Genomic DNA, 63,533 nt, shown 5'->3' on the forward strand with positions numbered 1-63,533 from the left:
CGAGACTCTGGAGGGAGCGAGCGGCTGAGGCGCGCACGGCTCGGCTCGCTCGGCCGACCCCCCCCCCCTCTCCCGCTGAGTCATGCTGACACCGCCCTCCCCCGCCCCCGGTCGCTCGCTGCTCCTCGCAGCGCCCCTCCGGCGGGGAGGACGAACGCCGCCGGGAGCGTGGCCCGCGGCCGCCGCCGAGGAAAGGAAAATCAGGAGGAGGAGGATGGGGCGTGGGGAGGAAGCACCCTAAGCGCTAATGTTTGGGACGCTTAACTTTGAGGTGGCGCCCCGCACACAGTAAGCGCTCCGTTAATAGGTCCGATTGAGTGAACTAATAGAGAGGTCTTCGAGGTAGAGGAGGTGCCACACTGCAGGGAGGGAGACAGAGGTCACACGGGAGGCTCTCATCTACCGCTTGACACAGTACCGGCGCTTAGAACAGTGCTTGGCACATAGCAAGCGCTTAAAAACACCAGCGTCAGTATTATTATTAAAGGCAGGAGGAGATGCGAGACTGCAGGGAGGGAGATGAGGGGGACACTGTCATCCAGCGCTTAGAACAGTGCTTGGCACAGTAAGCGCTTAACAAATACCAACATTCTTAGTATTATTATTAAAGGCAGGAGGAGATGCGAGACTGCAGGAGGGAGAGAGATGAGAGTGGGAGACTGTCATCTAGCGCTTCTAGGCCTTCTGCACTGTGAGCCCGGCGAGAGTGGGACTGGCTCTTTTTGTTGGCTAACTGTACTTTCCAAGCGCTAGTAGCAGCGTCGGACACGGTGAACGCTCAATAAATACAACCGAATGAGACGTAGAGGAGAGAGGAGGAGCCGGGCGGGGGAGGGTGGCCTTGTCGGTCCCCTCCCGGTCAGTCCGGAGCGGCGACTGGGTGAGGATCCCTCCGGGATGAAGGGGAGTCTTCACCGTGGAATGGGTTCATCAAGGCATAATTAGCAGCCGGCCTGCCTGGCCTGGCCTGGCGACAGAGCCCCGGCCCGGGAGTCAGAAAGTTATGGGTTCTCATCCCGGCTCCGCCACTTGCCTGCTCTGTGACCTTGGCAGGCACTTCACTTCTCTGGGCCTCAGTCCCCTCATCTGGAAAATGGGGATTAAGACTGAGAGCCCCATGGAGAGGGGGACTGCCCAACCCAATTATCTTTGTAATAATAATAATGATGTTGGTACTTGTAAGTGCTTACTGTCTGCCCAGCACCGTTCTAAGTGCTGGTAGATAGAGGTCATCAGGTGTCTCACGTAAGGCTAACAGTCTTCATCCCCATTTTACAGACGACAGGTAACTGAGGCACGAGAAGTCAAGTGCCCAAGTCACACAGCTGACAGGGCGGAGCCGGATTAGAACCCATGACCTCTGACTCCTAAACCGTGCTCTTTCCACTGAGCCACGCTGCTTCACATCCGTATCCACCCCAGCGCTTAGAACAGTGAGTGGTGCCTAGTAAGTGCTAAACAATATCATCGTTATTATTTAGATGGGATGTGGGAAGGAGGGGGGGGAACGGATGATGAGGGCACATTTCCAGAGATGGGGGTGTTTGGGGCGGCGGTGGAAAGGTGATGCGGCCAGGGGAGTGTGGGCTGCTTTGATGAGTCCTGCAGCTAGGCCAGGCACCTATAATAATAATAGTGTTTAAATCCTTACCCAGTTAGCCAAGCCCAGTTAGTCAAACACTGGCTAAGTGTTGAAGTCAATAAAAGATAATCAGATAGGACAAAGTCCCTGTCCCACACAAAGCGCACTAAGTAGGAAGAAAAGTGTTTAGCTCCATTTTACAGAGGAGGAGACGGGGGCACACGGACTTCTAGACTGTAAGCTCATTGTGGGCAGAGAATGAGTCTGTTATATTGTTATATGATACGCTCCCAAGCGCTTAGTACAGTGCTCTGCACACAGTAAACACACATTAATACGATTGATGATTGATTGATTGATTTTCTTGTCAGAGGTCACACAGCAGGTCAGCGGCAGCACCCAATTCCCCCTCTTCCCAGGCCGGTGCTTTCCCACGGCCCCGCTGCTCCTCACACACACTGACAAAAGCTCCATCTCATTTGGAAGTTGTGCGCTTCTCCAGGACCATAGTTTCTGGGCCAGTCTTGCAAACGGTAAGTCGTGAGGCCTCAAAGCTTCTCAGGCTCGATGTAATAATAATTAATAATTACGTATTGTTAAGCACTTACTATGTGCCAGGCAGAGTACTAAGGGCTGGGGTGGTACAAATAAATGGGGTTGACACAGTCCATGTCCCACAGGGGCTCATGGTTTCCCCTGCCACTTTACAGATGATTGAAGTGACTTGGCCAGCCAGTGAGGGAGAGTCGGTCCGGGAGTCCAGGAGCCGCAGGGCTCCATCTCCCATGTGCTGCGCGGTTGCCAGGGAGAGGCCGTTTGTTGTAGCGACAGCAAGCACTGAAGAATGTGAATGCCACCGAGCTGCCAACCCGAGTTGAAATGTGCTGTTCTGAGGTCTGCCCGGCACCATTTGACCCGCAGGGAGGAAGCCCCACTCTGGCTGACCCCCTCCTAGCCTGCTCCCTGTCCCGGCGGGGGGTGAGGGGCTCGGAACTTTGACTCCGGCTGGGCCGGGTGGGAGTGGACCTGCCGAAGGTGTGTGTTGCTGGACTGCCTACCCGACGGTGCTGGCAACGTGGGAATCAGCAGCGATTCAGAGAATAGTGGGGCGGTGAGGCAGGTGCCCAGCTCCAGGCGCTGGGATCCTGGACTTTGCTGTCGGGAGGCCTGGAGCTGCCCACGACACGGATGGCATTATTACCGACCACTATCTTCGACCGTGAGTAGCCGAGGCAGGGCTGGGGCCCGAGGGGGCACCACGACAACTAAACCTACTTACTCTGAAAGATTGTCATGATCATCATGATGATGAGAAGCAGCGTGGTCTAGTGGATAGAGCACGGGCCCGAGAGTCAGAAAAACCTGGTTCTCATCCCGGCTCTGCCACTTGTCTGCTGGGTGACCTTGGCAAGTCACTTAACTTTTCTGTGCCTCAGTTACCTCACCTCCTTAATGGGCATTAAGACTGTGAGCCCCTGTGGGACATGGACTGTGTCCAACTTGATTAGCTCGTATCTACCCTGGCAGTTTACAGTGCCTGGCTCATGAGCAGAGGTTGGGGCGGGCGAGGGAGCAGAGAGGAGGAGCACCTGGAAGCAGGCAGCAGAGTCCTGTCCTGTCCTTATCCATCTCTGGGCGGCCCCCATTTCCCTCCTCGGGCCAGATCGCTTTTCTCGGGAGGGTCTCGGATCAATTCTCTCCCAAAGAGAGCTCCTCTGCCATTGCCTTCTCTGCTCCAACTTCCCAGAGACCTCCCGGCTCCCCCCACTTCACCTGGACCTGGAGGTCTGGTTCTTTTCCCCACCTCCCATCCCTCCATCAGAGAGGAGAGCTGCAGCCGAATCAGGCAACCAGGTCAAGTCGGCCAACCTCCTGACCTCCTCACTGCCAGACAGATACAGTTTCCTATGGGAAACTATTCTCTTTAGTGCAATTGAGAAGACGAGGAAGGGAGGATGGAGGAAGGGAGCCTCCCGGAATTATAGCAAAGGTGAGGATGGAGCTTCTGTTCTGAACCTATAAATGGGCCTTGGTTCTGACACTTTAAAGCTGAAGGCAAGAGAGTTGCTGGTACTCTGGATCAATATCCTGAACCGCCAATTCAAGCAGGACAATTTTGTGAGTGGAGCAAGACACCCTGCCATCAGTAGGATTTGAGTTTGGATGGTTTTTCATTAGTAGTGTCGGTTTGCTTGGAGATATCCACGCCCTCTTGCCCAGTCCCTCAGGAACCAATAGCTTGCCTTGTGAGATGGTTGGCTAAGGGTAGGGGTGTGTGGAACTGCGCAGTGTGTGCATTATGTGACCATAGACCAGTGTGTCCCTCACTGCCTTCTGAGTAGCACGCCTGCTTTGCCCTCCTCTGTACTGTTCACTGTTGTTAAGTAAGAATTTACTATGTTCCAGTGGCAATTGAGGGCTGAAAACTTCCCAACAGGAGCTGGACTTTCTGGGAGTGGTTGATGTGAGAGGGGCTGGGGAAATGACCAGCTACTCTCGGGAGAAGCGTGGAGAAGGAGAAGGAGGGGTAGAAGGAAAAGGTTGGCACTGGATGATGATATCATCCCTATTCTTCTCCTTCTGTGTCACGTGGCACATAGGCACTTAGTTCCTCCACCCCACCCCCAGCCCTACAGCACTTATGTCCACATCTTTATACGCTGCTGCTTCCTCTGTCGATAACTTATTTTAATATCTGTCTCCCCTACTAGAATTTGAACTCCTTGTGAGCAAGGGTCCTGTCTACCAACTCTATTGGTTTCTACTCTCTCAGGTGCTTAGTAATAATAATAATGCTGATGATGTTTATTACGTGCTTACTATGTGCCAAACACTGCTGTAAGCGTTGGGTAGATACAAGGAATCAGGTTGTCCGACATGAGGCTCACAATCCTAATCCCCATTTTACAGATGAGGCAAGTGAGTCATAGTGAAGTGACTTGCCCAAAGTCACACAGCTGACAAGTGGCAGAGCCAGGATTGGAACCCATGACCTCTGACTCTGACTCCAGGCTCTTTCCACTAAGTCACGCTGCTTCTCAATGCAGTACAGTGCAGTTCTTTTAGGACAGTGCTCTGTTACAGCTTTCAGTTACTTACTGTTGATTGATGGATTGATTGATTGAGAGGGAGAAAGAGATGGGAAAGATGTGGAGAGAGTTCTAGGGGGCCTTTGTTCCTCCTAAATGATTTTCATGAAGAAACTGGATTTAATGTCTCCATTGGCCTGCATATACACATCACCAGCTGATGGATGGACTGGACTGCCAGCAGCAGGAAGCCCAGCCAGTGACCGGGACGGTTTTGTCCCCTGGCGACGTAGGGGCAGGAAGCGGGTGGTCAGTTTCCAAGTGAGGCCCACGTGGTTTCCGTGCGTTCCGGTCCCACCGGTCGCAGGATGCAAGGTTGGGATGGTGGCGGAGGAGAAGTCCGGCCAGGGCTCGGAGCCCAGACGATGGCCTGGGGATTCTGGGGGGGGGCGGGAGGGAGGCATCGGGCCCCCAAGTCTCCCCAGCCAGCGTGAAGGGGAGAGCAAAGAATCCACCCCCCCCTCTCTAATCCGTTCTGGCCATCACCTGGCCCCGGGCTCCCTCCCCCCCGGACCCTTCCTGGGACACCCAGTCTGTGTCATGAGCGAGTCAGTTCCCCAAGGGTTATGGCTCTGCAGGAGAGAAGGAGCTGCCCCCACTGTCCCCGCTGCTCCCGTGTCCTGGGCCCTGATGGCTCTCCACCTCCAATCCAAGCTGCCTCACCCACAGTTTTCTAGCCGTGGGGGGAGCCCCGCACCCTTTGGGAGGGAGCTGTGTCAATCTCTTTTCCCTCTGGGCCTCAGCCCCCAGCTGCAGGGTAGAGAAAGCGAGTAACAGTCTGCAGAAAGACAGGACAGGGTGAGTTGGAGTAAAGCAAATCTGAATTTATCCTGCTTCCAGGCCTCTTTGGATTGAGCCAGCCAGGCCCCGAGAGCCCCTGAGACCCCATGAGACCCTGAACCTGCACCACGGCCAGCACCGCCGTGCAGCCTCTGCTCTGGGCCTCAGGGGTCCCAGGACTGGTGCTATCTGGGAGCTGCAAATGGAGAGAGGGTCGGTCTAGGGAGCGCCCTCAGATGTGCTGAGCTTATCAGAGCCCTTCCCATGACTCAAGCCCAACTGCCCCCTGGCCGAGGCCGAGGCGTCGCTCGAAATCTGAACCCGTGTCGACGAGCGACTGTCACACGTGCAGAACCCGTCTTCCTGGGGCCTCTGGCCAGCTGAGAGTAGCCACTTTGTCTCTGGGGTTCAGGGGGCTTTGAGGTACCAGAGAAGCCCAGAGTTCAATGGCCTTCTGACGGTTTGGCTTCCACAGCTGGAGTCTGGCCAACTGTCCACATCCTCCCACAGTCCAAGACCAAGATCCTGCCCGAAACTGGTTCCAGCTTCCCCAGGTATGGAGAACCCCGGGCCTGCCCCGGCCCTTTGGGAAGGGGAGGAATCTGGGCCACCCCTGGCAGCGGCTGGTCAGGGGAGGGCAAGGGGGCTGGGAGGGGGGTGGGGTTTGGCGAGGTGCCAGCAGAGACTTGATGGCCCAGATGGAAAAGGGGTGCTCGGGCTGAGCCTGGGCTGGGTCCACAGGGAAACAGGGAGCCTCTGGAGGCTCTGAGTCAGTGGAAACCCTCTGAGGGGCGAGGGCAGGATGATCTTGTGGCCAGATGGACCTGAGCACGGACTGCTGGTCCTTGGGAGGTCAGCGTGAAGCCCGAGGCTGGATGGAGAGTCGGACGCCGTGGCCACATCTGGCTGGGTGGAGAGCAGAGCAGCAGCCCTCCGAGGCAAAGCTGAGGCAGATGGCGTCTTGATGACCTGCCCCATGGCGCTCTCTTCCTTTCCAGATTCCCCCGCGATGGCCCCAGAATTGTCCAGGGACACCAGGACCAGGTGAGAGGGCCTGGTGCAGGGGCCAGAGCACTCGGGAGCGGGAGCGCCAGGCCCAGAGACCCGGGAGCGTGCAACCACAGCTGCTTGATTCGATTCTGGGCTCTGACTCTGGGCCACCGGATCCGATTCCAGGCACCTCCGCCAGCTTCCTGTGGGACTTGGCCCATCTCCCCTGGGTCGTCTGTATCCACCCTAACTTTATGGGGAGTTGAACCCCTAACCTCCACTTCACCATGCACTTTCTCCCAAGACAGGGGGCCCAGCTCAGGATGTGTTAGGGCCCAACGGGGCAGAGGTGTCTGATAAATTGACTGACTTTTTTTAGTGCTTAGCACAGTTCTCTGCATATAGTAAGTGCTCAGTAAATAGGATCGATCGATCAATTGGTTGATTGAAACATCCTGCCTGGAAGCTTTGGTGAGTGTGTTTTTTTCCCTTCTAGCTGAGTGCAGGGTGCTGCGGCTGCTGCCCCTGCTTCCTGGCGGAGCCCCCCCCCCCCCCCCCCCGTGCCAGAGTGGAGAGTGCCTGGGGGTTGAGGCAGGGAGAATTTGCCCAAAGGGAAGAAAGAGGGCAAAGAGGAGCTCTGACACTTGAGATTCGGGGCCTAGGCTTCTGATGGCCCTTGTAGATGCAGTGCACAAAGCTGCATGGGACATCATCTGCGTGACTCTAGGCACGGAGGGTATTGTGATGATGTCATCCGTGCCATTTTGCAGAAGTTGACCGGCTTTGGGCGATCCTAGAGTGTTTCTCCCGAGGTATCCCTGAACAGCCAATGACTCCAGAACCGGAGTCTTCCCTCCCGCGTCCATATCAACTCTGCCACCGCATCCAAGCCGTGAAACCAAGAAGCCGGACCCAAAATGGATGACGGAGGCTGCCGGAACCGTGGTGGAGTGGGGAGGCTGAGGGCTGGAAATGAAAGCAGCCTCCATAAAAATGGTCCAGGATGAATCCTTAGCAGCCGGGGCATAGGCCACCTGAAAAGTGGGGACTGTGACCCCCCTGATTGCTCTGTATCTGCCTCAGTGCTTAGACCACTGCTTGATGCAGAGTAAGCACCTAACAAATACCCTTTTTTTTAAAAAAAGGGACTGTCTGTTGAGCCTGTTTTGAAGAGTACCCTAGTTGAGCCCCAACCAATAGTCAATCAAGGAATCAGTAGTGTGTGTGCAGACCACCACATGAGTGCAGGTCACTATGCTAAACTCTCGGCAGCAGGACCACAGAGTGTGAGTAGACATAATCTGGGGAAGCAGCATGGTGTAGTGGATAGAGCCCGGGCCTGGGAGTCAGAAGGTCATGGTTCTAATACTCGCTCCTCCATTTGTCTGCTCTGTGACCCTGGGCAAGTCACTTAACTTCGCCGTGCCTCCATTAACTCATCTGTAAAATCTAGAGTAAGACTGTGAGCCCCATGCCTGAATGAATGAAACAGACCCTGAAATAAAGTTCAGGTAAGAGGAAGTGATAGAGTGTGTAAAGAGATTCATTCAGTTGTATTCATTGAGGTGAGGTAGGAGGGGGCAAGGTCTTCTAGGCTGTAAGCCCGGTGTGGATGGGGATTGTCTCTCTTTATTGCTGAATTGTACTTTCTAAGTGCTTAGTACAGTGCTCTGTGCACAGTAAGCGTTCAATAAATATGATTGAATGAATGAATGGATGATAGAGTACTTTAAAGCAATGATGAGGAGTTTTTGTTTGATGTGGAGGTGACTGGGCAACCACTTGAATATTTTGAGGAGTGGGGCGGCATGCCCTGAACCTTTTTGTAGAAAAATGATCTGGGCAGCAGAGTGAAGTATGGACTGGAGCGGGGAGAAGCAGGAGGCTGGAGGTCAGCAAGGAGACTGATGCAGTAATCCAGGTGTGATAGGATGAATGACTGAATTTAACGTGGTAGCGGTTGAGATAGTAGAGATGCCAACATAATGCTACGGGGTGGGTCCGGGGGTTGGACTCCACTGCTTAGGTGGCCCAGAAGCCAGCGAGTCAATGGGACTCGACACAAACAGCCCAGTGACTTTCAAACTAGACATTCTCAGGGGAGGGGGGCCGAGGGGCCCAAAGGCTTTTCTTTGGGGGTGGCCGGCGCAGACCTTGGGGCCCAGTCGACTGGCCCGGGGTGGGTGGGTGGGGGAATCAGGCCCCCAGGTCTCCCCAGCCAGCATGACGGGGAGAGCAAAGAGTCCGCTGGATCCACCCCTCCGCTCTCCAGTTCGCTCTGGCCAAGACCCGGTCCCGGGGTCTCTCCCCCAGCCCCTTCCCAGGACCCCCCCCAGTCTGTGTCATGAGCGAGTCAGCTCCCCGAGGGCCACAGCTTTGCAGGAGGAGAAGGCGGCTGCCTGCACTGTCCCCGCTGCTCCCGCGTCCCACTGTCCCCGCCGTTCCCGTGTCCCGGGTCCCGATAGCTCTCCGCCTCCACTCCAAGCTGCCTCCCACAGAATTTTCTAGCCCTGGGGGGAGTCCCCCGCCTTTCAAGAGGGAGCTCTGACAATCTCTTTCCCCTCTGGGTCTCAGCTCCCTCAGCTGCAGGATAGAGAAAGCCTGGCCCCTCCCTCGGGGACAGCGGGGTGACAGTCTACAGAAAGGTGGCCAGAATGAGGCCACTCTGTAGAATGAGGCCAGGGTAAAGCAAATCCGAATTTTTCTTGCTTCCAGGCCTCTTTGGATTGGATGAGGCCCCCTGAGACCCTGACCCCGAACCCCAGCCAGCACAGCCGCGCAGCTCCTACGCCAGGCCTCAGGGGGCCCAGGGCCCGGCACCATCTGGGAGCTGCAGGTGCAGAGGGGTCGGCCACAGGGTGTCGGCTTCTCGGCCCTGGCCGTGACCAGTTCTAAGCTGAGCCTAGCCAGGGCTAGGGAGAGCCAGAATGGGCCAGAGACCCTGAATTTCCCGGCCCTGGGGTCCGCTCCTGCAGGTCAGCTCCCGGGGCAGGGCCGGGGGGAGCATTTGTGGAAGGTGGTCGCCACTGCTGGGACAGCGGGGGAAGTTCAGGGAATGAAGCCGAGGCTGCCGATGGTATTTAATCATAACGATGGGATTTGTGAAGCGCTTACTGTGTTCAAAGCACTGTTCTAAGCGCTGGGGGAGATACAAGCTCATCAGGTTGTCCCATGTGGAGCTCTAAGTCCTCATCCCCATTTTACAGATGAGGTCACTGAGGCCCAGAGAAGTGAAGTGACTTGCCCAAAGTCACACAGCTGACAAGTGGCGGAGCCAGCGATTAGAACCTATGACTTGATTCTCAAACCGATGTTCTTCCACTGAGCCACGCTGCTCTTGTGCAGGCACTGTTCTAAGCGTTGGGGTGGATACAAACAAATCGAGTTGGACACAGGCCCTGTCCCACGTAGGGCTCACAGTCTTAATCTCCATTTTACAGATGAGGGACTGAGGCCCAGAGAAGTGAAGCGGACTTGCCCGAGTCACACAGTGATGGATTAGAACCCATGACCTGACTCCCCAGGACCAGGCTCTGTCCACTATGCTATGCCTACTTCCCCATGGGATGGAATTGGAGACCGGACAGTGCTTCCTTGCCACTCCAAGGCCTCCCCAGCTTTTGTGATTGGGGTGAGAGAGTAGAGGGAACGCTTGCAGCCCAAGGAGCAGGCAGGAGTCAGGCCCCTTTCCTGTCCCCCCCATGCTGGGGTGGAGGTGGGGCCTGTCTGTCTTTCGAGCCTAGGACCTGAAGGGCCGTACCAGGGTCCAAGTACAGATGCTCTCCCCAGAGAGCTGCCGGTGACCACTTGAGCCAGGGCGGCTCTCCTCCTCCAGGATTTCCTGGGAGAAGAGCAGGGCCCCGGTGCAATCCTTCAAGGGGTCTTTGGGCGGCCTAGGGAGTGACACAATCTTCCTTTTCTGGGATGATGCAGGAAGCAGGAGGACCCAAGGAGGAAGAGAGTGGCTCAGTGAAGGGATAAGACTCCCTGCAGTATGAGAACTTAGGGGTCCAGCTCCTCAGCCCATGGTCTCCTCTCACTCTCTCACTCAATCCCTAGGGACCATCAGATTGAGGAGGGAGTACGGGCTGGGCCGGGTCACAGGGGAAAGAAGGAGTGGACTCAGCGGAGAGTGGAGGGGAGGGCCAGCGGCAGCGGGCCCAAATCAGGCATCTCTGCTGCTGCTGCTGCTGCTGCGCCAGAATCTCCTACTGAGAGCCTCCCTATGCTAAACATTATTATTATTATTATTATTAAACAAACATATGAATTCCCTAAGGCCCTGGCCGTGACGCCACCATGGGAGGGCACCGCCCCCCGGAGCCTTGACCTCCCCAAAGACTGTGAGTCGTCAGCAAGGCCAGTGGTCAGGGCCCTGTGAGTCCACCCACCCTCTCCATCACAGCTGCATCTCCTCAAGGCCCCTGCTGAGGTGAGCAAGTGGCTTGCTGTGCTTGAGGGTGGGGAGGGGTTGGGAAGGAGTAGCTGAGAGGGGAGCCCAGGCTGGCTCTCCCCGGCCCCCCTTCGCGCTCACCAACTCTTGCTCTCTGGGCACTTGTCCCGTCGGAGGCCAGAGGATGGCCAGCCTGCTCCGGTCCCGGCTCACGGAGCTGGGGAGCGGAGAAGGAGGCGGCACAGCAGGACCGGCAGGCCAGATCCTGGGGACTGACTTGTGTCGCTTCCCCTTCTGGGCCTCAGTTTCTAACCCCAGCTCTCTCGCTTGTTCAGCTGCGTGACCTTGGGCAAGTCACTTGAGTTCTCTGGGCCTCAGTTGCACTCATCAGTCAAATGGGGACTAAGACTGTGAGCCCATGTGGGACGGGAGACTGTGTCCAACCTGATTCCTATCTGTTGCCGACTTGTTCATTCCAAGCGCTTAGTACAGTGCTCTGCACATAGTAAGCGGCTCATAAATACTATTGAATGAATTAGCTCGTGTGTACCCCAGCGCTTAACAAAAGCCCATCATCGACATTATCATCATGCTCCCCGAGCTTGCAACTCTCTGATGAGCCCAGCTCATCAGACCTGCTTGGCGACACCACCCTAGGACACTCTCGCGGGGTGGCATCGGGGGGGTGGCAGTGGGGGGTGGCTGAGTCACCATAGCGGGAGCAGCTGGGGCAGGGGGCTGAGGGGTGGCAGTGGGAAGCGGGGCGGGGCAGGGTGGTGGCAGGGGTTGAAGCGGCTGCAGAGGCTGGAGCCACAGCTGGGGTGGCCACGGTGGTGGCAGGAGCTGGAGCAGCAGCAACATTTCCAGTTACCCCAGAGTCCCAGGGCTGGCCTGGACACCCCTCCCACACCCCCTCCCCCCCGCAGCCCGGCACACTCTAAGGACGCTTTAGGCTAGGAAGACTGGAGCACAGAGGAAAGTTGGTGCTTCCTGAGGGACAGAGAGGTAAAAAAAAAATCAATCAATTCCATAGTAACAACAATGTGGTATTTGTTAAGCTCTTACTATGTGGCGGAGTACTGTTCTAAGCGCTGGGGTAGATACAGGGGTCATCAGGTTGTCCCACGTGAGGGCTCACAATCTAAATGCCCATTTTACAGATGCGGTAACTGAGGCACAGAGAAGTTAAGTGACTTGCCCACAGTCACACAGCTGACAAGTATTTATATTTATTGAGTGCTTACTAAGTGCTGAGCACTGTTACTAAGCAAATCGGACAGTACAATGCCACAGAATTAGCAGATATGTTCCACACCCCATAATGAGCTTACAGTCTAGAGGGGAGGGAGGCTCAGGGCCCCTATAGCCTCCAGCAGCTGCAGAGAAGTCTCTCTCTCTCTCTCTCTCCCTCCCCTTCCTCCTACCCCACCAACCCCCCCCCCACTAGCTCTGCTCCCCAAATTTCTGATTTCCTCCGGAAACTCCTTGTCCCTTCCTGGGCGCAAGCTTTGGCAAAAAACCACTTCTGCTGTGAATAGATTCACAACTCTCTTCCCTGAGCCCTCCAGGACTATCCCATAGCTTTGGTATTTATTAAGTGCCTAGTAATGTGCCAAGCAGTGTGGTAGAAAAAAACAGAAGTCTCCTCCATACCTTATCTCACCTTGGCTTCACGGACTCCGTCCTCTCCCGGTTCTCCTCTTATCTCTCTGGCTGGTCATTCATTCATTCAATAGTATTTATTGAGCGCTTACTATGTGCAGAGCATTGTACTAAGCGCTTGGAATGAACAAGTCGGCAACAGACTTGTCGGTCTCGGTCTCCTTCGCAGGCTCCTCCTCCCCCTCCCATCCTCTAACTGTTGGGGTACCTCAAGGATCAGTTCTTGGCCCTCTTCTGTTCTCCATATACACTCACTCCCTTTGGTGAACTCATCTGCTCTCACGGCTTAACAGAGAAGTTAAGTGACTTGGTCCACAGTCACACAGCTAACAAGTATTTATATTTATTGATTGCTTACTAAGTGCTGAGCACTGTACTAAGCCTATCGGACAGATCTGCATTTCTGCTCCTGTCCTCTCCCCCTCCCTTCAGGCTCGTATCTCCTCCTGCCTCCAAGACGTCCCTGCCTGGATGTCTGCCTGCCACCTAAAACTCAACATGGCCAAAACTGAGCTCCTCATCTTCCCTGCCAAGCCCTGTCCTCTCCCTGACTTCCCTATCACCGTGGATGGTACGACCATCCTTCCCGTCTCTCAGGCCCGCAACCTCGGTTTCATCTTTGACTCGGCTCTCTCGTTCACGCCAACACATCCGATCCGTCACCAAATCTGCCAGTCTCACCTTTATTAATATCACCAAGATCCGCCCTTTCCTCTCCACCCAAACGGCTATCTTACTGTTACAGGCTCTCGTAATATCCCGGCTAGATTATTGTGTCAGCCTTCTCTCTGATCTCCCTTCCTCCTGTCTCTCCCTGCTCCAGTCTATTCTTCACTCCGCTGCCTGGCTCATTCTCCTGCAGAAACGCTCTGGGCATGTCACTCCCCTTCTTAAAACACTCCAGTGTTTGCCTATAGACCTCCTCACGAAACAAAAACTTCTCACTCTAGGCTTCAAGACTCTCCATCACCTTGCCCCCTTCCTACCTCTCCTCTCTTCTCTCTTTCCACTGCCCACCCCGCACGCTCCGCTCCTCTGCCGCCCACCTCCTCACCGTACCCCGTTCTCAACCTATCCCGCGTCGACCCCTGGGCCACGTCCTCCCGCGGTCCTGGAACGCCCTCCCTCCTCACCTCCGCCAGACTAATTCTCTTCCCCTCTTCAAAACCCTACTTAGAGCTCAACTCCTCCAAGAGGCCTTCCCAGACTGAGCTCCCCTTTTCCCTCTGCTCCCTCTGCTCCCTCTCTACCCCCCATTTCACCTCCCCTCAGCTAAGCCCTCTTCCCCCCTTTCCCTCTGCTCCCCCACTTCCCCTCCCCTCAGCACTGTACGTGTCCACTCAACTGTATATATTTTCATTACCCTATTTATTTTGTTTTAATGAGATGTACATCACCTTGATTCTATTTATGTGCTACTGTAATTGTCTGTCTCCCCTGATTAGACTGTAAGCCCGTCAAAGGGCAGGGACTGTCTTTATCTGTTACCGATTTGTGCATTCCAAGCGCTTAGTACAGTGCTCTTGCACATAGTAAGCGCTCAATAAATACTATTGAATGAATGAATGAGACACAGTCCCTGTCTCACAAGGGGCTCGCAGTCTAGGTGGAGGTAGATGAAGACAAAGGTAACAGTGCATCACAACCAACAACAAACAACTGATTTCAAAAGACAAAGCTGACCACGCCAAGATAAAAAAAGGATTTTCTTGGAGGTGGAAGTCCTCAGGCTTCCCCACTGCTCCAGGATTGGTAGTAATATTCAATCAATCAATGGTATTTATTGAGCAGTTACCGTATGCAGAGCACTGGACTAGGCACTTGGGAGACTACAGTCTGTAGAGTTGGTAAGATGTGAACCCTGACCACAAAGGAGCTCCCAGTCTACAAGGGGAGAGATACATCATAATCAGACCGTTCCCGCCGTTTAGGACTGTGAGCCCATTGTTGGGCAAGGATCGATAGATCGGTTGCCCCAACTGTACATTCCAAGCGCTTAGTACAGCAGCCTGTGGCTAGAAGCAGCGGGGCTAAGTGGAAAAGAGTTGCCAGTCTGAAGAGTTGGGACACCTGGGTCCTGCTCCCCGCTCCACACTCTATTCATTAAATTAAAGTATTTGTCAGTGCTTTCTGTTGCCAAGCACTGGGGTAATCTACGGGATAATCAGAGCTGATGATGAGGGTGCCTGCTATGTGACCTTGGGCAAGCTGCCCTAACTTCTATATGCTTCAGTTGAGAAGCAGCGTGGCTCAGTGGAAAGAGCCCGGGCAGAGGAGTCAGAGTTCATGGATGCTAAGCCCACCTCCGCCACCTTGTCAGCTGTGTGACTTTGGGCCAAGGCACTTGAATTTCTCTGGACCTCAGTTACCTTATCTGGAAAATGGGGATGAAGACTGTGAGCCCCACGAGGGACAACCTGATTACCTCGTATCCATCCCAGCGCTTAGAATAGTGCTTGGCATATAGTAAGTGCCTAAACAAATACCATTATTATTGTTATTATTATTCAGTTTCCCCATCTGTAAAATAGCACTTTAATATCCATCTCTCCCTTCCTCTTAAACTGCGAGGCCCCACTTGGGACAGGGACTCTGTCCGATATAACTTATCCTTGGCACAGAGTAAGTGCTGAACAAACACCACAGTTATCATGTAAGCTCATTGTGGGCAGGGAATCAGAAAACGTGTCTATTATATTGTACTCTCCCAAGTGCTTAATACAGTGCTCTGCACACAGTAAGTGTTCAATAATACGATCGAGATGAATTGTTATTATTGTTACCGGGAACCCCAAGGAGGATACGAATCTGTCCGGTCTGTTTATCTTGTATCTACCCCAGAGCTAGGCACACAGTTAGTGCCTAAAGATTATTATTTCTGAATATTATTACTAATAATGATGATTATTAAGCTTGCACAATGTGGTGGGTGACTGATGGGAAAATCACGTGCAAGTGAGTCACAGAGTTATAGAGATCGATGGAAGCCCAAATGGCCTGTGTCCCAATCCCTCGGCTCGCAGTTGGTGTTGTCTAACCCTAGTCTTTTGTTATATTCCCCAAGCTGTCCAGTTCCTCCGTTAGCCCATGGGAGCCCCCTCCCCCAGTCGATTAATCAATCAATGGTATCTATTGAGGGGATTATTAAGTGCAGAACACTCTTCGATGTGCTTGGGAGAGTACAACAGAATTAGCAGACGCGTTCACTTCCCATAATGAGCTTACAGGTTCTTTTTCCGTCTGACCGCTGGCTCTCGCAGGCCCGCTGCCTCTTGTTCTCCCCGCCCATGCACACTGTGCCCCCTCAGAAACACAGCCATTCAGTCACCTCAAACAAGTCACCTGCAACTTTTTTAGCTTTTTCTTAGAGACCCTCTGTCCGATTTCTCCACTCTTTGTGGGGATGGGGTGGGGGTGTTTGTGTGGTGTATGTATTGGGGCAGGCCTGCCTCTCTGAGGTTCCACCGACAGGGTAGGAGGGAGGCCTGCCTTGTGGGGGAGGAGGCTGTGGGGAGAGTGGGGCTGGTTGCAAGTGACTTGCTTGAGGTGCAGAGGGAGAACAGCCTCCGCGGCAGGGGTCACCTGGGCCGGCAAGCCGGCCTGGCTCTGGACTTCCCTCGGCAGGGAGGTGGGTTGTCAGGGTCCTGGCTGGTGCCAGCATGGGCTGACTGTGGCCCCAGGCTTCCTGGGCTGGAGGGGGCTCTGGGTCACCCTACCCACCCTGCCAGAAGGGCAGCCCTCTCAGTTGGGGGACAGTGGACTGAACTGTTTGTTTTGCAATCTCACCACTTAGCATGAGGCTCAGCATGTAGCAAGTGTTTGACTCGCTTCCGAGGGTGGCCCCCCTGGAGCAAGTCCTAACAGAAAGAGAGGACTGGTTCAGAGTGCGGAGGAAGCCCCCGGTCACCAACTGGAGCTGCAGCTGGAGGCCCACCCAGCTCCGAGCAGAAGTGCCCTACAGCCCTGAAGCTCAGTTGAACAGGACCATCTCCTCAGAGGACTGGCCGGTTCACGTTTGAGGATTTATGTTGGTTCTTCTCCAACAGATAAACACGAGGGCCTTATATCTTCCCATCAAGGCAGCTGAGCCGAGGTTTCTGACAGCAGCGATACTGGAAGATAAGGGCATTTAAGTGTGGGGGCTGGGTGGCAGGGGAGAGAGTCAGGGAGGGTGACTGTGCGTTCCCTTCAGCTGAATCACAAAGACCATCTTCTTCATCGCTCGGCTCTGGTTCCGGATCGGCAGGACCACGATGGCCTCGGGGACCCCGCCGGCCCTTTGGAAGGGGTCAAAGTGCTTGTTCCTGGCCAATGCCTTTGGACAAGGATGTTGGAAGTACCCAACTAGATTCCCCAGCTTGGAAAGGTTGTCCAAAGGGACACCCAGTTGAGCCTTCTGCCCCTGGGCAGGACCACAGCATGCGAACCCTGGGGGTGCAACCTCGGGGCCTCGGGCAGGCCCTGGGGTCCAGCCGGGCAAAGACAAACTGGATGGACTTCCTGAGGCTGAGCGTCCTGAGGCTGAGCAAATGGGTGCCACCTCATGGGCTGTGCGAGGTGCTCCCCACTGCTCCCATCACGAGAAATTCAGTGGATTTCGGGGGGGTGTTAGGGCTCGTCCTCAAGGGACCCCTTCACTGTCCCTGTTCTGGCCCCCTGACTCTGAGCATCATGTCACACGGCCACGGCCAGCTGCTTTTCCCAGGAAGAAAATAATGAACTGAAGGAGGATGCGGCGGCAACGGTGATGCTAGTGGCGTGGGACGGTGGTGATGGTGACATTGTTGGTTCAGTGGCAGTGATGGAGATGGGGCCGGTAGCAGTGTTCTCTTTGATGCCCCTGGAACAAGTCTTACCAGGGATGGATGACGCTTTGGCAGCAACGGGGCAGCGTTGACGATGTGGCAGCAGTGGGAGCGGTTTCGATGATGGGCGGAGGCGGTGTCAGCAGTGGTGGCAGTGTTTGATGATAGGGTGGTGGCAGTGAGGCGGTGTTGATGGGATAGCGACGGTGGGGGTGGTGACAGCAGCAGTGGCAGAGTCGATAGGGTGGCAGCGGAGGGAGCCGTGAGGACGACAGGGTGGCAGCGGTGGGGCCCGTGGCGGTGGTGTAGGAGACGTCGGTGACGGCTCGGTGGTGGCGGCGGCGGTGACGATATCAGTGATGAGGCGGCGGTGGAGGCGGTCGTGTCCATCACTGGTGGCTGTTATGGGTGCGGTGGTAGCGGCGGCAGCAGTCTCCCTCCTGAGAGAAGTCGTGGGGTCGGCAGAGACGGCTGTTCCCACAGCCGCTCTCAACTTTTCCTGGGAACATTCAGGGGTGGAGAGGCCCACACCGTCCAGGCCCAAGAGTACTGCTCTCAGGCCCAGACAAATCCTTCTTCCTGCCACTTCAGCTCTGCCACAGTGGCCATGGTGGCCATGGTGAAGAGTTGGTTCCTTGGTTGATTAACATATTGGACGCTCTAACCCACCCCCATCCCCCGGCCCCCGGGGCCCAAACCAGCTCTCTGCAGACCCTGACTCCCTCTGCGATGCTGCTAAAGCACCCCCCCCGGCCCCCCTTTCACTGTGAAACAATATCCTGGTCCCCTGCCTGCTCTCGGGGCGTTCCCAGAAAATCTGGGAGCCTCCTTGGAACTCAGGGCATAGATGGAGGCCAGGAGCGGTTGGCATGGGCTTCCCTCTGACATTGGGGCAGTGTAGCTTAGAACCCAGGAAGATGGGTGCCAGTCCTCTGAGAGTCTCTTGCCCTCAACTACAGTAAGCACTTAACTACCACCACCCCTCTAGACTGTAAGCTCCTGGTGGATAGGGAATGTATCGACAATTCTGTTATGTTCAACATTCCCAAGCACTTTAGTTCAGTGCTCTGCACACCTTAGGCAGTCAATAATAAGGCCCCATTAATTGATTGATAATTATTTACCTCCTCCTCAGTTTCTTTCCCAGTGGTAGAAGGGGGGTTACAGGGAGGGTCCCAGCCTCAAGGAACAAGGTTGGGGAGCCCACTTGACCGGGGGTTCTGCTAAAAATAAGATGCCTGGAGTCTCTCTCAGGCCACCGGTGTCTGGGAACAAGTCTGGCTCGGTCCCTCCCTGCCAGGTTCCAGGATCCGCACCCACATTTGGGCTGCTGCTGCTAGGAGAGATCTTGGGAGACTCTGGGCTTTCCCCGCACCCCTCCGTGGAGAGGGTTTCTGCGAGGGTGGCGGGAGGGGGGGAGGTCACTGGGTGGTCTGCCAGGCCGGCGGGCTGAAGGTTGTGTCCCGGCAGGAGGGGACAGCTTGCGCCTGGCTCTGGGGAAGATGGCAGATGACGTCCTGGGCCTGCGGAAGCTGGTGGCGGCCCTGGAGGTGGGAGAACAGCAGGCTGAGGCGCCACGTGGCCGCGCGACAGGACTCGGGACATCCCCTGCTGCACGACAGCGATGGCGACCCCCTGACCGGGCCAGAAGAGATTGACAGATCCGGTAAGGTCGGCGGGCATCTCTCATTGCTGGGGAGCATTGGGGGAATCCCTGCCCTGCTGCCGGGGGTCTCTGGGGAGGCGTAGCAGTTGGTCACCAAAGCCTCCACTTCGACCCCAACCCTGTCCCCAGGAGTGGCCCTGGCCCCCGGAACCTCCAATCCAGGAGGCTGGCCTGCTGCGAGAGGTAGGCTCACCCCATCCTAACCCCCTCCCCCCATGCGTGCTGTGAGAAGTAGGCTGACCTCCCCCATCCCCTTGTTGTGACAGGTAGGCTGACCCCCTCCACCTCGCCCATGCTGTAACAGGTAGGCTGCCCTCCCCCCCGCATGCTGTGATAGGTAGGCTGCCCCCCCACCCCATGCTCTGACAGGTAGGTTGACAGCCCCCATGATGTGACAGGTAGGCTACCCTCCACCCCCCAACAACCCCTGTGCTGTGTGACAGGTAGGCTGACCCCTGGCTGGACTTGGGAGGGTAGAAAGTGGGTTTGACTAAGAAGTGCCCTCTCTAAAGAGCTCAGTTTGGGTCCTCCACCGAGCTCCCCACTCCCTCCCACTTTCCTTGGTCTCTTATACTCGCATCTCCATGTCTGAATGGGCACCTTCTTGTCCAAGCCAAATCCCTGCTCCAGTGACCTCTGCTCTTTCTGGTTTCACCAGGAAGGCTCATGCCCTGGTGTAGCAGTGCTACTCAGTTCTTTCCAGAGACTCCTTCCTCAGTTCAGAAGCCTTTGCACAGGCCCTTGCCAGTGCTTTAACATCTCAGGAATTCCTAGGAATCAGCCCTAGGACATGATAACAATAAAAATGCTATTTATACAGCACTGGGACATATATGATAAGCTGCTTGGGCTTCACAGTATAAGTCCTTATTTTACAGCTGAAGAAACTGGGGCACTGAAGAGGAGTTCAGAGCTTAGAACAGTGCTTGGCACATAGTAAGCGCTTAACAAATACAGTCATTATTTAAGTGACCTGCCCAATTTGGCATAGCAAGCCAGGGCTCTCCTGATTTTCAGTCCTGTGTTCTGCACAGAGAAAGTGTTTCAATAAATACAATCGATTGACTGATTGATTGACTTTCCACACTGCCTCAAAAAAGTATAAAAATGTCCGCATTTGAAGAAGAAGCCAAGGGGTAGGGTATTTTACATGTAGTTCTCATTAAGATTCCCTGAAACGCTCCAGGCCCTATTCCCTTTCCGAAGGCCCTTCTGACATTGTTCCCTTATCCCTCTTCCGGTAACATGGGGCCCCTCACCCTCCCACCTGCACCCCCACCCGCACTCTATGAGCCTCCCTCAGGATCTCTGCTCCACGAACCTGGCCCCAAGATTCGGGGTGTGACCAGCCCCGGCAAGCTGTGCTGGCCATGAGAACCCCACCCCGGGAGGGGCTCCTTGCCCACCAATTACCGCTACCCCTGGACAGACAGTTTCTTTCCCTGGCAGTGACCCCGGAAGCAGAAGCTGGCCGGCGGGGCCCTGCACCTGAAGGAGCTGAGTGCCAAGGTGCAGCAGTTGCAGAATGAGTTGATTCGGGTGAGGCCAGGGGGGCGTTGAGTGTGGCAGGGGTTGGTGGTGCGGCAGGCCTCCTCCTTGTTATCAGTGCCTCTTCCTGCCATCCTCCCCCTCTAGAAGAATGACCGGGAAAAGGACTTGTTGATGCTCGGGCAAGCTCAGCAGCGGAAGCAGCAGCAGCAGTGCAAACAGAAGCAGCAACAGCAGCAGAAGCAGCAGCAGCAGCAGTGGAAACAGAAGCAGCAGCAGCAGCAGCAGAAGCAGCAGCAGCAGCAGTGGAAACAGAAGCAGCAGCAGCAGCAGCAGAAGCAGCAGCAGCAGCAGTGGAAACAGAAGCAGCAGCAGCAGGCTGTCCTGAATAAATACTGGGAGACACTGGCAAAGATGAAAGGTTTGGAGGAGACAGTGAGACGGCAAGAGAGGGTGAGAAAGTTAGCAAGTAATTGGATGTCCTACTGTACTCCTGGGAGGGCATGCAGTGGTGTGATGCATCAGAGTAAGCATGTGCTGCTGTAAGACACCAGGTTGAGCATGCGCTGGTGTGAGCATGTGCCAGTGTGATGTACCAGAGCGAGTATGGGCCCTGGGGAGCATGAGCTGGTGTGAGGCCTCAGGCTGAGCATGAGCCGGTTTGGTGGGCCTACGGCCCAAAGGGAACCAGGAAGGGGTCCAACTATCAGGCCTAACAGAAATCAAAAGATGAGCCTGAGGAAGTTAGAAAGGGGATTAAAGTAAAGCTGCCTCCCCTCTTCACCCTTTGATGGTTATTTTTTCCCAGGAATCTTTGGCTGGGGGAGACTTCACCTCGGGCAGATACTTGGGTTCTATGAGACTGGTGAGAGGGGAGCAGGAAGAACAGTGCTAATAACAATAATAATGATAATAATAATGCACTTAATGCAATAATGTGGTAAGCACTCTGCTAGACACAGGCATAGGCGCAAGACAATCCAATTCAGACAGTCCTTTCCTACATGGGCCTCACCATCTAAGAGGTAAGGAGAGTAGGTATCTGTAATGCTTGCTTTCCCCTCTAGACCTTAAGCTCATTGTGGGCAGGGAACATGTCTGCCAACTCTGTTGTAGCGTACTCTCCAAGCACTTAGTACAGCCCTCTGCACACAATAAGTGCTCCACAGATTGATTGATTCTCCCCATTTTACCAATGAGGAACTTGAGGCTCAGGGAGGTTAAGTGCCTTGCCCAAAATCTCACAGTGGGCAACTTGGGACCCCCACGCAGGAACCCGCTAACCGTGGGGAAAGTGGGTGACCGCTGCTGTTCCTGGGCCCTGCCCCCCATTTTGGCCTCCTTGCAGTGGCGTGCCCAAGTCCTTTTTGGCCACCTAATGTCCTGTTTGCCCCGACCTGCCCCTCTGAATGGACATCCAGTCCCTCAGTGGTTTTCCCTCTACCTTTTCATGTGAGGGACCTTCTGTCCCACCAGTTAGCCATGCAGAGTTCTGTTTAGTCACCTGTTTTTCATTTTGTGGCAAAGATTTCCCCAGGCTTCTGGAATATTTTTAACAGCTTCCACTAGAAGTCGCTTATATTTTCCATGCCCTCTTTTCGACTTTTTCCCTAACTCGAGTCCCCTTTGTGAAACACGGTCTGCAAGAATGTCCCATTTAACTGGATTGTGGTCAGTACTGCAGAGTCTTACTGTTGGCCAGTCAGACTTGAACCCTAGACACAGTCCAGCTCCCACCGAACAGTTCTCGAAACGGGCATCTCCGAAGGCCCTCCCGCTTGGTCAAGATATCCTTTGTGAAGGAGGGTTCAGGGTTTGAGTCCTACCCCATTTGCAATTTTCAGTCAGTGGAATCTCTCCTTCCCTTCCAGCTGTTTGCCTTCCTGTTTGCTGTTCTGCTCATGTCATCAGCAAACTGTGATTTTCCTCCGGCTTGCAGTTTTAGCCCAGTCAGTGCAGAGTTTGCTGCTGGGCAAACAGTCTTGCTCCAGGAACCCGAATGTTAACATAGCTGAGCTCACTGGGTTATTAGTTTGCTGGGTTATTAGCAGTCCTCTCCCTGATACAGATCAGGGATGCCGGTGGTGGTGGTTGGGGGTGGGGAGGGTGGGGGGAGAGAGAAAGAGTGTGTGCGTGTTCCCGCATGCGTGTGAGAGACCTTCGGCATGCTTGGCTAACTTTCACTTGCCATTCCTGAAGCAGGCCAGCTAGCAAAGCTTTCACTGTATGATCCTCCTATGTTGGCTCTTTGATTTAGCAGTTACAGAAAAAGTCACTGGTCTTTTCCCATAGCCTGCTTTCACTTCTCTTCTTGGCACACACCATTCTGCCAAGCCAGGTGGGGGTCCCTGAGGTCTCCTAGGACGCCGACCCCAGTCCCACCTCTCATCTCCTGATCTGTTTCCTCATCATGGCCTGGGCCCAAGCCACTTCCTCTCTTGAAGCTTGGTATTTCTATTCAGGGGCTGCTGTCTTTTCCCAGGAAACACAAGATGACAGAGATGTGACCTGCCCTGGAGGTTGTTATGGTGTGGATTTTCTCTTCCTTTTTCCTTCTCATTCATCTGCTGCCACTGGCCTGAATCTGAACTGCCAAGGAACCCATTCCATAGAGAGGAAGGGCTCCAGAGCCCACTCTAGGGAGTGGGGGTGGGGGACAAGGACCGTGAGAAGCCCCTTGAGAGACCCCGAAGGATCCCGGGAGCCTTTGAGTATGAAGATGGCGTAAAAGAGAGTAAGCCACAGCCAGCAAACCCAGTCAGGAAGGAAGAAGAAATAACGACGCAGGAGAAATAAAGATGCAGGAGAACCAGCAGCTCTTTCTGGGTCCCTCCTGACCACCTCCACATTTTAGGGTCACCCAGAGCTGCAGACCACTTCCCTCTCCATTCCCCCAGGTGATTGAGAAGATGGAGATGGTTCTGGAGGAAAAAATCCAGGAGCTGGTCAGAGCTAGAGCACAGCTGGCTCCTGACTCAGGTAAGTCGTGTGGAGATCATCCCAACAACCTGACCTCCCCCTGCCCACCGTCACCTCCACCTCAGGAAGAAGCCAAATTTGCCACTCCAGTCTAGGCTCCCATGGCAACACAATCAGGTCCCTCACCCATCTTCCACGCCCCCACCACCCGGCCCCCAACTGGCCCTGGGGCAGATGAGGTACATGCAAGCTAAATAAACACAGCCCTGCCCTATAGGCACTTATTCCATAACTTCAGGGCCAGCCTGGTTCTGGGGGGAACAGAGGGGAGGGTGAGGATGAGGATGGGTGGAATGGGGGGGGAATGGATGGCAGAAGTCCTGGTTGGGATAGGTGGAGGCTGTGGCCAGGGCTAGAAGGCTTACCAATGCTTTTTGCTTAGGGGTCATTGTTGAGGGTCTCTTGACTATCAGCATGCCCCCTCTTCCTCCCTCCTCCTTCCCCTCCTCCCCCTAGGTCCCGTGGGGGAGATATCACCCAAGGACTGCTATTCCTCCCTGTCTGCCGGGCACTCCCAACCCCTGAGGGACCTGGATGGGCTGTGGCACAGATCGTCCCCCACAATCTCCCAGCAGCCCACCTTGCCGGTAAGAGACCAGATTAGGACTGCCCATGCTCCAGAGACAGCCAGTGCCAGACTGCAACTGCTGCACTTTCCTGAGATCCCAGAAACAAGGACCCCTGGAAGGGGCAAGGCCAGAAGTGATATAAGGGGCAGGGCTACTGTGCAGTTGGCACCCGGGCCTCTGCGCAGAAGGGGTCCCCATCCACCATGCATCTGTTCCATTGTCTCTGGCCCTGTGGGTCAGTGATTCAAACCCCGGTGCCATGCCCCATCTCTCCCCGGCCCGCCTTCCCTGGACGGGCGCTTGGCTCTGCGGCTCAGTGGGGAACTGCCCAGGACCTCCTCACCCAGCCCCTCCCACTATTTCCTTTGCTGTGGCCCAGGTAGGAAATAACGGTCCAGAGACCCCAGCTTCAGAGCTTATTCTTCTCCCCAGGGCCTCTCTCCTAGCCTCCCTTCCCCATGCCCTGGGCTTCCCTCCAGAGGGGCTAAATACTCACTTCTCCCTCAGCCAGCGGCTCCTGGGAAAAGAGGGTGATCTGGCTGGCCGAGGCCTGTCCCTCCCCCAGGAACATCCCCAGAGGTGAGGAGGAACTTGTGGAGACTTGCCAGGGGAGTTGAGGCTGGCCCAGTAGCTGAGCCCCATCCTGGGCCCGAGACTTGGAGCATATAGGTGGATGCCCGAGCTGGAGGCACTCCTTTCCACCATCACTGTCGCCCCCGCTGGAAAAACGTGGAACAGTGCTAAAACCTGAGTGGGTCACAGAGTGAAAAGAGGGGATTCCCACCTCGAGGGGTTTGCAAATCAATTTTCCAGCTGAGTGCTGCCAAAAGACTCCCCCCTACCCCAAAGTCATTCATTCATTCAATCGTATTTATTGAGCACTTACTGTGTGCAGAGCACTGTAGTAAGTGCTTGGAAAGTACCATTTGGCAACAGAGAGAGACAATCCCTATCCAACAACGGGCTCACAGTCTAGAAGTCATCTGCTCCAGCTCCCTGAGTTGGTCTGTCCAGGTGACACCCTTCCTCCTCCCCTGCTTCCCTCCCCTACAAGGCACTCACCTCCCTGCCCACCCTGGAGCTGCTGCACACTATTACACAGGAGACCAAGGGCAGCAGAGGAAGTGGTTGGGATTTGGCCCTTCAGGCCCAGAGGACTCTCTATCTGCACAACCAGCTTCTCTGTATTCCATGCTTTTCCCCCTCCTCAGGGTACCCTGGCATGGACCCTGCTTTGTTTTAAGCGGGTGTACAAGTGGGACAGTCCTCTGATCCTCGGGAAAGCATCCCGAGCAGAGCATCACCTCTGCCTGACAGTTGGAGGTTAACTGAAGGGTCTCTTCCCCTAGGGCTTTGAGCCCCCAAACAACAGTAAGGGGCTGGAGGGGTGGATGGATGGATGGATGGATGGATGGATGGGATTATCTCCACCAGCCAGGAAAGCAGAGCTAAGCAATGCCTCTGGAACTATCCCCCAGGACTCCAGTGCTGGGTGGGGTTTGTCCTCCAACTTGCCCCTTCCTGCCTCTTTGTCTAAGCCTTCTTGGAGGCTGAATCTGTGTTGGGGGTGAGGGATGAGGGGGGCAGGGGTTGGGAGGGGGTTGGCCCAGTACTAGAGGCTTTCCAGCTGGCCAGGTTTGGTTTGGAGAAAGAACTGGGTCCTTCTCTGTAGGCCACTACTGCCTTACTGTTTGCCTTTCTGGGTGTCTTGCTGGCTGCCTCATTGGGCACCTTGCTGGTTGCCTCCCTGGGTGCCTCGCTGGCTGCCTTACTAGGTTTCTCTCTGAGTGCCTTGCTGGCTACTTCACCGGCTGCCTTTCTGGGTGACTTGCTGGTTACCTCACTGCTGCCTCGCTAGGTGTCGTCTGGCTGGGCACCTTGCTAGGTGCCTCTCTGGGCACCTCCCTGACTGCCTTACCTAGTATCTTACTGGCTGCCTCTTTGGGCACCTTTCTGGCTGCCTCCCAGTTGCCTCACTGGGCACCTCACTGATCGCCTCACCGGGTACCTCGTTAGGTGCCTTGGATGATGAACCTATGGCCTCCCAAACCTACACCCGGTCTGGTCTGCCTCCCTAGGACCTCCTCTCCAAGACCTCAGAGAAGCTCTCTCTCTTGGCCCAACTGGAGAGGGCCCAGAGCCGGATCCAAGCCCTGGAGAGCCAGGTTGGTCGCAAGCCCCTCACGGGCCCCTCCCTTACAGACTCCCTTCCACACTCCTCACCCCAGATCGCATTCCCGAGTGGAGCTGGTGGGGGTCCTGGGTCAATCCCGCCACCCCATTACCCCTACTTTACCTGGGCTCCTGGGCCAGGACTTCCTGTGGACAGCTTAGAGACCATGGGAAGGAAGGTGGCAGGCCAGGCCCGGCCAGTCTAGGCTAGGCTAGGCTAGCTAGGTGTCAGGGGAAACCAGGGAGCCTGGCCTTGGGGAAGCATTTTCCTGCTCCTGTTAGAAACTTCAGGGAACCAACCCCCTGGGCTCTTCTGGGCTAGAGCAGATTGGCTGAGCCGACCCCAAGCCCAAACAGCAAAGAGCAGCTTGGTCACTGCTGCCATCGCTCACGCTGCTGGTGCTGGTGCTCCTGCTGCTGCTCAGACCATTATAGTTATTAACTGGGAGCCAGGAAACTGAAGAGTCTGGTCCCGTGGTGTTGTCGCAGCCACACAATTAACTCCTGCTCATATGGCGGGACACAAAGAAATTAGGCAGTGAGGAATTTGATGGGGCACTAGGCCACTGGGCAAGGTTGTGATGGTTGACGGTTGTGATGTCTGAGTCCTTTGACGCTCAGGTTGGGGGGAGAGGGAGTGGAAAGGGAGGGGCTGGAAAAGAGGAGGATGGGGAGGGGAGGTGGAAGTAGGGAGGGCAAGAAGGAGAGGGAGAGAGAGAAAAGGGTCAGGAAGTGGCATAGGCCAGGTAAAGGGTGGTGGGGTCAGTGAGGGTTCTGAGGCCTGTCGGAGTAGAGGTATAGAAAGATCCGGGACCCCTGGTGGAGAAGAGAGATCGGGGCGTGGGGGAGTGATTCACCCTGATGGCCACATCTCTTCTTCCCCGGGGCCCCAGCTGGAGGATTCTGCCCGGCAATGGGGGAGGGAGAAGCAGGACACAGCCACCCGACTGCTGGAACAAGCCCATGGCTTCAGCCCCTGATCCTCAGCTCCACGCGCTCACTGGACGGCGGCTCTGCTCTCCGGCCTCCCAGAAGTAAGGAGCCTAAAGGGCCTCAGCCTTTTGGGCTTCTCCTCCTAAGAAGAGGAGCAGGGTCGTTCAGGGCCCTGGGATGGAGGGGTGGGGCACTGAACCAGGCATCAGGAGAACCTGCTTCTGATCTGGGCCCTGCCACTACCCCTGCTCTGTGTCCTTGGCCCTTTGGGGGCTTGCTTCTGGTTTCCCATCTGTAATATGGGGATGAAAATCCTTGCCCTTCCCTGCATTTCCCTATCTCTCAGGGGTGCAGTGAGCAAACAAAGATCAGCTGATTTTGAAAGCCCTGTTTTTAAGGCATCGGTGATAGTAATCCCTGCCTTAAGTACTTGGGAAAGCCCAGAGGAAGTAGGGTTATGACACTGGTTATTGAACCTGTGTGAATGTCTCTGTCCTCCTCACTGCTCTCGTCACTGGGCAAAACCCAGCACTGCCTGGCTCTTCCCTCTTCCCAGATTCCCACCAAGCCACTTCCTAGGGGGGAAGTGGTATCTACTGAGCCCTGGGTGTGGATGAGTGACTGACTGACTGCCTGACCGGCTGGCTGACACCGACCCCGGCTCACCCCCATCTGGCCATGGAAAGAGGACTCCCCCTCCCCAACCCCACCTCGAGCCAGGAGGCACTGGGGGCAATTGAGAAGCCCTCAAAGGTGGCAGACCAAGAGATGGAGGAGTTTTGGCAATATGTTTCCTCCCTTCCTCCATTCCTGCCCAAAGTCACCCCTCTGCCTCTCCCCTCCCCCCCACCAACCCTCTCCCCTACTTTTCCATCCTTCCCTGCAGTATCCTCAGAGGAGATCTCCTCCCTCCTCGCAAGTGCCACCCCCTCCACCTGCACCTCGGACCCCATTCCCTCTCACCTTATTAAAAACATCTCCCCTGCCCTCCTCCCTTCCTTAACTTCTATTTTTAACCACTCAATCTCCAATGGCTCCTTCCCCTCTGCCTTCAAACATGCCCACGTCTTCCCCATCCTAAAAAAACCCGCTCTCGACCCCACTTCCCCCTCCAGTTATCGCCCTATCTCCCTACTACCCTTCCTTTCCCAAATCCTAGAATGAGTCATCTACAATCGCTGCTTAGAATTCCTTAACTCCCATTCTCTCCTGGACCCCCTCCAATCTGGCTTCCGTCCCCTCCACTCTACCGAGACTGCTCTCTCTAAGGTCACCCATGACCTCCTTTGTGCCAAATCCAATGGCTCCTACTCCATTCTAATCCTCCTTGACCTCTCTGCTGCCTTTGACACTGTTGACCATCCCCTCCTCCTCCATACCTTATCTCACCTTGGCTTCACGGACTCCATCCTCTCCTGGTTCTCCTCTTATCTCTCTGGCCGGTCATTCTCGGTCTTCTTCGCAGGCGCCTCCTCCCCCTCCCATCCTTTAACTATTGGAGTTCCTCAAGGGTCAGTTCTTGGCCCTCTTCTGTTCTCCATTTACACTCACTCCCTTGGTGAACTCATTCACTCTCACGGCTTTGACTACCATCTCTATGCAGATGACACACAGATCTACATCTCTGCCCCGTCCTCTCCCCCTCCCTTCAGGCTCGCATCTCCTCCTGCCTCCAGGATGTCTCCACCTGGATGTCGGCCCGCCACCTAAAACTCAACATGAGCAAGACTGAGCTCTTCATCTTCCCTCCCAAGCCCGGTCCTCTCCCGGACTTCCCTATCACCGTGGATGGCATGACCATCCTTCCTGTCTCTCAGGCCTGCAGTCTCGGTGTCATCCTTGACTCGTCTCTCTCGTTCACCCCACACATCCTATCCGTTACCGAGACCTGCCGGTTTCACCTTTACAATATCGCCAAGATCCGCCCTTTCCTCTCCACCCAAACGGCTACCTTACTGCTACGGGCTCTCGTTATATCCCGGCTAGACTACTGTGTCAGCCTTCTCTCTGATCTCCCTTCCTCCTCTCTCGCCCCGCTCCAGTCTATTCTTCACTCCGCTGCCCGGGTCATCTTCCTGCAGAAACGATCTGGGTATGTCACTCCCCTTCTTAAACACCTCTAGTGGTTGCCTATCAACCTCTGCTCCAGACAAAAACTCCTCACTCTAGGCTTCAAGGCTCTACATCACCTTGCCCCTTCCTACCTCTCCTCCCTTCTCTCTTTCTACCGCCCACCCCGCACGCTCCGCTCCTCTGCCGCCCACCTCCTCACCATCCCTCGGTCCCGCCTATCCCGCCGTCGACCCCTGGGTCACGTCCTCCTGCGGTCCTGGAATGCCCTCCCGCCTCACCTCTGCCAAACTAATTCTCTTCCCCTCTTCAAAACCCTACTTAAAACTCACCTCCTCCAAGAGGCCTTCCCAGACTGAGCTCCCCTTCTCCCTCTACTCCCTCTACCGCCCCCCCTTCACCTCTCTGCAGCTTAATCCTCTTTTCCCCCCATTTCCCTCTGCTCCTCCCCCTCTCCCTTCCCATTCCCTCAGCACTGTACTTGTCTGCTCGACTGTATATATTTTCATTACCCTATTTATTTTGTTAATGAAATGTACATCGCTTCGATTCTATTTAGTTGCCATTGTTTTTACGAGATGTTCTTCCCCTTGACTCTATTTATTGCCATTGTTCTTGTCTGTCTCCCCCGATTAGACTGTAAGCCCATCAAACGGCAGGGACTGTCTCTATCTGTTCCCGACTTGTTCATTCCAAGCGCTTAGTACAGTGCTCTGCACATAGTAAGCACTCAATAAATACTACTGAATGAATGAATACTTCCTTTTTTCCTCCTTTCACTTTCTCTCCCTTCCCCGTCTCCGTTTCCCCTCTCCCTTCCTTTCCCTCCCCACCAGCTCCGCCCAGGCCCGAATGAAGCAATCAATGGTGTTTACTAAGCGCTGACTGTGAGAGCACTGTGCTAAGCGTTTGGGAGAATGCAATAGAGTTGGTAGACACACCCCTGCCTTTATAAGGGGCTTGACAGGTAAACACCCAAATCAATCAGAGAGAGGGGAAACAAAGGAGAGCAAACATATGTACATACATACTATTGGGAAATAGGGTGGAGGTTTGAGTCCCTAAGGCAGTACTTAGGTGATGAGAAATCAATCAATTAGTAGTTTTGATTGGGAAGAGGGAGAAGTAAAATGGGGAGAGGGGAGATTATTCAAGACCTCCTGGGAGAGGTATGATTTCAGGAGAGCGTTGAAGATGGGGAAAGCAGCTAACTGACTGCAGATGTGGAGGAGGAGGGAGTTTCAGGCAGCAGGGTGGGTTGATGGAGAGACAAGAACGAGGAGGCCCAACTGAGAGGAGTGAAGTGTGTGAGCCGGGTTGCATTGGAGAAAAGGAAGGCTAGAAACAGGGGACCGAGCTGATTGGAGCCCCTGAAGGTCGACCATCAGGACTTTCTTCTTGTTGCAGAGAGGGACGAACAGACACAGAAAGGTTTTGAGGAGTGGAGGAGACCTGCACAAACCTATACAAATTAGCTTCCCTTTCCTGTAATTGATCTTCACATCTGTCTCCCTCACTAGACTGCATGCTTCTCGAAGGCAGTGTTCATGTCTACCTACTCTACTGTAAGCTCCCAAGTGGTGAGCACAGTGCTCTGCACACAGCAAGTGCTCAATGAATACCATCGACTGGCTCATCATTGTAGAAAAATGATCCGAGCAGCAGGGTGAAGATTAGACAGGCGAGGGGAGGGGCTGAAGTCAGAAGTCAAAGAGGAGGCTGACACAGTAGTCGAGAAGGGACATGACAAATGGCTCGGACCAGCAGAGTGGAGGTTTGGATGGAGAAGGAGGAGTGGATCCTAGAGGTTTAGAAAAGAGGAACCAACAGGATTTAGTGACTGACCGAATGCCTGTGTCAAAAGAGAGAGATGAGTCAAGGATAATGCCAAGGTTGCCGGCTAGTGAGACCCGAGGAAACCGTGTGTTGATGGTGAAGGGAAAGTTGTGGAGACAAGGGGAGAGAAGGGAGGGAAGATGAGTTCACTTTTGGACATGTTGAGCTTGAGGTGCTGGCGGGACACGTAGAGATGTCCTGGAGGCAGAGGGGGATGTGAGATGGCCGAGAAGGAGAGAGGTCAGGGATGGAGAAGTGTAGATCTGGGAGTCATCCATGCAGAGGAGAGGACGGTGGTAGTGAAACCAAGTTAGATAGTGTTTTTCTGGAGAAGGGGGTAGTCCCCAGTGTCAAAGGCATCTAAGAGGTGGAGGAGGATTAGGGTGGAGAGGAATCTGTTGGATTCGGCGAGGAGGAGGGCGTTGGCTGTATATGGCTGTTTGCTGTTAGTGCCATGCAGTGCCCACTCTGAATCGCAGCTCAGAGCCCTTAGTCAGTCAATCAGTCAGTCACATAGAATTTCCAGACCTCCCTCCCTTCCTCCCCCCCCCGCTTCCCCTCTTCCTTCTCTCTCTCCCTCCCTCCCTTCTCCTTCTTTCTCTTCTTCCCCCCGCACCTTGTATCTCTCCCTTTCTCCCTCTCTCCCTCCCCAAAGGCAGAATGGCTCCTTAGAACCGTTGTTGAACTTCACCCAGCCATAATTTTGCCCAAGAAATAGCGGGTCCCAGCCGGGACATATTAAGCAATATATTAACTATTTGTTCTCAGCCTACTTTCATCCCCTGTCCTCTGGTCTCCATTCTTTGCAGTTGGCTCGTTGTCAGTGAAAAATAAAAGTTGTCGGTTAATTGCTTGATTGATGGACTGTTTGGAGCCAGAATGGCTGCCACTGGATGTATCTTTGGGGTGATAGGAGTTGGAAGGTATGTTCTGCAGCCCCCACTCCTCTGAGCCAGGAGGCAAGTTTGACCAGCCGCTTGGCAGGCCGGGGGATGGATGGAGCGGATTCAGCCCTTCCTCGCTAAGCCCGGAGAGCTGCCTACACTGGGGATGCTGCAGCCTTAGGCTGGCCTAGAGCTGGGGGCGGGGGGCAGGCAGGCATACTGCCCCTCGCTCTTCGCACTTGGGTTTTGATTTGGATATTCTTGAATGTTTCCGTCGTTGTACTTAGGGCCAGAGAGTTGTCTGACTCCCTGGCCTGTGTTTTATCCATAAATCAAGCTGTTTTGTTACCCTCTTCCATTGCCTCCCTGTCCTCTAGAGCAGCTTCTTGCCACAGGGTAGGCAGGGGCAGCTGCACCCAGAGTCACCAAATCAATCTATCAGTGGTGTTGACGGAGCTCTTACTGTGTGCAGAACATTGTACTAAGCTCTTGCTAGAGCACAGTGCAGTAGAGTCGGTACACACGATCCTTACCTTCCAGGAGCTGCTATTTGAGTGGACGCGCACCAGCATCCTGGGCTGCCCCATGGTGCCCCAGGCAGTGGTGACAGACAGCCCAGGTTGGCCCAGTACAGGGATCTGGGCCACTCCAAGCTGGGTCAGGCTGGACTGGGCCGGGTCAGGTGGCCAGAGGGGCTCTGGGTGCTGTGCGGGGGAAGGTGGTGGCACTGGACCAGAAAGTCCAATCAGGACTTTCCCTTCCCCTAGAACAACACTAATGATGAGGCAGAGATGCAAGGTTGGATGGATCACTTGGTTACCACAGGCTGTTTTTCTGAGCTCTCAGAGCTCCTTCTCAGGGGAAGCTTAAAGGGAAAGGGCAAGGCTGTGGGGGATCCCAGGCTCGCACTGAGTGCTCCTAGGGTGGATGATAGTAGGTAACTGCCATGGGGCCCAGGCTACAGTTTGCCCTGCCTTGGAGGGGGATCCCACACTGGAAGGGGGTAGTCCCAAACTTGGGGGGAGGGGGAGATGGGTACCCCACTGGAGGGGCCCTGTCCTCAAGAAAATCATCTAGTGGTAGTCTCCGTGGCTCCAGGCCTCAGTCTGGGGAGGGGGCTGGGATGGGGGCAGTGTGTGGGAAGTGGATTCAGGCAGGAACTACCCCAACAGTAAGTCATTCCACTCTGCTCTCCTTATCCCCTCCTCAGATCCAACCCAGAGGAGACAATGCTACCAATTAGCACCTTAGCATCAGCCTAGAAGGGAGGGGAGAGGAGGGCAGAGGGTGAGGTGTGGGAGGCAAGGTGAAAGACAGCACAGAGCTAATTTCCATACCCAGGATGGAGGACGAAGGCAATGGGCCATCCCAAAGTTCTGGATCTTGGGGCCTTTCCTGCTCAGCAACCAGATCCCATCACTAGCTGAACGTTTTCTCCTCCCAAGGCCGGGGACCCCTTCCTCCCAGATTTTTGGAAGCATCAGCTAGGATGCCAGCCCAGCAGAATCAGGGCTGAAATCGGGCCCCAAGGTCCCATCTCCTCCTTGCTTCTGGTGGCCAAAATTTGACTATGTCCTCGGCCTCAAGGACCCCTTCTGCTCAGCCTACCAGCCCAAGGCTTGGGGATGTCACTCCTAGGGCTTGGTGGTGTCCAGCTCAGATTTTGGAGATGTCCAGCCCAGGACTTGGTGGTGTTCAGCTCAGGGCTTGGAGACATCCCTCCCAGGGCTTGGGATGTCCCATCCTGCCCAAGGCCTGGGGCACTTGGTAGGAGCAACTAAGTTCAGGAACTGAGATCCTGAAGGAGGGGAGGGGAGATAGAAACCTTCCGTAGACCACTGAAATTTGGCACAGGCACAAAGAGCAGCTATTTCCTGTTTCCCTCAAGAGAGGGTGAGAAGAATCAGGTACCAAAGAGGGACCATCAGAGTCATTTACACTTAGAAATGAGCTACTAAAGGAGGTCCTCCAAGTTGTATTTATTAAGGATTCTGAAGGAAAATGTCCACCATTATCACTGAGATGGTGTAAATTCTGCCTGGAGGCCGGAGGCTGGCCTAGATGGACTTTTTCTGTTCCCTCCACTTAGGGAAGGAGAAGAGTAGGGAGGAGGTGGAGGAGGAGGATGAAGATGGTCTTTTTCAGGGAGATGAGTGAGAAAGTTTTAGGAAGAAGAAGGGTTGGAAGAATCTAGTTGTGTCGATGGATGATGGGGCCAGAAGTGGGTGAGGAAGGGAAAGTGATTGTGCTTGGTCTCTGTAGCTGTTGGCGGTGCCGGGATGTGTGTATGTGTGTGTCCTCACAGCTGGGCCTGGAGGGGGCGGATCTGGAAGACAATGGGACTTTTGGGAATCAGGATGAGATCAAAGGTCGTTTCAACATCCTGAAGTGTTTTGGCTTCAATCTTGAAGTTTTCCAGCATCTGAAAGAGAAAGAGGAGCAGACAGACTGGTGGGTGCCAGACCCCAGGGCCCCTGTCATCCAGATGGGCAGGAAAATGAATATCCTTCTTCTTCTTCTACTTCTAATGATCGTCATCAGTATCATTCACCAAGAAGCTCCTGGCTCCCTTGCTTACCTCCCCCTCCTTCCCCAGGTCCTACAGGGAGGAGGGAAAGCTGGAGGGGCAGAAGGAGGGACCAAGGGGTGAGACTTGTTCTCCTTCAACTCTCTCCCTCCCAACCTGGGCACAGCCCAGTGAGGGACCAGTCCAGTGCTGGGGAACAGCCTAGCTTGAGGACAGATCAGAGGGGAGACAGCCCAGAGTGGGGACAGTCCAGAAAGTAGGGACAAATGGCAGGGGGGAACCATGGTAGGGGACCAGTCTGGGGAGTGGACAGTCTGGAGGAGGGACACCTCGGTGGGGGAACAGCCCAGAGTGGGGACATTCCAGTGGGAGTCTGATGGAGGAACAGTCCGGCGGGGGCAGCCTGGAGGGGGGACAATCCAGCTGGCTAAGAGTGAGGCAGGACTTACGTGGATGAGGAACAGAACCATCTCCGTCTCGGCGATCCTGCGGCCCAAACACTGGCGCACGCCAGAGCCGAAGCTCAGACCCCGGAAATAGGTGGAATCTTTGTGGAGCCAGCGCGAGGGGTCGAACTTGGATGGGTTGGAGAAGAAATTGGGGTCGCGGCCCATGGCGTAGATGGCCACATGCACCAGCGTCTGTGGGGAAGTGGGAAGTGGTGAACAGTTCCTCCTGGGGGCATCTTCTAGCAGAGAGCGTCTAAACCCCCGAGCAGCTTGGAGGACTTTGGGGTCCCGGTGGGGTGAGTGTGTGCACTAAGGGTCCTGTACCCGGGATAGAGTGGGAGTGGAAATTCTGTAGGAGACATCTTCCTGGGGCAGCTGAGAGGGGCGGCTCCACAGGAACTCTGGGACCCTCATGAACCCATCAGAACCCTGGGAGAAAACAGGGGGATTCCAGTCCCCCCCATCACCACCCCCATCCTGAGTGACTCTGACTACAGGGGCCCTGCTCATGGCAGACCCGACTCCCATCTGCCCCCCGCCCCCCAACCTGGAAGTGCAACTTGAACCAGATTCTCCTAACGACGCCCCTAGGGGAGACCCTCCAGACAGCAAACCCCCAGAGAGAGCTTTGGAGCTCCAGACAGTGAACCCCTGGAGAGCTCCTAAGATCTCTGGACAGCAATCCCCCAGAGAGCTCCTCAGAATCCCGGACAGTGAACCCACAGAAAGCTCCTCAGTGCTCTGGACAGTGAATCCCCCACCCCACTCCCAAGAGCTCAAGGTCTCACTGCTACTCCAAGCATCTGTGGGCAGCACAGGCTTACATCCTGGGACTCCCTTTCACTGACTCCCCCCCCTTCACTCCAGGCCCTAGAGAGCCAGGAAGTTTGGGGCGGCAGGGATGGGAAGGGGAGTGCAGGGCCCAGATATGTGAAATGGGCAGGTTTTCTCCAGTGGCTAGGACTCCCAGGGATTAAGGGGATAGGAGAAAATCTCAGGAAAGGGAGACAGAAAAACAGAAACAAAAACAGTCAGGGGTGAGAAGAGGAAGAGATAGGTGGGGACACACACACACTTTCCACACTCTCTCAAACATTCACTCTCAGGTATGCATAACTCACATGCTCACACACACACACACACACACTCTCTCTCTCTCTCTCTCTCTCACACTCAGTTACTCCAGCTGCTGCTGTATGGTCGGAACTGGTAGGCAACCCTTCTCTGGATTCATGGAATCAATCAATCAATCATATTTATTGAGCACTTACTGTGTGCAGAGCACTATACTAAATACCTGGGAGAGTACAATATAACAGAGTTGGTAGACACGTTTCCTTTCCAAAACAAGCTTACCGTGTAGAGGGGGAGACAGACATTAATATGAATGAGTACATTATGCATGCATACATAAGTGCTGTGGGGCTGAGGGAGAAATGAATAAAGGGTGCAAATACTAGTGCAAGAGCAATGCAGGAGGGAGTGGGAGAGGAGGAAATGAAGGCTTAGTTGGGGAAGGCTTCTTGGAGGAGATGGGATTTTACTAAGACTTTGAAGGTGAGGAGACTGAACATCTGTCAGATTTGAATGGGAAGGACATTCCAGCCCAGAGAAGCAGGACGTCAGTGAGAGATCAGTTTCGGTATAGATGACATTGAGGTATGATGAGTAGTTTGGCATTAGAGGAGCGAAGTGTGCGGACTGGTCTTTAATAGGAAATCAGGGAGGTAAGGTAGGAGGAGGCAAGGTGATTGAGTGCTTTAAAGCTGATTGCAAGGAGTTTCTGTTTAATGCAGAGATGGATAATGATAATAACAATGACTGTGGGATTTGTTAAGCACTTTACTATGTCCCAGGCACTGTACTTACAGCTGGGGTAAGTACAAGCCAATCAGGTTAGACACAGTCCCTGTCCCACATGGGGCTCGCAGTCTTAATCTCCATTTTACAGTTGAGGTAACTGAGGCACGGAGAAGTGACTCGCCCACAGTCACACAGTAGACAAGTGGCGGAGCCAGGATTAGAACCCAGTTCCTTCTGATTCCCAGGCTGTGCCTTATCCATTAAGCCACGCTGCTCCTCAGTGGAAGAGCAACCACTGGAGGTTCTTAAGAGTGGAGAAACGTGGACCAAACATCTTTGTAGAAAAATGATCCAGGTAGTAGAGCGAAGTTTGAAATGGAGTGGGGAGAAACAAGAGGCAAAAAAGTCAGCAAGGAGGCTGATGTAGTAATCAAGGTAGGATAGGATAAGTGCCTGGAGTAAGGTGGAAACAGTTTGGATAGAGAGGAAAGGGTGGATTTTAGCCATGTTGTGAAGGTTGAACCGACAGGATTGGCTCACAGACTGAATACTTGGGTTGAATGAGAGAGATGATTGAGGATAACAATAAGGTTATGGGCCTGTGAGACAGGTAGGATGATGGTGCTGTCTAAAGTGATGGGAAAGTCAGAGGGAGGACAGGGTTTGGGTGAGGAGATAAGGAGTTCTGTTTTGGACATGTTAAGTTTGACATCCAAGTACAGATGTCCTGAAGGCAGGAGGAAATGCGAATGCAGAAAAGGAGACGGATCAGGGCTGGAGATGTCGATTTGGTAAGTATCCACATAGAGATGGTAGTTGAAGCCATGGGAGTCAATGAGTTTTACAAGGGAGTGGGTGTAGATGGAGAATAGAAGGTGACCCAGAACTGACTGAGCCTTGAGGGACTCCCACAGTTAGGGGCTAGGAGGCCGAGAAGGAGCCCTCAAAAGAGATTGAAAAGGAGCAGCCAGAGAGATAGATAGGTGGAGAACCAAAAGAGGAAGCCAAGGTTGGATAATGCTTTTAGGAGAAGGGGATGGTCCATAGTGTTGAAGACAGCGGAGAGATTGAAGAGGATGAGGATGGAGTAGAGGATGGAGGGGGAAAAAGGGCACGGCAGCTGACAACCAGGCCGTGGGCCACATATCCTCCTCTCCGATGTCCAGAGGGCAAGGGTGACGTGCACTCTGCTGGCCTGGCACTTACCTTGGGGGGGATAGTGAAGTTTTGGATGACCAACTCCTCCATGGGGTATCTCTGTATGGTCACGGCAACAGGGTGAAGCCTAGTTGAGGGAAGAGACCAGAATCAGCGTTACCTTCAGGGGGCTGCTAGAAATGAGTGGAGGCCCAGGAAGGGGAGCAGCCAGTGGTGAAGGGGATGGTGGCTGGTGGTGAGGAGCTGATGGCCAGTTCTGGGGGTGGTGATGGTGGCCAATGGGGAGGAGATGATGCGCCAGTAGTGAGGGTGATGGTGGCTGTTGGTGGAGGTGGTGGCCAATGGGGTAAAATGAAGTGGCCGGTGGAGACGAGGCGGTGGCCAGCTGTGGAGACCTGGGAGACGAGGGCAGCCCGTGACGGCCCTCACAGACTCCGCCCACAGAGAGACACGTGATGTCACATGCGGGACGCCGGGCACACAGCATAATGTGATGATATCTCACGTGCCACTGAGATATGCTGTGTTTGGGTGATTCTAGAGTGCATTTCCCTGACCCCTTATCCCAGCCTCACTCCAGAGCTGCTGTCTCCCACCCCTGCCCCTGTCCCCATCCTGGGTCCCCGGGAACAAGGGAGTCGCTTCCAAGCCACCACGGGAGCCGACAGGGAAGGGAAGGAGGCTGAAGTTGCCAGAAAGGGAAACTCCAGACAACAAAGGTTTTTGATGTCATTTTGGCATTGGACATGGGGCAGCGCTGGAAACTGGCCAAACGTGGCCACTGTCCTAGAGACCGGTCCTGAACTCTGGGGATTGGTTCTAGGAAAAGGCAGAAACCATAAGAGTGTCAACCTCTGGATCCATTTCTGAGCTCTCCTTCTCTGTTCCTCTACCTTGCTTCCAGTTTCCTCCCCTTTCTTCCTTTCTTCTGGGGCCTCCCTCCTGGGCAGGGATGGGCAGGCGCAGGAGAATCCGAGCCTGCCCTAGGGTCAGGTGTTGGTGGGGGGGTGAAGGAGAGGTGTCCCCCTGCTTTAGGGGTGGGAGGGCTCACCTCAACGTCTCCTTGATGGCGGCTCGGAGCAGTGGCACAGAGTTCAGCATCTTGGACATGTCTCCCTGCGAGGCCTTCCGGGCGTCCAGGACTTCCCTGCGGATCTGCTCTTGCACGAAGACGCTGCGGGTCAGCTCGTACAGGGCCCACTGGAGGGTCATGGAGGTCTGTGGAGAGGAGCCGGGCCACAGGAAGGAGCCTTGAGAACACGCCTGGCCCCAGCTCGCACCGGATGTGCGGCCGGGTTGGGGCACTCTGGACCAGGGCTGACTTCAGAGCTATTAGTGGAAAACCCCAAGGCCCCGAGTGCGGTGAGCAATCCCTGAGCCCCAGGGCCCCGGGATGAAGCCAAGAAAGGAGAGGACATGGCAGACACTAAAATGGCGGTTGCACGTCGGTACACTTTATGACATCGGTTGTCCCCTCCAGACCCCTCCCTTGCCCCGACCCCTCCCTTGCCCCCCGGCCACAGGCGCCAAATCCCTCGAAGGCCGTTCTTGCCCCTCTGCTGCCCAACCTCCCTTTCCTCTCTCCACCAACATCCTCCTCCCCGCCAAAACCAGTCTCCCCCACCAGATCTCCTTTTGCCATTCCTAGAGACTGCCCAGATGATCGACACCAATTCAGCCTGAGGAGTTGTCCGATTCCTATGCCTCCCAACTTCCTCACTGCTGTCCCCCACCCCAGGACTGCCTCCCGCCAGCCTCCTCCCCGTTGCGACTGTCTGCTCCCCCGCCCCTGCCCTCGAAGCCCTGGCAGCCGACCCTTCTCCCGGGGTCATGGGGTCTGAGGGGGTGGTTCCATGTCGGTGTTCTGGGTCATATTGTGGGCAGGAATGAGGGTGAGGGGTGAGTTCCAGGCCCATCACTTTTCAGGGGAGATCGAGAACCTTTCCCTCAAGTAATGCCATTGACTCAAAGGCCACGGCAGCCTGTGCTAGGACGAGGTAGTAGTGGCAAGTCGAGGCAGGTTGTGGTTGACAGGCCATAGCAGGTTGAGGCAGATTGTGACAGGTCGTGGCTGGTTGCGGTAGGACAAGGGGGTTGCCACAGGACGAGGCAGGATGAAGCAGATAGTGGCGGGTCATGCAGGATGTGGTGGGTCAAGGGGGTCGTGGCAGGATGAGGAGGGTTGAGGTAGGTCGTGGCAGGTCGTGGAACAGCTTCGTTTGACACTGACCCTCCATGTTTTCACCCAAGGTAACTTCAGCTTCCTCTGGTGCCCTCCAGGACATAGCCAGGCTCTGGGGCTTTGGAGCTTGTCACCAGGTCCACCCCTCCCAGGCTGTGTGATCTTGGCAAGTCGTTCAACCTCTCCACTTCAATTCACCTCCCCTCCCTCACTTTCTTGCCCCATTTGCTAGAGATGTCAACTGAATCCCCTAAGATTACGAGTCTGCCAGTTCTCAGTGCAGATAACCAGCCAGGCACAATTGGGGGTAGGGTCAGTGCCTTCTGGTGGGAATCTGCTTCATCAGAAGAGCCCTCCCCAACATATCTGGCTTCTTCCTCCTTACCGTGTCCACGCCTCCCGCCATCAGCTCTGTCATATTGGCTTTGATGGCTTCATGGGACATTTTCTCATTGAGTAGGAGGCTTCCCAGAATACCCCTAAATTTCTGGGGATCCCCTCGTTTGTGCTTTAATTCCTGGTAGGTGTTTTCCATAAATCTGTCCGCTGAGAGAGGAAGGGAGGGAGGAAAGAGAGAAACAGAGTGAGACAGGAAAAGGTGTGGGGGGAGAGGGAGAGAGGCCTCCCATGCCCCCTGAAGCCTGCCCCCGAGCCTGCCTTCACGGGTCCGCTCCGGTAGCGTGGCCTCCCCGGCCTGCCTCCTGCCCTCTGACCTTGGGTGAAAATGGTGTCCCAGGCTTGCACGTGCTCCCTCCAGGCCTTGGCGTTGACAGTGCTGAACAGGAACGGGGGTGTGTAGAGCATGATCCCCGTGGTGTGGAACATGGTGCTCACAGCCTCGATGAACTGCTCGGCCTCGTGGTTCACCACCTGTTCCAGGAGGCCCAGCCGCTCCCCGTACAAGATTTTGCAGACGGCTGGTGGCCAGAGGGCAGAGAAAGCGCCGGCACCGAGTCACACGACGGCACTCGCCCCTCTGCATGCTGGCCGCCTCCCATGCCCCTCCTCCGTGCCCCCCAACCTCCGACCCGGCGGCCACTACAGGGCCTGCCCAGCTCCGGGGGCAGGGCAGACTCGAGCATGGGTTACCCTCACTTTACCCAGTCATGCTCCTCTTGCTGCTAAAGATGTCTGTGAAAGGAGATTCTACAAGTCCTTCATGTGACCAGGAAGGGCACCCTGTGGTCTACTCTAACTCCCTCCTTTTGCAATTTCAGTCTGTTCCCCTTGTATTGTCAGTGGGACTGAAGGACAGCTTCTGGGCTGAGGGGATTTGTGGGTTCACGCCATCATTCCCCAGTTCAGCAAGTTATATAGACTCAGGGCTGGAGAAGGGTACCACTGGTCCCACCTCAATCTATTAGTGGTATTTATTGAGTGCTTACTGTGAGCACAACACCGACCAAAGCACTTGGGAGAGTCCAATGTCATAAAGGTGAGAGACAAGCTCCCCGCCCACAGGCAGCACCCAGCTATTCTCCCCTCCCTGCAAAGGAAGGACTAGGGCCAGGGTAGCCCCTGGAAAGGGATGGCGAGGGAAGCATGGCTTAGTGGAAAGAGCCCAGGTATGGGAGTCAGAGGTCAGGGGTTCTAATCCTGCCTCTGCCACTTGTCAGCTGTGTGACTTTGGGCAAGTCACTTCATTTCTCTGTGCCTCAGTTACTTCATCTGTAAAATGGGGATTAAGACTATGAGCCCCCACGTGGGACAACCTGATTACCTTCTATCTACCCCAGCGCTTAGAATAGTGCTTGGCACATAGTAAGCACTTAACAAATATCATCATTATTATTATCATTATTATTATGGACCCTCCCTCCCCCGAAGAGAATGGAATGGAGTTGTGGCAGTATTCGGTCCTCCTGTTCTTCTTCCCCTCTCTCCTACCCATCCACTCTCTGTTTCCAACACATCCCAGCTCACCACCCCCCCCATTCCTCCAAAGCTCATCCACCTCACCATGCCACATTTTCTACTCCTCAGACTCCAATCTCTTTCTCCCACCTGGAACTCCTTCTTCCTTCAAATCTTCCAGACCAAGACCACAGCTTTCCTCCATCTTCAAAGGCTCCTGAAATCCTACTTCCTCCAGGAAGCCTTCCCTGATTAGGCTCCACCTTCCCAGGCCTCATCCATTCAACAGCCACCATTAGAATTTAGGCACAGTCTCTATTTCTATTAACTTGCATTAATATGAACTCACATTCACTTTTTTAAAATCTCTTCAACTTTTCAAACACCTGCTATCAGCAGCTGTAGTGATTTTCTCTCTTTCTCCTCCTCTTTCTCCTCTTCTTCCTCCTCCCCCCACTCTTTCTGACTGGCTTACGTCAAACTCCCTCCCCCATTAGATTGCTCTTTGAGGGCTGAGACCGTGTCTCTTACTCTATTTTCCCCTCCCCAGAACTTACTACAGTGCTCTGCTCACAGTAGATGTTCCAGGCAAGTACCAACTGGTTGACTGATGGGGAGGGATCAGAAGTAGAGCTCCCCTTCGTTGCACTGCCCACCTCCACCCCTACCCCGCACTTTCTCCCTCCCATTCACTAACTCTCGCAGGGCCCAGGCATTGCCAGGCTCAGTCCCCGGAGAGGGACTGGCCCAGCCCCAGCCTCAGCCTCAGCCCCTGGACTCACACTCTAGGGAGAAGCAGAAGAGTTCCTGTGCGAGGTTGATTGTCAGCTTCTCCTGGTCACTCTGTGCCATACGGGTTTGGATGAGTTTGACGAAATCTTCGGACACCTCGTTCAAGATGGGGACGAAGCGGTCTACCACCTCGGGGGCCAAGGCTTCTCGATTCAGGGTCAGCCGATCTCTTTTCCACCCTTCGCCATTTCTGGACAGCAGAAGGCCGAGGCCAATGAGAGCTGAGGCTCCAGGTGTGGCTGGGGGAAGGCGCTCTGAGACGCTGGCCATCAGACCTATGGGCTGGCCATGTGTGTGGTGGTGGTGGTGGGATGGGGGGGAGGCCTGGGCAGGGGCTCACCTTTAAGGCCTCATCCCATCCCATCCCATCCCATCCCATCCCATCCCATCCCATCCCATCCCATCCCATCCCATCCCACCTGGTCTCCTGGGGGCATTGCAGGGAACAGGGGATCATGGGACATGTCTCGGGCCTGTCAGGATCTGGGAAAAGCCTGTCTAGGTCTTGCGGGTGGTGGAGGACGGGGGTGAGGGAGATTCAGGAAAGGGCCTCTAGAGCCTGGGAGGGAGCAGAGGAGGGAGATAGTGTGAGGGAGGGGAGATGGGAGGATAAGGTTGGCATGGGAGAGCAACAGAAGGAAAGGAAAAGGGAAGAGGAGAGGGAAGGGAAAGGAAGAGGAGGAAAAGGGCCAAGGGGAGGCAGGGTAGGAGAGCTGAGAGGCTCCTTGAATTGTCTGATGAGGACTAAGCAGCAATGATAGCAGTTCAAGATAGGGTAGGGGTCAGGAGGGGATGTGGGACACAGGAGAGGGGACAAGGCATGGGGGTGAGGGTAACTGAAGTGAAGAGACCCAGAAAGCCAGGGAGCAGGAGCCTCTACCTGAGTTGCTCCCACTAGCCCGGGCCAGGAGTGAGAGAGGGACAGGGGAATGGGATGAGGGTTGCAGAGCAAGGCCAGGGGAGAATGACTGGGGACAAAGGAAAATGACTGGAGAGCAGGAAGGGGGCACAGATGGGGGAGCAGGACAGGAACAGGGGAGCGTGACCCTGAAGCAGGACAGGGAAAGGGGAGTGGGTTGGGTGAGTGCGACTGAGGTGGGCAAACGGGATAGGAATCAGTGAGCAAGACGGGGATAGGGGAGAGTGTTGCGGGGAGTGGGACAGGGACAGGGAAGAGGGATGGGTGAATTGGCTGGGGCAGGGGGAGGAGGAGAGGAGCAAGGGAATGGGGTGAAAGAGTGGGGGTGTGGGAGCAGGACAGGGACAGGGAGGGGAGGGGACGGGGACAAGGGAGGAGGAGAGGGACAGGGGATGGGGTGAAAGAGTGGAACGAGGGAGCAGGACAGAGATGGGAGGGCAATGGGACTGGGACCAGAGGGGACCAGGAATGGGAAGGTTCCCCAGGAGTTGGGCCCATCACTCACTTGAGCAGGGCACCGAAGGGTTTGTTCTGACTCCGGCGGTAAGCGACCCACGACGGGATCCGGAACCTCTCCGGGTTAGAGCCCTCCTTCTTAAACAGTATGGCAGCGTCGTTGGGGTGGATGATATTCACACTGTCCACATTACCCAGTCTCTCCCTGGGTGGGGAGATGCCTGAGGTCAGAGACAGGTCCAGAAGAAGGTTCCACAGAGGCAGGGTCAGGGCAAGGTCTGAGGCAGGCCAGCTGCCAACAGCCCTTTCTCCGAGTCTGGGGTGAGTAAACCCTCCAGCCGAATTCAGACGTTTCTCCTAGGGTGGGATCTGTGACAACCTAGCAGTCCTGGGACCACAAGGACTGCAACTTGTTCAAGAGAGTTTAAGAAATTCCTCTGATCAATTACAAATGTTGCCAATGAAAACAAAGGGAAAGAGACCGAGAGAGAGACTTATTCACCAGCTTCAGGGGAATGCGTGTCAGGATATAATAGTAGTCAACTCAATTAATAACTGTGCCAGTTAATATTTGTTAAGTTCTTACTATGCTTACTATGTACCAAGCACTATATTGATCTGGGATAGATACAGTGTATGCAGATTCATTCATTCATTCAATCCGTGATCAGTGTGCAGAGCACTGTACTAAGCGGTTGGGAGAGTCTTGTCTTGTGCCGTCGAGTCGTTTCCGATCCATAGCGACACCATGGACACGTCTCTCCCAGAACGCCCCGTTCTCCACCTGCAATTAATCTGGTAGTGTATCTGTAGAGTTTTCTTGGTAAAGACACGGAAATGGTTGACCACTGCCACCTTTCACACAGTAAACCCGAGTCTGTCCTCGACTCTCTCCCATGCCGCTGCCGCCTAGCATGGGTGAGTTTTGACTCGACTTGTAGCAGGATTGCCTTCCACTCACTAGCCGCTGCCCAAGCTAGGAATGGAATGGGTAGGCCTCTGCTTGACTTTCCCTCCTGTAGCAGAGACTGGTAGAGTACTGGAAACTCTCCAGGTGAGACACTGAGAGGAGGCTTGGGAGAATACAATACAGCAATAAACACCCTGCCTAAAACAGGCTTACAGTCTAGGGTTGGGGGAGGCAGACATCAATACAAACAAATAAAATAACTAATAATAATAATAATGTTGGTATTTGTTAAGCGCTTACTATGTGCCGAGCACTGTTCTAAGCGCTGGGATAGACATAGGGGAATCAGGTTGTCCCACGTGGGGCTCACAGTCTTAATCCCCATTTTACAGATGAGGGAACTGAGGCACAGAGAAGTGAAGTGACTTGCCCACGGTCACACAGCCGACAAGTGGCAGAGCTGGGATTCGAACTCATGAGCCCTGACTCCAAAGCCCGTGCTCTTTCCACTGAGCCACGCTATGTACTTAAGTGTTGTGGAGTAGGTGGGGGGAAGAGCAAAAGGGAACAAGTCAGGGCGACACAGAAGGGAGTGGGAGATGAGGAAAAGTGGGGCATAGTCTGGGAAGGCCTCTTGGAGGAGAGGCTTTGAAGGTGGGGAGAGTAATTGTCTGTCGGGTTTGAGGAGGTTGGGCTTTCCAAGCCAGAGGCCGGACGTGGGCCGGGGTTGGCGGTGAGATGGGCGAGATGGAGGCACAGTGAGAAGGTTGGTGCTAGAGGAGGGAAGTGTGCACGCTGGGTTGTAGAAGGAGAGAAGTGAGGTGAGGTAGGAGGGGGCAAGGTGGTGGAGTGCTTTAAAGCTGATGATGAGGAGTTTTTAATAATAATAATAATAATGATGTTGATATTTGTTAATTGCTTACTATTGCCGAGCACTGTTCCAAGTGCTGGGGTAGATACAGGTCAGGTTGTCCCACATGAGGCTCACAGTCTTAATTCCCATTTTACAAAGGAGGTAACTGAGGCACCGAGAAGTTAAGTGACTTGCCCAAAGTCACACAGCTGACAGGCGGTGGAGCCGGGATTAGAACCCATGACCTCTGATTCCCAAGCCCATGCTCTTGCTCTTTCCACTGAGCCCCACGGCAGAGCATGGGCTTAGGAGTCAGATGACATGGGTTCGAATCCTGGCTCCGCTGCTTGTCAGCTGTTTGTGGGCAAGTCACTTAACTTCTTTGTGCCTCAGTTACCTCGTCTGTAAAATGGAGATGAAGATTGTGAGCCTCATGTGGGACAACCTGATTACCTTGTATCTACCCCAGCCCTTAGAACAGTCCTCTGCACATAGTTAGCGCTTAAGAAATACCGACATTATTATTATTTCCACTGAGCCATGCTGCTCTTGATTCGGAGGTGGACAGACAACCACAGGAGTCTTTTGAGGACTAGGGTGATATGTCCTGAACGTTTCTGTAGAAAGATGATCCGGACAGCAGAGTGAAGTATGGGCTGGAGTGAGGAGAGATAGGAGGCTGAGAGGTCAGCAAGGATGCTGATGCAGCAATCTAGGCGGGAAAGGATGAGTGATTGTAGTAACGTGGTATCAGTTTGGATGGAGAGTGAAAGGGTGGATTTTAGTGATGATGTGAAGGTGGGACCGACGGGATTTAGTGCTGAGTTGACTATGTGGTTGAATGACAGAGAGGAGATAACGCTGAGGTTACGGGCTCATGAGATAGGAAGGATGGTGGTGTCGCCTACAGCGATGCCATCTACAGGGGCTGAACAGGGTTTGGGTGGGACGATAAGGAGCTCTGTTTTGGACATGTTAAGTTTGAGGTGATGGGAGGACATCCAAGAAGAGATGTCTTGAAGACAGGAGGAGATGTGAGACTGGAGAGAGGAAGAGAGATCAGGGCTGGAGATGTAGATTTGGGAATCATCCACACAGAGATGACAGTTAAAGTCATGGGAGCGAATGAGTTCTCCAAGGGAGTGAGTGGGTGTAGATGGAGAACAGAAGGGGGCCCAGAACTGAATCAGTTAGAGGATGGGAGATAGAGGAGGAGCCCCAAAGGAGACTGAGAATAAGTAGCCAGAGAGATAAGAAGAGAACTAGGAGAGGACAGAGTCAGTGAGGAGGCTAGGTTGGATAACATTTCCAGGAGATCAGGGACGCAGCCCTTGGCCTATATTGGGCTCACGGTCTAAGTAGGATGGAGAATGGATAGTAAATGCCCATTTTACAGATGAGGAAATTGAGGCATAGAGAAGTAGAGATACTGACCCAGGATCCCACAGAGCAGGTAAGTGGCAGAGCTGGGATTAGAACCCAATTCCCCTGATTCCCAGATCTGTGCTCTCTCTCCAGGCCAGTTCCTTCTCCATCTGTGGCTATTATCTCCTAGGGGGCAGTGACTGGCACACACTCTTCAAACGGGGGTAATGAATGGTCAACACATCCATCCCTCTGCCTTCAGGCAGCAAGGCAACCGAACTATTCCAAACCGATGGGGGACAGAAACAGAAGGGGACATCCACACGTAGACCCAGACCAGACCCCGGAGACACCTCCAGCCTCCCCCAGCTTTCCTCCCAACACTCTCAGACTCCTTCACCTGCAGAGAGGCAGAAATGGCCACCAGAAAGCCCAGTGAATAACTCACAACCCAGAGGAGATGCCAGGGACCATGGCGCACAGTAGTGGCTTTGTCCCTTCGATAGCCTGTTGCTGTTGGCAGTGGACCTCAGAGGTCCATTTAGAGCACCAGCCCTGAGAGCCCAGGGAAAGGAGTCAGTGCTGGGAATTCCCGTCTTCCCATGTCCCCCTCTTTTCTCCCCCCAGAAATACAGATCCCTTCTGGGTGGCTTAGATGTCCAGTCCAGGGCAGCCATCTAAGGGCAACGCTGGGCCCAGGCTTCTAGCCTGATATACATAAAAATATAGAAATAAAATGCTAATACAGTATGAATATTTTATATTAAAATGTACGCTTAAAAAAGGTATTTGTTAAGCGCTTACTATGTACTACACAGTGTAGTGAGCGCTGGGGTAGACACACACTAATCGGGTTGGAAAATATCCCTGTCCCACATGGGCTTACAGTCTTAATCCCCATTTTACAGATGAAGTAACTGAGGCACAGAATTATGACAGTAATGATAATAATCATTCTAGTAGTAATATTAAGGGGATTAGTTAAGCACTTACTTTGTGACAAGTACTGCATTAAGACTGTGAGCCCCAGGTGGGACAGGGACTATGTCCAACCTGATTAGCTTCTATCTACCCCAGTGCTTAGAACAGTGCTTTGCACATAGTAAGTGCTTAAAAGTACCATGATTATTATATTAAGTGCTGGAGTGAATCCAACATAATCAGGTCAGATAAAGTCAGTCCCTATCCCACCCACATGGGGCTCACAGTCCAAGTAGGAGAGAGAATAAGTACCGAATCCCCATTTTACAGATTGAGAAACTGAGGCAGAGAGAAGTAAGGTGAAAGGATATTAGTAGAGGCACACAGTCAGGGCTCAGTAAATACGATTGAATGAATGGCTTTTCTGCAGCCCTGCCCCCGCTCTACCCCTACCCAAGGGTTCCGGGGGGGGGGGTTGGGCAAGGAAAGCTGGACGGGATCAAGGACCGAGATAAAGCAAGTATGCAGCCTTGGAGAGGAGACAGCTCAGAGAGGAGTGGCAGGGGGAGGGGAGGGGGGGAAGGGGTGGAGGGGTCTCTCTCCTCGGGCACCATCCATTGTGGACCCGTGACCAAGTCTCCCCCAACCGGGCTTTTTATCAGCAATGACAGTTTGTCTTTTCCTTCAGCCCAACTCTGGCCTGGCTGGCAAGGGACCGAAGGGTTGCAGGAGTCCCCAGTCTGATGGCTCGGTTGAGCTCCCCTCACCTGATGAATGTGTGTGTGTGTGTGTGGGGGGGCTCATTGCGGTCAGCATCTCTGCATCCTCATCTCTCAACTCCCCCCCCAACAAAACCCCAAACCCAGTCGGAAGTAACGTGGCTTAGTGGTAAGAGCCCTGGCTCGGGAGTCAGAGGCCATGGGTCCTAATCCCGACTCTGCCACTTGTCTGCTATGTGTCCTTGGCAAGCCGCTTAATTTCTCAGTGCCTCAGTTCCCTCATCTGTAAAAGGAGGATTAAGACTGTGAGCCCCACGTGGGACAACTTGATTAGCTTGTGCATACCCCAGTGCTTAGAACAGTGCTTGGCACATGGCAAGCACTTAACAAGTACTATTATTATTATTATTATTATTAATGATAAAGAGAAACATCCATTATTATTATTATTAATAAGAGAAACATCCATCCGCCCTTGGAAGCACAAGTCCCTTGTTTCACCCCCGGGGAAACAGAGCAAGCGCAAAGGTTAGGAAGGGTTAGGAAAGGTGAGCAGGAGCCAAGGAATGGTGGGGAATTGGTGGTGGGTCTCAGGAGCAAGGAGGAGGGACGGGGAAGGAAAGGGAAAGGATGGGAGAAAAGGAGGGAGAGAAAAGAGAGAGAGGACCCGGGAATGAAGGGGTGGGGGTGGTGTGGGGGGCCAGGGAAGGGAACTGGGAAAGGAGAGGGGAAAGGAGAGATTAACCTATCAATAGTATTTATCATGTTTAGAACACCTTACTAAGCTTTGCTGTCTGATCTTGGGCAAATCACTCAATTTCTCCTCTATGGAGCTTGGTGTAGTGGTTAGAGCACAGGCCTGGGAGTCAGAAAGTTATGGGTTCTAATTCAGAATCTACCATTTGTCTGCTGTGTGTGTGACCTTGGGTAAGTCACTTCATTTTTCTGTGCTTTCAGTTACCTCATCTGTAAAATGGGGATTGAGACTGTGAACCCCATGTAGGTCAGGGACTGTGTCCAACCTGGTTTCTCGTATCTACCCCAGCACTTAGTACAGTGCCTCATACATAGTAAATGCTTAACATATAGCAAAATTATTTTTTATCATACAATAGAATAGGTAGACAGGATCCCTGCCCCCAAGGAGCTAGAGGAGGGAGGAGGCAAGGGAGAGGGGATGAGGATGGAAGAAGAAATAGAAGAAGGGACAGAAGAGGGAGAGGAGAAGGGAATGGAGATGGGAGAGAGGAGGGAGCCGGAAAGGGAGAAAGGAAAGAACGGGGAAGGGAGAGGGGAGGGAATGGGAAGGGAGAGGGGGCTTCACAGGATTAAGGACAATTCTGGAGAGTCTTCCACATGCAGAGGTCTGAAAGGCAGATTGACAGAACCCAGAAAGGAAGGAGGGGCTGCTCCTTACCGGTAAATGGGCCCGAACCTTTTGAACTTCTCAATCATGAGGTTGTGCACGTCGTGGAAGCCGTTTGCCCTCCAGAAGCGGTACAGATTCCACCATCCATGCCGCCATTCTCCTGGCAACTCATTGAAGGGCCTGGGCTCCTCAGGGTATAGTGGGAGGGAACCCGGGTTCCCGGCTGAGACAGAGGTCAGGTTCCTGGCTGAGACATAGGCCGGTTCCCTGACTGAGAAGAGTTGTTTCGGGACCCTGGTTTTCCAGACCTTGGCCCCACTGGCGCTGATCCTTAGGCAGCCGCTCTTGGACAAGGCTGGCAGACGGACGGTTCCCCATGTTAACATCATGGAAGGGCGTGGGCAGGAAGAGGGGAGAGTCGTCAGTGGCTGCCGCTGCTGTGTTGGGTTGTGCTGGGCTTTGTTGGGCTCTGCTGCGTTGTGTGGAATTGTGCTGTGTTGCGTTATGCTGTGCTGTGCTGTGCTATGCTGAGCTGGGCTAAGCTGGACGGGGCTGGTTCTCCTGAACTGTGGCGTCCCGGGCTGTGCCAGGCTGTGCCGTGCCAGGTGGTGCTGAGCTGTGCTGTGCTGAGTCGTGCTGTGCTGTGCTGGGCTGTGCTGGGCTGTGTTGTCAGGTTGTGCTGTGCTGTGGTGTCCTCTCAGCAGGGACCTCCCTAGCTCCTAGCAGCCTGTCCTTATAATACTGCCACCTCAAGGATACTTGCTGGGAGTGATTGCAGGCAGACAGGCTCCCTCTGCCTCCCACCCCTTCCCCCAGCTCGCCTCCCATCACTCTCTCCCAGACAGGCAGTGCCAGAGGCAAGCGAAGGCAGGACTGCCTGTCCCTGAGCTGTTGGACGGTGGGCAAGGCCAAGGACTGGAGTTTGTTTATCTGAGGGAGAGATCACGCTGACAAGACAAGGAGAAACAGGGTCCAGGCAACCAGTCCCAGATGGATCCATCAGGGGTATGTATGGAGTGCTTTTACAGTGTGCAGAGCACTGTGCTAAGTACTAGGGAGAGGACAATATCAATCGAGTCGGTAGACAAGGTCCCTGCTCACCAGGAGTTTATGGTCTAGAACCAGATCTTCCAGCTCCAAGGAAATCCGGCACTCAACAGCCTCCTCCCTCCCATGCTAGCAGAAAGGAATCAGGCAACACCTAAAAGAAAACGGACTGCTGCAGGTGAGGAGGAAGCAGCGTGGCCTAGGGGAAAGAGCCCCGGCCCGCGAATCAGAGGACCTGGTTTCTAATCCCCGCTCTGCCAGTTGCTTGCTGTGTTACCTTGGGCGAGTCAGTTAACTTCTCTGTGAGTTAACTTAGGAGAAGCAGCGTGGCTCAGTGGAAAGAGCACGGGCTTTGGAGTCAGGGCTCATGAGTTCGAATCCCAGCTCTGCCACTTGTCGGCTGTGTGACTGTGGGCAAGTCACTTAACTTCTCCGTGCCTCAGTTCCCTCATCTGTAAAATGGGAATTAAGACTGTGAGCCCCACGTGGGACAACCTGATTCCCCTATGTCTACCCCAGCGCTTAGAACAGTGCTCGGCACATAGTAAGCGCTTAACAAATACCAACATTATTATTCTCTGTGCCTCAGTTTCCTCAACTGTAAAAGGGAGGTTAAATACCTGATCTCCCTCCTACTTAGACTGTGAGCCTCATGCAAGATAGGGACTGTGTCCAACCTAATTGATTTGTAACTACCCCAGCACTTAGAACAGTGCTTGACATGTAGTAAGCACTTTAATACCATAAAAAAAGGAGGACATAGGCACAGTGTTGTGTTCTGGCTGCTAACTGCTATTGACTGAGGAAGGTCACCACCTTGAAGATTTTGTGGTTAGGAAATTTGCAGGGTGTGCAGATGGAGAAGGGCAGTTTATTCATTTGTCTGCTAATTTCCTATGATTGTCCTTCAGTTATTATGGCTCAAAAGAGAGCATGGCATTGGCCACAATCCCTCCTCAGGACAAACTGGGAAGGAGAGAAGGTTAAAATGCCACTTTTGGCTCCCTGAAAATAGTTGTTCTCCATGTGTCTCTCCAAGGAATCATGTCGGGCAGGAAGGGACCATGTAAGGTCTGGCGGTGGCCACCTCTGCCTCTTCTTGCATGACTGGGCCGCCTGTCTCCTAGGACTACTAAGGACCGGCCTCTACCTAGGATGATTGGACCAGCCTCTCCTAGGAAACCCCTGGCCATGCTCCCAGAGATTTGCTAGCCATCTAGCCCTGGGGATGGTGGGGAGGGCATGACCGGGTTGCATTAGGCAGGGCAGGGCTGGACAAGGCTGGGCGAGCCTGGACAAGGCTGGGGCCAGGGCAGGAATGGGCAAAGGTGGGCAGACAGGACTTGGTTGGGCAGGGCAGGGCTTGACTGGGCAGGACAGAACTTGGTAGGACAGGCAGGGCTGGGCAGGGCAGAGCAGGGCTGGGAAGGGCAGGTTTTGATTGGGCAGGACTTTTCTAGGGAGGGCAGAGCAGGGCTGGGCAGGGCAGGGCCGGCAGGGGCCGGGCCAGCTTTACCCTTTATTTTCAGCCAGGAACAGAGGTCTAACTTCTAAACCTCTCCACATTGGGGTCAAAGGGTCCAGGAGTCATGTGCTCCCTCCTTCACTCGCCCCGGCCCCCCCCCCCCCCACCAGGTCCCCAATCACTGAGGCGGGGAAGATCAATATAGCCCTCTCCCCCCCAAGTCAAGAGGGTTCAGAGCTTTTCCAGTGAGACCAGCCAGACCTGCTGCGAGGAGGACTCTGGGTGCAAGTGTTCATGGAGGCAAAATGAGAGCTACCACCTTCTTCCCTGAGTCCCTTGCTTTTCTTGGAATCCAGGGTTGTTCTCTGTTCCCTCTGGGAGGGGCAGAGAAGGAGGGTTAGGGTTGCAGTGGAGATTTAGGAGCTCAAGGAGACTTAGAGCTGAGAGAGTGCGAGTGAAGGTCTTTTACACTTTCCAGAATTTGCCTGATGGAGGAGGAGATTATCTCTGTCCCAGGAGATTCCCTTGTCTCGGCTTCTCCCCTCCCACTGCTTCGCAACCCTCTCCTCTTCTTACGAGAAGCAGCGTGGCTTAGTGGGTAGAGCACAGGCCTGGGAGTCAGAAGGTCATGGGTTCTAACCCCAGCTCTGCCACGTGTCTGCTGTGTGACCTTGGGCAAGTCACTTCGCCCAGTTACCTCATCTGTAAAATGGGGATTGAGACTGTGAGCCCCATGTGGGACAGGGACTATGTCTAACCTGATTTGCTTGTATCCACCCCAGCACTTAGTTCAGTGCCTGGCACATAGGAAGCGCTTAATAACTACCAGTAGTATTCTCTCTTAGCTGAACTTAGTATAAGATCAGACAAGTAAAAGCACAACCCAGTAAACTCAGAGAAGAGGTTCTCCTTCCCCGGAGGCCATTTAGAACAAAGAAGATTTGTGTCTGGCGGGTACAGTTTAATACCTCACCTGTCTGAAGGCAGGGTACTGACCCAGATGAATTCTTGTCATCTGTTCCAACTGTTTTCTTCTGTCTCAGACTATATACATTCCTGCCTGGAGTCAGGTGGATGGATGGAGGCATCCACCTCCACCACCCTTTTCTTGCCCTCCTTCACTAGTGGAGTGTTTGGGTGGGGGTAATGTGCCCTCACCCCCACTTTCTCCCCCCAAGCAGAGGGTCACCTGGTCCAGGGTTCCTCCGACACTTGGATCGTCATGCAAGTGGTGGTGGTGGTGTGATAGAGGATGGCCCCGACAGCAGTTGGAGGAAGTCTGAGGATTGATTGATTGATTGACTTGGACCTCCAGCAGCAAAATGGGCTGCTACTCTCACTGCCTGTTTGTGCACTTGTCATTGTGGGCAGAGAACATCACTGTTTATTGTTGTATTGTACGTTCCCAAGCACTAAGTACAGTGTTCTGCACCCACTAAGCCCTCAATAGATATGATTGAAGGAATGAATGGAGCTATCATTTCACCTGAACTGACTGTGACCTTCCCCCCATCCGCCCATAGGGCCAGGAACTCTGGCTCAATTCCCTTCACATTTTATACTGCGCCTCCCAACCCCCAGCCTTAATTATTCATTCATTCATTCATTCATTCAACTGTATTTACTGAGCACTAACTGTGTGCAGAGCACTGTATTAAGCGCTTCGAAAGTACAATTTGGCAACTAATAGAGAAAATCCCTACCCAACAATGGGCTCACGGTCTAGAAGGGGGGAGGCAGACAACAGACAAAACAAAACAAGTAGACAGGCATCAATAGCATCAATATAAATACACAGAATTATAGATACATACAAATCATTAATAAAATAAATAGAATAATGAATATGTTCATATATATATATACACAAGCGCTGTGAGGCAGGGAAGTAGAGCAGAGGGAGGGATTAGGGGCGATGGGGAGGGGAGGCGGAGCAGAGGAAGGGGGGCTCTCAGTAGAGCTTTGAAGGGGGAAATGAGCTAGTTTGGTGGATGTGAGGGGGAAGGGCATTCCAGACCAGAGGTAGGATGTGGGCCAGGTGTCGACGGTGGGACAGGCGAGAACGAGGCCCAGCGAGGAGGTTAGTGGCGTTAGAGGAGCGGAGTGTGCGGGCTGGGGTGGAGGAGGAGAGAAGGGAGGTGAGGTAGGAGGGGGAAAGGTGATGGACAGCTTTGAGGCCAATAGTGAGGAGTTTTTGCCTGATACACAGGTTGATAGGCAACCACTGGAGATTTTTGAGGAGGTTGGGGTGACATACCCAGAGCGTTTCTGTAGAAAGATAACCCGGGCGGTAGAGTGAAAGTATAGAATGAAGTGGGGAGAGCCGGGAGGTTGGGATTCAGAGGATGGGGGTTCTAAGTCCGCTCCTTTTGCCCTTCCCCTCCTCTCCCTGCCCCAAAGAATTTATGTATTTATCTATAATTCTATTTACTTTAAATCGATGCCTGTTGACTTGTTTTGATGTCTGTCTGCAATGCTTCTGACTGTGAATCGGGTGAGGGCAGGGATTGTCTCTCTTTATTGCAGAATTGCACTTTCCAAGCGCTTAGTACAGTGCTCTGCACACAGTAAGCGCCCAATAAATATGATTGAGCGAAACGAAAGAATGGCTCCCGCTCTGCCACTTGTCTGCTGTGTGACCTTGGGCAAGCCACTTCACTTCTCTGGGCTCAGTAATTTCCTCAATAAAATGGGGATGAAGACCATGAGCCTCACGTGGGACAACCTGATTCTCTTGTAGAAGAAGCGTGGCTCAGTGGAAAGAGCCTGAGCTGGGGAGTCAGAGGTCATGGGTTCTAATCCCAGCTCCGCCGCTTGTCAGCTGAGTGACTTTGGGCAAGTCACTTCACTAAGCAGCGTGGCTTAGTGGAAAGAGCCCGGGCTTGGGAGTCAGAGATTGTGGGTTTCTAATCCCAGCTCCGTCACCTGTCTGCTCTGTGACCTTGGGCAAGTGACTTCACTTCTCTGTGCTTCAGTTCCCTCATCTGTAAATGGGGATGAAGACCGTGAGCCCCACGTGGGGACCACCTGATGACCTTGTATCCCCCCCAGCACTTAGAAGAGTGCTTTGCACACAGTAAGCACTTAAGAAATACCATCATCATCATTATTATTACCTTAGCGCTTAGAACAGTGTTTGTCCCAGAGGAAGCGCTGAACAAAGCTCAGGTTTTGACTGGGATGACTCCCGTTGGCAACGGCGCTGCCTGATGGCCAGAGTTTATTCCCGGTAGCTCCTGGCTTGGTTGGGGGACTGGGTTCGGTCCCGGTAGCCTCGGTGGCGTTGGCCCCTGTGGCCTCCCTGCACCCATGCACTCCGCACTTTTCTTTCCTGGACGGTCCTTGCCCGGCCCGGAGACGTAACTGGGGCACCCCCCACCCCTTTTCCCCCTCATTCTCCTCTTCCCTTCCCATTCTCCTTTTCCCTCATTCCCCCTTCCCCTCCCCTTCTGGAAACTCTTCCTAGTCTTTCATTTCACTGACATTGTCCTCTCCTGGGTCTCCTCCTGTTGGTCAATTGCTCCTTGACATCTTACTCTTATTATGGCACTTGTTAAGCGCTTACTCTATGCCAAGCACTGTTCTAAGCGCTGGGGTAGATGCACGCTAATCAGGTTGTTGCACGCGGGGCTCACTGTCTTAATCCCCATTTTACAGATTGGTTAAGTGAGGCACAGAGAAGCAAAGTGGCTTGCCCAAGCTTCCACAGCAGGTAAATGGCATGTCCTCTGACTCCCAAACCCTTGCTCTTTCTACTAAGCCATGCTCTTTCTCTGATCTTTTGAGGCCTCCTCCTCTATCTCCCATCCCCTAACTGTGGGAGTCTCTCAAGGTTCAGTTCTGAGTTTACTTCCCTTCTCTTCTCTTCTCTTCTCCATCCCCATCCCCATCCCCATCCCCATCCCCATATCATCCCTTGGGGAGCTCATCCACCCACACAGCTCCTTGCTTCATCCCTCTCCTTCAACCCATTGCAGTAAAAGGTATCTGGGTGGGTCTGTGTCTCCTGGAGGGAACCCTGAGGTGGGATTTGGGCTCAAACATGCTCAGCGTTTAACAAGGTTCATCGTGGGCTCCATGATACTTCCTTAGCTACTCTGTTTCAGGACAGCTTGGGACCAGGGCCCTGTAGACTGGGAGCTCCTTATGGGCTCATCTCTACTGGCTCTATTGTGCTGTATTTACCAAGTGCTTAGGTCAGTGCTCTACAGGCAGTAAGTCTTCAGTAAATATTATTGATTGATCTATCAGAGATAAAGAGGTCTTTGAGAAAGAGGCTCCTGAGACCTCCAGAAGACAGCCTAGCCCCGGCCCCCAGGACCGATCCAGGGTGGGGGTAGCTCCACAAGCCTGCAGCGAGGTCTCCTAGCATGTTTGGATAAATTAGGGTGCTTATTGAACAGGACTCTTGCTAAACACTGGATTAAATAGCAGATAGTCAATCAGATTGGACCCAATCCCCATGCCTCAAGCGTCTCAGAGTCTAAGGGAAAGGGAGACCAGGCATCTTCTTCCCATTCTACAGATGAAGAAACTGAGGCCCAGAGGGGTTAAGTGACTTGCCCAAGGTCACCTAGAAGGCCAGTGGCAGAGGTGGGATTAGAACTCCCAGAGCTATATCTAATCATTGCCTCCGCTCTCTTATTCAGATAACCCAGTTCATCTCGAATTACACTCATACGTCATTGACGACCTCATTAAGACCATTCGGATAAGATATTCCATTATTGTCTTAGCAGTCTATATTTTGGCACACTGACCACTCGTGAGGTCAATTTGATGAGTTCTCCAAGGTCGTTCTCTTCTACCCTGACTCTCTTCCAAGATCCACACCACTTTCTAAAGATAAGAGCTACACTGGGATCTCTGTCTGCAGTTTGAAGACTCACTCCATCCCCCTCTTCCATGGGGATTGTTTGAAAGCCTTTATAATATCAATCAAACAATTGGTGCTATTTACTGAGTACTTACTGAGTCCCGAGCACTGTGCTAGACCCTACGGAAGAGAATGATAGAGCAGTTAGTACATTCCCTGGCTACAAGGAGTTCATAGTCTAGAGCGAGAGACACAGTAAAAGAAAGTACCAATGGGGGGAATAAGAGAGTATAGTGATATGCACAAAAGTGTTGTGGGAATGGGAGTGGAGGTGAAAATCAAGCTCTAAAGGGTATAGATCTAAGTGCATAGGGGAATGTAGAAGGAAGAGGAATGAGGGAAATGAGAATCAGTCTGGAGGACGTAGGACTGGCCTCTTGGAGGAGATGTGAGCTTAGCCAGGGTTTCGTACTAAGGCAGGGGAGATTGGTGGTCCATAACAGAAATGTGGGCTATAAGAGGTTTTTCTATCCCATAAGATAGAAGGAAAGAGAGAGAGAGAGAGAGAATGAATTAGAATGTGAATATTAGCCCTGGGCTGCCACAGTGCAGAAATACAACTAATCATTTTAATTGCAAGTGGGAAATGCACAAAGCTCTTTATAATATTTTTTATGCTCAGTGCTATTAATTCATTCTCCTATCCCTCCCGGATTACTGCATCAGCCTCCTTGCTGACCCCCAGCCTCCTGTCTCTCCCCTCTCCAGTCCATACTTCACTTTGTTGCCTGGATCATTTTTTCTGCCTAAACGTTCAGATGAGAGGGTGGAAGAGAAAAAGAAGAGGAGAAGACCAAAGGGTCGAAGATAAGAGGGTGAAGAGACAAATAAGGAGGTCTAGAGGCAAAACAAGTCAGGCAGGGCATAGCTGGAGTGACTTTCCTTCGATTAGATTGTAAACTTGTTGTGAGCAGGGAATTGTTTATTGTTCTGGTACCATCTCCCAAGCACTTAGTCCAGAACTCTGCACCCAGGAAAATGCTCAGTAAATACGACTGACTGACTGACTGATTGACCTTCCGCGTGGGCCCTTGCCACTTGGATTGCTCCCTTTGTTCTTCCCTCCTCAGTCCCTCAGCACTTAGGTCCAGATCCATCATTTTATTTATTCATATTAATGTCTGTCTCCTCTAGTCTGTCAGCTCTCCGAAGGGCAGAAATCATTTATACTAAGCCTACTGTGTGCTCTCCACTGCTCAGCATAGTGATCAGCACAGTGCTCTGCACACAATAGGCTGTCAGCTTTCGCTGAGGGCAGGAATCCTACTCTACTTGATTCTATTGTGCCTCTTCGGCAGTGCTTAGCACCAGTGCCTCCACGCAGTAGACTGTCAGCTCCCTGAGGGAAGGGATCATTGATCTACCAGACTCCTACTGTCCCGTACCCTGGGTGCTCAAGCACAAGCGCTCTGGCACCTTGACGGACCTCTTGGGCTCCATGAGGGGCAGAAATTTGTTTACTGAGTCTATTGTGCTTCGCTCCAGCACTCAGCACAATGCTCATCTACACAGGGACTGTCAGTTCCTTGAGCGGCAAGGGTCTTATCTACTCACTCCTAGCGGTCCTCTTCCGCAGTGCTCAGCACAGTGCCTCTGCCTCCAGTAGACTGTCATCTCCCTGAATAAAGAAATTGTTTTCTACCAATTCTGTTGATTCGGACTCTCCAAGCAGAAAGAGGGGCAGGAATCACATCTATTGAGCCTACTGTGCTCTCCCCAGTGCTCAAACACAGTGCTCTGGTACCCAGTATATTGGTCTGCTCCTTGAGTATGGGGGAACATTTCTACCAACTCTGTTGTATTGGTCTCTGTCCCAAATGCGCCTTAGTACGTAGCTCTGTGGCTCAGTGGGCAAGAGCACGGGCTTTGGAGTCCAGGGCTCATGAGTTCGATCCCAGCTCTGCCACTTGTCGGCTGTGTGACTCTGGGCAAGTCACTTCACTTCTCTGCGCCTCAGTTCCCTCATCTGTCAAATGGGGATTAAGACTGTGAGCCCCACGTGGGACAACCTGATTCCCCTATGTCTACCCCAGCGCTTAGAACAGTGCTTGGCACATAGTAAGCGCTTAACAAATACCAACATTATTATTATTATTATTAGCTCTGCTAACTGCTCAATAAATACCACCGATTGAGTGACGATGCCTGTCTCCTCCTCTAGACTGTCAATTCCTTTCATTCAATCATATTTGAGAGTTGCCTGTGCTCAGAGCACTGAACTAAGCACTTGGGAGAGTCCATTGTAACAATAAACAGACACATTCCCTGCCCACAATCAGCTGATAGTCTACAGTCTCCTTGTGGGCCAAGAATGTGCCTACTGACTCTCTTGGATTGGACTCTCCCAAGCGCTTAGCACAATGCTCTGCCCACAATAGGTGCTCAATAAATACCATTGATTGATTGATCAACCCCACCTCCACAAAGAGCTCAGCCCACATCTCTCATCCCCCTCCCCTAGTCCAGCCTCTACCCTGAGCCCAGCAGCATGGTCTAGTGGCTAGAGCCCTGGCAGGGAGTCAGAAGCACCTGGATTGTAGTCCCAGCTCCACCACTTTGCTGCACAACCATACTTGAGTCACTTAACTTCTCTGTGCCTCAGTTCCCTCACCAGTAAAATGGGGATAAAGACTGTGAGCCTCATGTGACACAGGGACTGTGTCCAAGCCAATTAGCTTGTATCTACTCCAGTGCTTAGAACAGTGCCTAGCTTGTAGTAAGAGACTAACAGATTCCACAATTGCCCAATTAAAATTATTCAGTCATGTCAGCTGTATTTCTTGAGGACTTACTTTGTGAAGAGCACTGTTCTAGGTGCTTGGGATTGTGCAATAAAACAATAAACAGACACATTCCCTGCCCACAATGAGTTGGCAGACTAGAGGGGGAGGCAGGCATTAAGATAAATGAATAAAATTACAGATATGTACATAAGTGGTGTGGACCCGGGAGCGGGGTTGAATAAAGGGAGCCAGTCAGGGAGACACAGAAGGGAGTGGGAGAGGAAGAAAGGAGGGCTTAGTCAGGAAAGACCTCTTGGAGGAGAGGTGCCTTCAATAAGCCTTCAAAGAGGGGGAGATTAATCATCTGTTGGATTTGAGGATTGTACTCTCCCAAGTGCTTAGTACAGTGCTCTGCACATAGTAAGCATCCTTAGTAAATAAGATCCAATAAATGAATGAATAACAAATATCACAATTATCCAATTATTATTATTATAATTATCCCCAGGTACCTTTAAGTGGGTTCAGGAGTCCCTGCCCTTTGTTGGCCCCAGAGGCTGATGGGAGTTTCCCTGCCCTGTATAAGGCTCTTGAGGGTTGACAACCCCAGTTTGTCCATGGAAAGGAGATTCATTCATTCAATCATATTTATTGAGTGCTTACTGTGTGCAGAGCACTGTACTAAGCATTTGGGGAGTATAGTTCAGCAACAAAGAGAGATGATCTCTACCCACAACGGGCTCACAGTCTAGAAGGGGGGGAGACAGACCTCTAAACTAGTAAACAGGTATCAATAGCATCAATCGAAATAATAATAATAATAATAATAATTATTATTATGGTATTTGTTAAGTGCTTATTATGTGCCAAGCACGGTCCTAAGTGCTGCGGTAGTTACAAGGTAATCAGGTACTCCCACGTGGGGCTCAGAGTCTTAATCCCCATTTTACAGATGAGGTAACTGAGGCACAGAGAAGTTAAGTGACTTGCCCAAGGTCAGACAGCAGACAAGTGGCGCAGCCGGGATTAGAACCCACGTCCTTTGACTCCCAAGCCGGCTCTTTCCACCAAGCCACGCTGATAGATATATACACATCAAAACAAGTAATCGGGCCTTAATTATAAATCAATAAAATTATAGATAATTATGTTGGTATTTGTTAAGCGCTTACTATGTGCAGAGCACTGTTCTAAGCGCTGGGGTAGATACAGGGTGATCAGGCTCACAGTCTTAATCCCCATTTTCCAGATGAGGTAACTGAGGCACAGAGAAGTGAAGTGACTTGCCCACAGTCACACGGGCTGACAAGCGGCTGAGCTGGGATTCGAACCCATGACCTCTGACTCCCAAGCCCGTGCTCTTTCCACTTATGTAGATAAGTACATACATACACAAGTGCTGTGGGGTGGGGGGTGGTAGAGCAAAGGGAGCGAGTTGGGGCTAAGGGGAGGGGAGGGGAAGCTGAGGAAAAAAGGGGGAGCTTCATCTGGGAAGGCCTCCTGGAGGAGGTGAGTTTTCAGTAGGGCTTTGAAGGGGGGAAGTGTGACTGGCAGATTTGAGGAGGGCGTTTCTTCGCCCCGCCCAGGGTAACTCTGGTATCGTACTCCCATCAGCCCTTAGTCCACTCCGGGCCCCCCGGACACCCCAGCCCTCTGGACATCCAGGCCGCCTGGCCCGCTCCAACCAGTCGCTGCAGTCTGCACACCTGACCTGCCCAATCATTCGCAGGCCACCTCCAACTGCCCTGTCCAGTCACTGAAGGCCATCCAGACCAAGGGCCGCAGGCCACCCCTCCTGACCCATTGATCGCCGCAGGCCGCTGGTCCCACCCCACCCCGTCAGGCTGCCTTGCCCGCCCTGATCCCATCCCCGCAGGCCTTCCCTCCCAGCCCTGCCTCATTCTTACCTCATCCCTTTCTGCTCCCCCAGTATTCCCTGCAGTTTTTCCTCGGCCTCACCTACCACCAGCTCAAACCGAAATACTACTCCCACTCCTCCTCCTCTTCTGCCTCCTAATAGTGTGGTATACTTGTCTGCTATGTGCTCGCTATATACTAAGTGCGGAGGTAAATTCAAGGCCAACAGGTCCCACATGGGGTTCATAGCCTAAGTAGGAGGAACAATAGGGATTGAGTTCCCATTTTGCAGATTAGGAACTTAAGGCACAGATAGTGAAATGATTTGCCCAAGGTCACATAGCAGACAAGTGGTGGAGCTGGGACTAGAACCCAAGTCCTCTGTCTTCCAATCTGGGCTCTTTCAGTTAGCTGTGCTGCTTCTCTAAGAGAAGCGAAGTGATTTGCCCAACATCACCCAGCAGACAAGGAGTGGGGCTGGGATTGGAACTCAGGAACTCTGACTCCCAGCTGCGGTTTCTTTCCGCTAGGACACACTGCTTCTCAATGGAATCCACAGTGTAATCTTCAGCTTCCCCTCCCCACAGTGGAACTGTCTACTCCCCCCTTTTTTATGGAATCTGTTAAGTGTTTACTATGTACCAGGCACCTAGGTGCCATCCATTTAATTGTAATGACTGACGTATTTGTTAAGCAGTTGTATAGGTACAAGATAATCAGGTAGGACACAGCATCATCCCACATGGGGCTTAAAGTCTAATTAGGAGGGAGAATTCCCAATTTTCATCCTTTATATCCTCCTTTACAGATGAGGAAGCTGAGGCACAGAGAATTGAAGGTCACACAGCAGATGAGTGGCAGAGCAGGGATAAGAACCCAGATCCTCTGATTTCCAGCCCCGGGCTCTTTTCAATAGGCTTTGCTTCTTTTCTAGGTGATGTGAAGTGGCTTGCCCAGGGTCACGTGACCGACAAGTGGCTCCCCTGGAATTGGAACCCAGGTCCTCAGATTCCCAGAAATGGGCTCCTTCCACTAGGCCACACTCTGCTTCAAATAGAGAGGAAGGGTTGGATTCTGGAAATACTGGGTAGCAAGAACTGACAAACTAAACATGAGCGTTGAAAGAGAAAGAGGAATCAAGGATAATACCCAGGTGGTGGGCTTGTGGGATGGGGAAAATGTTTATGTTGTCTACAACACCTGTCCCACAAGCCCATATCCTTGGCATTATCCTCAACTTATCTCACTCATTCATTTATCATCACTGTCATCATCATCACCAACAGTGGTATTTTTTGAACACTTACTGTGTGCAGAACACTATACTGAGCCCTTGAGAGAGTATAGTACAACAGAATTGGTAGACAAGACAGAATGAATTTATAGTCTA

At 53.4% G+C, this 63,533-nt stretch overlaps 2 protein-coding genes, 1 long non-coding RNA gene and 1 other non-coding gene across 5 annotated transcripts; 2 read left to right on the plus strand and 2 right to left on the minus strand.

The window, feature by feature from the left end:
• Positions 1-5,962: 5,962 nt before the first annotated feature.
• Positions 5,963-6,815, plus strand: LOC120638637. Its single transcript, XR_005660400.1, has 2 exons — positions 5,963-6,005; positions 6,450-6,815. It is a non-coding gene; the product is annotated as an uncharacterized LOC120638637 (long non-coding RNA).
• An 11,988-nt stretch (positions 6,816-18,803) lies between these two features.
• Positions 18,804-27,963, plus strand: CCDC33 (coiled-coil domain containing 33). The gene is made up of 9 exons (XM_029073679.2): positions 18,804-18,851; positions 19,097-19,150; positions 20,429-20,506; positions 20,603-20,645; positions 20,820-20,908; positions 23,353-23,434; positions 23,891-24,021; positions 26,082-26,168; positions 27,069-27,963. Exons 1-9 carry the CDS (start codon positions 18,804-18,806, stop codon positions 27,153-27,155), a joined length of 699 nt encoding a protein of 232 aa, XP_028929512.1. The 3' UTR covers positions 27,156-27,963.
• A 5,894-nt stretch (positions 27,964-33,857) lies between these two features.
• Positions 33,858-50,906, minus strand: LOC100076626 (cholesterol side-chain cleavage enzyme, mitochondrial). Of its 2 annotated transcripts, XM_029073621.2 has the most exons (9): positions 50,224-50,899; positions 44,088-44,243; positions 42,654-42,853; positions 40,731-40,934; positions 40,403-40,563; positions 38,887-39,053; positions 37,884-37,962; positions 34,875-35,066; positions 33,858-34,320 (listed from the first exon to the last, which is right to left on the minus strand). In XM_029073621.2, exons 1-9 carry the CDS (start codon positions 50,562-50,564, stop codon positions 34,198-34,200), a joined length of 1,623 nt encoding a protein of 540 aa, XP_028929454.1. In that variant the 5' UTR covers positions 50,565-50,899; the 3' UTR covers positions 33,858-34,197. The 2 variants fall into 2 exon arrangements, with proteins under 2 accessions (XP_028929454.1, XP_028929452.1); XM_029073619.2 differs by lacking the exon at positions 44,088-44,243 and having other exon boundaries at positions 50,224-50,906.
• LOC114814811 lies at positions 44,972-45,110 on the minus strand. The gene has a single exon (XR_003762608.1). It is a non-coding gene; the product is annotated as a small nucleolar RNA SNORA7 (small nucleolar RNA).
• Positions 50,907-63,533: the final 12,627 nt, after the last annotated feature.

Source organism: Ornithorhynchus anatinus, chromosome 10, assembly GCF_004115215.2.
Source record: "Ornithorhynchus anatinus isolate Pmale09 chromosome 10, mOrnAna1.pri.v4, whole genome shotgun sequence".
NCBI lineage: Eukaryota > Metazoa > Chordata > Mammalia > Monotremata > Ornithorhynchidae > Ornithorhynchus > Ornithorhynchus anatinus.

What these genes read in the sequence shown, in the direction of transcription:
- CCDC33 (XM_029073679.2), top strand. Translation starts at nt 18,804, where the DNA reads ATGGCAGATGACGTCCTGGGCCTGCGGAAGCTGGTGGCGGCCCTGGAG. An exon ending in AGCTGGTGGCGGCCCTGGAG is followed by an intron (nt 18,852 to 19,096) that starts GTGGGAGAACAG and finishes CCCTGTCCCCAG; the next exon opens with GAGTGGCCCTGGCCCCCGGA. An exon ending in CAGTGAGACGGCAAGAGAGG is followed by an intron (nt 20,909 to 23,352) that starts GTGAGAAAGTTA and finishes CCATTCCCCCAG; the next exon opens with GTGATTGAGAAGATGGAGAT.
- LOC100076626 (XM_029073621.2), bottom strand. Translation starts at nt 50,564, where the DNA reads ATGATGTTAACATGGGGAACCGTCCGTCTGCCAGCCTTGTCCAAGAGC. An exon ending in TGGCGGGAGGCGTGGACACG is followed by an intron (nt 39,054 to 40,402) that starts GTAAGGAGGAAG and finishes TCCTCTCCACAG; the next exon opens with ACCTCCATGACCCTCCAGTG. An exon ending in GCCATCAAGGAGACGTTGAG is followed by an intron (nt 37,963 to 38,886) that starts GTGAGCCCTCCC and finishes TCCCTCAACTAG; the next exon opens with GCTTCACCCTGTTGCCGTGA.